Here is a 72089-nt window from a genome sequence, read left to right on the forward strand (position 1 = left end):
AAAAATACTCTCTAACTCGAATTTTGCGCAACATTAACTGCAGTCGCTTAAGTGCGGCCAGTATCCAGTATTCGGGAGATAGTAGGTTCGAACCCCACTGTCGGCAGCTCTGAAGATGGTTTTCCGTGGTTTTACATTTTCACACCAGGCAAATACTGGGGATGAACCTTAATTAAGGCCACGCCGCTTCCTTCCCAGTCCTAGCCCTTTCCTGTTCCATCGTCGCCATAAGACCTATCTGTGTCGGTGCGACGTCAAGCCAATAGCAAAAAAAGTGATGTTGGGAGATAATATGTGCCTTTGCTGGCGGGACCTAGTGTTTACAGTGCACTATGTCTTCTGGTATAGGCTAGAGCAATTTTGTTACTTTCATTGATCTGTCTCAGCTTTATCCTTGGCTTTGACAAAATGAAAGTGACTAAGGTATGAGTGATGCTAGTAATGCCATTCCTTCTGCAGCCAGTCCCTGCTATGAATGGTGTGAAAATATTGCTCATAGGGTCAGTTTGTGCATGCATTTCAGTGGGCTTGGCATACTGATGTGTAATACCAACTTCTGACTCGGTGTGGAAAGCAACGGGAAACTACCTCACTCCTCATTTCCCTAGTACGCCTCTTCAGTGATGCCTAGGCCATCTATGACATCTGATGGCGGAACTGTTGAGGATCCAACCAGCCTTCGGGCTGAGGACTAAACAACGGGAGATAATATGATGGGAACCTAAAAACTAAAACTTGTAGTAATCGGTAAATCGGCGAAGCCTCGCTGTTTCTCGGGTGTGAATTAATTAACGGTTACGTAAGAAAACAACCCTCGAAGTCGAGGATGACAAGCTCCATTTACGAATTTTGGTTGCGCGGTATTGATAAGAAATTTCAACGTGACCGGAGGAAAGGTTAACAGTAACATATTTTTTCCGAAGGTGTTAACGGAGGTATGTTTCTTCTTTCACACTTTTTTTTTGCTAGTTGTTTTACGTCGCACCGATACAGATAGGTCTTACTGAGACGATGGGACAGGAAAGGGCTAGGAGTGGGAAGGAAGAGACCGTGGCCTTAATTAAGGTACACCCCCAGCATTTGCCTGGTGTGAAAATGGGAAACCACGGAAAACCATTTTCAGGGCTGCCGACAGTGGGGTTCGAACCTACTATCTCCCGAATACTGGATACTGGCCGCACTTAAGCGACTACAGTTTCTTCTATCACTACTGTATGTCTTCTAAAATGTGACTGTAATAAGGGTTATAATTAAAAGTGATGCCGTAAAATAGAGTTTGTTTGTATAGTTTTTAAAACTATTAAAATAATGTATTCATTATAATCCCGTAGATGCATATGAAGCCGCCTCTGTGGTGTAGTGGTTAGCGTGATTAGCTGCCACCCCCGGAGGTCCGGGTTCGATTCCCGCCTCTGCCACGAAAATTTGAAAAGTGGTACGAGGGCTGGAACGGGGTCCACTTAGCCTCGGGAGGTCAACTGAGCAGAGGTGGGTTCGATGCCCACCTCAGCCATCCTGGAAGTGGTTTTCCGTGGATTCCCACTTCTCCTCCAGGCAAATGCCGGGATGGTACCTAACTTAAGGCCACGGATGCTTCCTTCCCTCTTCCTTGCCTGTCCCATCCAATCGCCCCATCCCTCCACAAGGCCCCTGTTCAGCATAGCAGGTGAGGCCGCCTGGGCGAGGTACTGGTCATTCTCCCCAGTTGTATCATCCGACGCAAAGTCTGAAAGTCCAGGACATTGCCCTTGAGGCGATAGAGGTGGGATCCCTCGCTTAGTCCGAGGGAAAAACCGACCCTGGAGGATAAACAGATTAAGAAGAAGAAGAAGAAGAAGATACATATGATTCAATTATGTGCTATACATTCTCAAAAATGGTATTCTCCATACCTCAAAATTTTGATAACTCGAAATAAAATTTAGCTCCTGAGGTGATTCGAGATTTTGAGGTTCCACTGTAATGCAATATATTGTTAAGTTATAATAATAAATTAAGCTAATATTCGTGATTGTATGATTATTAAAACATAATGTTTAATAGGTTTTATTTACTGCCTCCGTGGTTTCACGGCTGAGTTGCTGGTGGTTTCACGGCTGAGTTGCTGAACTGCCAACCATGCATCACTTAGATGTTCGCGCTTAACTTTAATTGGTTTCATTTATCAGTAACTACAGAACTACACTCTGTAACTTATCTGAAACTGAAGTCCCAGTTATAACAATTTATTCGAAAACAAAAAACCAAAATTAAACTTAGTACATGAACATAGATCCGAACGAACCAACATGGACAACGAAATCAAGTATGGTGGCATAAATAAAGTCCACAAATTCAAATATCTATGGGAGATTCTGACTCCTAATAACAACGAGAAGCCAGCTATCGAAGAAGAAGCAAAGAAGATGGAGATTGCATTAGACAATGCCAGGAAATTTGTAAGTCCAAATCCCTCTCCTATCAAGCCAAACTCAGACACTATAATTCCATAATGAAACCTTCAGCAGAGACAATTGCCAGAAAGGGGATTACCGAAATAGAAAGGAAAGAGCGTAAATTTCTGTGGAAATTCTGGTACCCAAGAAAGCAACAGGAAATTAGTTTACTTTCCGTTCGAGATCAAATCAAGAGCTGTATGAAAACTGCGAGAGCATTTCAACCTCGACAAGAAAAAGGCGACTGACTTTCTATGGACACCTGAGAATAATGGGACCGGAACGCCTAGCAAATAAGATCCTCATCTTCCAGGAAGGAAGAAAGACCCAAGTACGATGGATAAAAGAAGTTCGTGAGAATCTTAAAAAATGTGTTCAGAAGGAGGTGACGGATCTGCTCGTATTGGCGTAATAAAAGGGAAGAACATCAACAGTCAAGGAAGTTGTGTAATCGTAACCCATAGGAGGTTGAAACGATCCTAAATAATAAAGAACAAAAAATATTCAAATGAAGTTTGAAAAATATCAAACCGCACAACTGATGAGCCTGGTTGTTATTAAGTTCGCGCAGAGAGATCTCGTTTGAAAACGAGTTGACTGATAGTTACAACACTAAATTCTTATTGGAGTTACACATTGCTGTCTAATATATGTGACAGAAGTTAAATACTCAACAAAATCTGTGCATAATACGATGCCAGCAGCACTACACGTTAATAAAATAGCATTTTCTACCTAAAATATGATATTTGGTAACAATTTTCAGTACTGAAATAATTTAGTGAGCTTTTTGTGAGGAGCGTGTCGCGGTGTGGTGTGGTGTTACACTCAACACAATAATCTGCTGCTTGATACAACCAAGCGGAAATTCTTCTATGTACAAATGGTAGAAAAAAATAAGAATTTTTTTTGCTAGTTGCTTTACGTCGCACCGACACAGATAGGTCTTATGGCGACGATGGGACAGGAAAGGGCTAGGAGTAGGAAGGAAGCGGCCGTGGCCTTAATTAAGGTACAGCCCCAGCATTCGCTTGGTGTGAAAATGGGAAACCACGGAAAACCATCTTCAGGGCTGCAGATAGTGGGGAAAAAATAAGAAAAGAAGAAAACTATTCCGTCTGATAATCGTGCAGAGTGACATTAGGCTAGAGGAGCCTTTAAGGCCCGGGCCCGCCTGCTACGCAGGCCCCACAGGCCCTAACGTTACGCCCCTGCGAAAACGTGATTATTTTAAATAAATGCTATTTGTTCGGGGCGTCGACCTAGAAAGATATTTTGCCCCTACGTACTTGCACCATATGTTAGGAACCTGCGTGTATTTGGAAATTGCGGAAGTGTAAAGTGTTGAATGTGAGGAAAGGAACGTTAAGGACGACACAAACACCCAGTCCCCAGGCCATGGATATTAATCACTTACAATTAAAAACTCCTGACCAGGCCGGGAATCGAACCCGGGGCCGCCGGGTGACATGCGGACGTGTTGCCCCCTACACTGCGGGGCCGCACAGACGTGACTGATACTTTATGATATTTTCTTCTCGTACGCTTCGGATTCACCTAATTCTTTTTGGCTACATCTTCTAGCGTGCTGGCCTTTGGTTCCAGGCAGGGTCGGGAATTTTAACCATCATTGGTTAATTTCGCTGACATGAGGGCTGGGTGCATGTGTCGTCTTCATCATCATTTCATCCTTATGACGACGCGCAGGTCGCCTACGGGTGTCAACTCAAAAGACCTGCACTTGGCGAACCAAACCTGTCCTCGGACACTCCCGGCACTGAAAGCCATACGCCATTTCATGTTTTACTAAAAGTGATTACCTACGTACAAGCTGTCCTACCCATGGACGCTGTCTACAAGGAAACCGATAAATGTAATGTCCTCAGGTTGCAGTAAGCTGTAGTAAACAACAAGGCAGACCTGCCGTGCTCTGCATCACGTACCGTACAAGGTCGATACACGGTTACCTGTTGACCACCTGACCTCATACTGACGACGGATAAAGCAGGCGATTTACATTTGACACTATGCACACAAATTACTCATTCCTTAAAGTCCCAAGGAATGCTCTCCTCCCTTGGTTTATGCCTTGTGATATGTGTATTAAAATTATTGAGCCCCACCTGAGACAGAGATTTGCTTCTGCTAAGATCTCTGATCATATATCCACAACATATTTTCTGTTTCGTCTTGCTTGAACTACGATCTATGATCGTTTTCGCACTGTTGTTTCTTTTTCTGCTGCTTGTTATGAGTGCTCTGGTAGTATTTACACTTTTTTTTATTAAGATAATTTAGAGTCACTTTAACCCTAAGGTCTTATCGTGACATCTAACTGTAGAATTTACATTAAATTACAGTACAGTGAAGAATGAAAGAAAAAAAAAGATTTCGGTATTTTAAACTGAACAGTTAAATTTTTGAATCCAGACCAGTGTCTTTGAAAAACTTGATAATTTGTTTGCACAGTGAAGGAGATGAGTGTGTCCCCTTAATATCCTTAGGTATACCGTGGTACTGGCGCCATTTGTCATACAGTGAACAGTCTGTTATGATGTGCTTCACAGTCAACACACTATTGCATGCTGTACAGATGGGAGGCAGTTTCTTCTCAAGGAGGTAGCTGTGACTTATCTTGGAGTGGCCGATCCGTATTCTAGTTATTAGGACTTGATCTTGCCTGTGAAGGTTGTGAAGATAGTGTTGTACTGTAGATTCCATTGTTGCTTGGTGGAGTTTGCTGTTCGAAGTTTGAAGCCATTTTATCTTCCACTGTTGGTATAATTTTGTTTTAGCATAGGCAATAATGTCAGTGTGAGGGGGTAGCTATTGTTAGATCGCCTAGCGGGAGGTAAGTAGCGTCTTTAGCTGCTTGATCAGCAGATTCATTGCCTTGAATATCTCTATGAGAGGGTACCCACACAAGGATGACTTGTTTGCCTTCTTTCATGATGTTGTTAAACAACAGTTGTATTTCTTGTACAAGGATATGTTTCGATGATGGACTTTATATTGCGTTTAATGCACTTTTTGAATCAGAAAAAATGATGGAGTTATTACAGGTGCTGGTTTTCAAAATATATAGCATAGCCTGCTTTATTGCGTACAGCTCATTAGAGAAGACTGTATAGTAGTCAGGCAATCGGTATAGCATGGTACGTTCAGGATATATAATCCCACATCCATTTCTTTCCTCACATTTTGATCCATCAGTATAGATTGCAGCGTGCCTTGGGTATTTATTAGAAACTTCAAGAAATAATTGATGGTAGTGAGATCTGTCAGTTTCATCTTTGACACTGTAATTTATTTCAAAGTTAATTTTTGGAAGGGTAATAGTCCATGGTGGGACATTAAGAGAGTTGTCTGCGAGGAGTATTGGAGGGATATTTAAATTTAGTTCCTCAAGAAACTTGGCTATTCTGACATTGAAGGGCTGTGGTTGTGATCCTGATTTAATGAGTGTACCTCGATGCTTGTTAGGAAAAGCATACAACTTAATTCTTGATTCACTCATAGTTGCTACCTTGAGCGCGATTTACACTTTTCTTTCTATTTTTTTTTTAGCAAATTGTGATAGCTTTTTTACGTAGACGTATGTAGTTGCCACAATTATCGGGAAATGATGGACACTAATATTGATGATGTGATACTTGAAAGAGATAGAGGAAAGGCCATAGGAAACCGACTTCTCTCTCAGTATGGGGAAGTGTTCCACCTTAGTAAAGATGATAATATTCCGGACTTTGAGTTGAAGATAGAATTTCTTTCAAACATGAAGACTACAAAAAGTAGCACTTCAAATTTTCTGTCACAAAAAATGTTATTTTGGCTAAATCACAAGGAGGCAATTCAGTATTAATTCGAGATGGATTTAACTACAGAACGGAAATTGGTAATTTTATGTAAGAAAGGCAAAAGGGTTATGCTGACTTATGAAAATGTCCGGCTCCATGGCTAAATGGTTAGCGTGCTGGCCTTTGGTCACAGGTGTCCCGGGTTCGATTCCCGGCAGGGTCGGAATTTTAACCATAGTTGGTTAATTTCCCCTGTCACGGGGACTGGGAGTATGTGCATTCTTCCTCATCATTTCATCCTCATCACGACGCGCAGGTCGCCTACGGCGTCGCCTGTCACGACAGGCAGGGGATACCGTGGGTGTATTTCTCGTCTGCGTCCCCCACCCACAGGGGGTAGAGAGAGAGAAAAAGGAAGAAGAAAGAAGGGATCCGTCACTTCGAAAAATGAAGTAACGGACGAAGAATGGCAAGGGCCACGAAGGGCGTGAAAATGAAAGATTCCCTAGGCCTCGAATGCTCTAATACCATCGGCGTCGGAAAAGAACAAGAGTTGACCAAGGGAGGTCGGACAGGATAGACGAAAGTGAGGAGCCTGGCACAAGTAAGTGGAAGCAATGCCAAGACTCAGCTAAGGGCCCCGTGGTCGCCAATCGACACTCCCAAGTTGAGAGCCCCTTGGGCCCCTTTTAGTCGCCTCTTACGACAGGCAGGGGATACCGCGGGTGTATTCTACATGTGCGTCCCCCACCCGCAGGGGGTAGTGTGTTTGGTCCGCGAGAGGTATTTTATTTTATTTCCCTCAAGTCCGCCGGCAAGCCGGTTAGGACCCCCCTATCCGCCACCTGGGTCGCGCCACGTGGGAGTATCACCTCTCCCCCTGCTACGCCAACGTAGTAGGTTCGTGGGGTATGAAATGAGACAAAGGGTAATGAAAATTTAAAAGTCCAAAATGAACAATGATTATGAACTTAAAACAATTATATTACTGACCAAGGGACTGCTTCCAAAATATAATCCTGAACCGATGTTGCTTGTTGTCTAAAGGGGTCCAACATCCACGTCACCGGCCCCTCATAATGCTACTTATCGCTAGTAAAGTAGAAACATGGTATTTCTCATGTTGCAGTACTAATTACAAGTAGCGTAGACTCACGGTGTTCCACACATTATGGTAGTACTCACAGGTATTATACGTCGCACAGTAATCCAGACCTATGGTGTTTCTCACATAATGGCGCCACTAATAGGCAACGCAAACCCATGGTGTTCCTCATATAGGTGTACTAAACTCTCTGCTGTTACTAATCGCAAACCTATTGTGTACCTAACATAGTGGTACTACTCGCAAATTAAGGCGATCCATGGTGTTCCCCACGTAAAAAAAGAAAAAGCAAAATCATCTCCATACAGGCCATGAAGGCTCTTGGAGCGACCACCATCCGTAACCTCGGCACTTGATGGGGTAGAGTGGTTAGCTCTACGTCCGGCCGCCTTTGCCCCCAGGAATTAACCTGGTACTCATTTTGGTGTAGGCTGCGTGAACCTCAGGGCCATGTGCACAACCAGAAGTGGAAATCTCGTTTCTTAAATTTTACGACTTCCTGATGGGGATTCGAACCTACGTCCTTCCAAGCGAACCAAGCACGCCTTCTACGCCCACGTGATGGTACTAATCACCAATAGTTTCATGGTTCTAATTCAATCATAACTTAGTCGCCCCTTTTAGTCGCCTCTTACGAGAGGCAGGGGATACCATGGATGTATTCTTCGTCTGCGTCCCCCACCCACAGCGGGTAGAGAAATTGAAAACAAAACAAGGAAGCTGCCACTTCGAAAAATGAAGTAGTGGACGAAGAAAGGCAAGGGCAACGAAGGGCGTAAAAATGAAAGATTCCCTAGGCCTTGCATGATCTAATGCCTTGGGGGTCGGAAAAAAAACAAGAGATGACAAAGTGGGGTCGGGGAGGATAGACGAAAGTGAGGAGTCTGGCACAAGTAAGTGGAAGAAATGTGCCAGCAGTCAGCTAAGGGCTCCGTGGTCGCCGATCCACGCTCTCAAGTTGAGAGCCCCTGCGGCCCTTTTAGTCGCCTCTTACGACAGACAGGGGATACCGTGGGTGTATTCTTCATCCGCGTCCCTCACCCACAGGGGGTGAAAGTATTCCTTATACTGTCCTTTGGAGCGGCGAGGAAAACAACGGGAAACCAGCTCTGTTATTATCACACTAGTATGTCCCTTCAGCGATGATTGGAACTATTGGATATGCGACTAGACTTTGGGCTGATGACTCACTGGACAAAATATACATTACTTTAAGTAAACATTGGTTGGCAACAGTCTCTTTGATATTGGATATAAGCTTCTGCAGTTAAATACTCTTCCCCTCATAAACTACACCTTATCCCTTAAAATCTCCAGCACGTGGTTATCAGTGAATGAAGGTGACTCCTACTAAAACAATGAAACTGCATCATACTATATGTGCGAGTTATCAATTGGCAGATCTTAATTGATTCCTTTTTTTTTTTCAGATAACTAAATCGTTTTTACCTCCAGTGATATACGATCAAGATGAAGTATTGATGAATTTTTTTAGGATATTTCAGTGTCTAAGTGTATTATATACTTTATGTCTGATAAGGTACATTATTGAGGTCTCTGTATTAATGAGTTTTAAAGCCACCTTCCTCCAAGTATATTGATCCAACCACATTTGTGAACATTTAAATGTAATTAAGTGCAGTATCTTGTTCATATAAGGCTCTTGTACAACTAATCCGCTTAATAACTTCAGTCTCTTAGCGTTTGGATTAAAAATTATGAAACTGATTTTCAAACGAAGGGTTGTCACTTCCTGGAGTGTCTTATGATTCAATAAATGCACAGCCTTGACACATGCCGTAACGGTTGGCTTGTTTTGACTACTGTAATATCAGCAAACTGTCAATGAATATTACTAACAAAATATACAGCATGAACAAAATCACGATGATGATGCTATGAATTTCACTATAGATTTTAAGGGACGCTTGAGTACCGGGAATTCGCCTCGAAAATCGGCTTGGGTTGTTTCGTGTTGAAGAACTTTTAAATGTCAACTGACTGTTTCAGGATTCGATCTGGCCGTCTTCAGCATGGAGTCTAACAAACTACGTTACGCAGTCCGCCTGTAATAATAATAATAATAATAATAATAATAATAATAATAATAATAATAATAATAATAATAATAATAATAATAATAATAATAATACCGAGCTGGATACCTTCAGTCGCTTAAGTGCGGCCAGTATCCAGTATTCGGGAGATAGTGGGTTCGAACCCCACTGTCGGCAGCCCTGAAGTTGGTTTTTCGTGCTTTCCCATTTTCACACCAGGCAAATGCTGGGGTTGTACCTTAATTAAGGCCACGGCCGCTTCCTTCCAATTCCTAGGCCTTCCTATCCCATCGTCGCCATAAGACCTATCTGTGTCGGAGCGACGTAAAGCCCCTAGCAAAAAAAAAAATCCTGTCCAATCGTCGCCATAAGACCTATCTGTGTCGGTGCGAAGTAAAGCCAATAGCAAAATAATAATAATAATAATAATAATAATAATAATAATAATAATAATAATAATAATAATAATAATAATAATAATCCCATGGTGCAATAGCTTCGAAGGGCAATGATCTACCAAGCGATCGCTGTTCAGCCTGAAGGCCTGCAGATTACGAGGTGTCGCGTGGTCAGCAGACGAATTCTTGGCTTTCTAGACCAGGGCCGCCATCCCAACGTCAGAGTGGACTTCGAACCAGTCCTCAGATCCAGGTAAAAACCCCTGACCTGGCTGGAAATCGAATCCGGGGCCTCCGGCTGAGAGACAGTAACGCTACTCCCACACCGCGGGGCCGGCTAATAATAATAATAATCATGATAATCATCATCATCATCATCATCACTGAGTCAGTTTAACACACAGGTCGGGTCATGTAAGCCTACCTGTTAACATGCATTCGGTAAATGTTGAGTTCGAATCACAGTCTCGGCAACCCTGATGATGGTTTTCCGTAGTTTCCCATTTTCAAAGCAGGAAAATGCTTCGACTATACCTTAATTAAAGCCACGATCGCTTTCTTCTCGTTCTTACCCTTTCGTGTTCCATCGCCGAGGAAAGGCCTGCCTGGGTTAATGTGACATTAAACCACTTTAAAAAGAAAACATTAAAAAATACAGTAATAGACAACGGTAATATAAAAACGAAATATTTATTAAAGCTAATTGCTGTAATATCAGGTATCATATCTGAAAAGTTGATCATCTGATACAGGATCGATAGAGGTCATCGTGACTCACATGATAGAAGCACTAAGATTGCGCCTACCACATACAGATGCAACCCATTAAACTAGAGCTGTTGTGCATTGAGTGTAGCCTCTCAGGAGCTACTTCAATTAAACAACGATTGACATGAAACTCTCGACGAGAAAGGGAGACATTATTGTCGGGGGGTTTGTTCTTCATTTTAATTAATTTATCTCTTTTCCTCCGTTAGAATTATTTGTATGAATCTGGTACGGTATGTGTATTTATGTTAACTGGAGCAGGGATAGGGAATGAAGCATCTTTGGTGTAGAGAAAGGTAGTAATGACATATTTCCTAGAGTTTAAATGAGAAAATATTACTTTACAAATTTAAACTATATAACAGAAAGATAAATTGTTGTATGAATTAATTTTCTTCTTGAACACCATTTTCGATCGGATCATTTTCCTAGATAAACGTGACTTTCGAGTATAAATGAGAAAGGTACTTTGGGAAAATATTTCATAATTGCTATACAGTAACTTTATAATCCTTTTTGCGATTCTGGAGCGATTTAGTATGCACTATTATGCCGCTTGTTATCACCAGATTATGAATAAGATATCTGCAATCCAGTAAGATTACGTTATCGTACAACATAGCCAGCTTGGGGACAGCGGATGATGTTCCACAAAATGACAAATCAAAAAGGTATAGATTCCGTTAATTTGTGATTACACGCGCACTCGCTGACCTTGAAGCAGTCTCGTTGGAACACTTTACCTCTTCCCCTGCAACCTCTCAGCGTACATAACTAAAGCCCGGATTTTTATGCGGTAACAGGTTGGATTGCAAACTAATTTGGTTAGTAGGAAGTGTCGACCACCCGCTCTTCAATACTGTAGTAAGAGTAACATAAATTGTAGGGGTTCTGATGGGCCGTACCCCTGATTCTTATGCAAACCCCATAGCATAGTCGTTGTGAAGGTAGGCTATACTTGCTACTCGCTTCAGTGAGTTTGCATTCTAACCTATTAATGCATAAAAATCCGGGCTCTATACATAACATTTTCAAATACGACGGAAATTAACATGTGAGTTTAAAATGTTACTTCTCCGCTGCTTGCTAAACAGCGTGTGCTAAATCTTCTCTCTCAACTACACTGCTCGTTTTTCGGATTGCATACTGTATTAGTGTTCAGAAGCGAAGTGTAATCAGGATACGAGGAAATAGTTTGTTCCATACTATGACCAAATTGAATCCCGGACATTTCGTACCAGGTAAGCAGCTTATTACCCGCGAAGTGTCAGCGAATTGGTGAATTGTTTATCCGCCTGGTTGCAGCAATGTGGTCCCGTAACCTTCTACACCAAAATGGAATCTCTACATTCTCATCTCAAGAAATATGACGCTATGACCAAAATTAGCCAAAGTATGGATTAATAATAATAATAATAATAATAATAATAATAATCGTATGACCTTAGCTACCGTGTGCAGACATTTCAATTTGACGCCATCTGGCTGTCTGCTCGTCAATTTCGACGTTCCGTGGCAGACCGAGTAAACCGAAACTCTCTTGGGCGTCTATGGCTGAGATTTAATGAATTTTGTCGCGTAAACACCAAATGTGTCACCAGAGATCTTTTACATGCCGACATCGTACATGGAGTGTCGAATGGACTTTTCTCCGCCCTTCAAAAATCCGACTACCTCTGCCGGGTTTGAACCCGCTATTTTGGGATCCGGAGGCCGACACTCTACCGCTGATCCACAGAGGCAGCTAAAGTATGGATTAATATTTATTTATGCAACAGCTACAGAAAGTGATCTTTTACGTTACAAGTGATGTGTTTTCGTGGTTAAGTTTCTCCCTCTCCTTGGGGTTTGTGCAATATAATTGTTAGTGTGTATTTAATATTGAAGGGTTGTGCAATATATGGTACGAAATCAAAAAAGTTTGAAATATATTGAGCAAATCGCAAAATACTGTGCCGTGTGTTGGTAGTATTGTGCAATATCGCGTCCTCCCGCCAGTTGGTATCAACAAGTGGGGGAGAACGTTTCGTGATGGCAGGCAAACAGGTGGTGAAAAAGTTTATTTTGGAATTTATGGGAGGTTAAGAGCAAAGATTACGGTAATCGCGTTAAAAAAGGTGAACAGAACGAGGTGCTTATTGAGAAATATCGCGAAAAATATCCGAACGCCGACAAGCAATAAGTTATTTTTTTTTAAATCAGTTATCTGCGTACAAACTTCCGAAAAGAAGTGAAGTGGCTTCGTGATAGAGAAAAGAGAATTCACCAAACAAAATACCGGAATGGACTGACTATATTGCCACGCATATTGTACGTCAATATTATTATATTATATTATCTCCACACGATTCTATTTATTGCACAATCACGATTGTTGTGCAATAATATTGTTTGTCTGTGGGCAGCTAACAATATATTGTACAAACCATTTTCCGCAATAATATTACACGTCTATGGGCCCCTTTAGGCACTGGTAAATGGCACATCTCTGTACGGATGCAGAGTGAGTCTCGGCCCACAAGTGGCGACGGCCGGTCCATGGTCCGACAGCTCTGCACTTCGACCAGCCAACTGAGCAGAGGAGGGGTGACCACAACTCTGTCGTGGCTCTACGTCTCTGTATTCGGGGAGACGGAGAGGGGATGGTCCCCACTGTCGGCTGTCCTGAGAATGGTTTTCTCCGTGGTTTTCCATTCTCCTGCACTAAGGCGAGTGCCGGAACAGTTCCTAATATGGGTCATAACCGCCGACCCTCTCACCTTTTCCGCACATCTCCTCCGATACAAATCTCCTGGCCTGAGAGACGGCATCATCGTCTAGGGGGCCCGCCTCCCCCTTCAGGGGAGGAATGAAACATTTAGTAGTAGTAGTGGAGTAGCGACGAGCTGTTCTTTCTTCTGCTATTTCCTGAAATTCCGCGTGTATAAACTCACTACATGCCTTGACATGGTCTAAGATTTGCACTATTTATTGTATTTAGTCTCACAGTTAATTATGGCGAAACAATGTTATAACTTTTTAAATGTGTTTTATACAGCCGACTAAATTCTACACAAAAATTAATATTATTTAAGTCGGTTAGCGTTTGTGTTCACTACGCAGTCCCAAAAGAGACTGGCCGCCCATACAAACCCTCAAGAAATGCGTCGATTTCTTGTTGTGACCTTGAATATTTTCGAGGACTGTTGTTAGTGGCGAACGGGTAAGCTCTTCCCCTACGTGTGTGTATATGCAACTTGATTGTGCTATGCGTGGTTTGTATTTTATATTTCCAAAATCTTCCCTATTTTTGTCTCGCTCAACTTTTCGAACCAGTATCGAGATTTATTAACACTTTCAACACTATACCAGTACGGGATACGGGCGAACGGCTGTCCTGATTGTGGACGGCGCCCGTATCCCGTACGGTTCCCGTCCCTTGCCTGGGAAGTTCAAACTGATTGCCGTGACCTCTACCGAAGCACTGGATGTGGCGGGTTTTGAGCGCGCCAAATATGTTGCGCTGTCAGCTGCGTTACTGTGCAAACATGTTCTCACGCCGGGGCTCAATGGTAGTGATATCATGGATATTTTATTGGGAGAAGCGGGTGATATCAAGTGATAGTTCGCGCAAGATTTGTATTTGTTACGTCACTTTCAAATGCAAGTTTTTAGCGGCATTATTTTACTCCGAATACAAACGATAAACAATACTTCACCTCTCCAGAAATTTGGGCTTATTTTTTCTTTTGGACGAAGAGATGCAGGCTGATGATTCACCTGTACCGCGAAAAGAAAGTAGTTAGGGGTGCAAGGTTGGACTACGTATTGCCCAATGTTTTCAGGGCTACTGTACCAAAACAAACTTTTTCCAAATAGGTAAATTGTGTATTTCAAATGTAATTGTGTTTATTTGTAGCTTAAGTGGTCACAGTAAAATATTTATTTTTATTGTTCGAGCAAGCTTATTGGTATAACTTGAATGTAAAAGTTTTTGCGTTTTTTTATGTTTTTCGTAATAGTAGTATAATTAAATTTCATTAGATATACACTTCCTGACTGATATATTCATTCTGGATGACTGATACCTTCATATGAAACAAAAAGTCAGGTATGTACTATGTTTTGCTCGTGTGTAATAATGTACGGCGGCTGATCAACAAAGATTGAGACTGATTTTTTCCGGTAGCTTCCGTGATAGTTTCCTATCTGTAACATAAGTATTTGAAAAGAGCGGGTTTTTATGTATAATGCCCGTAGGCGGCAGCACTTTCGTATCGGTAGGTTGGTAGTAATGCTCTATTGTGGTAGACGCTACTTGCATTTCGCATAGCCGACAATGGATTTACCAGCATGCAGTTCCCCCTCACACTACTGTTACTACACGTCAGTATTGGCTACACTGAGGAAGCACATTGCAAAGAAACGACCAGAGCTTTCTCGACTGGGCGGCGACTTCATCATGACAATGCACGGCCACACGTCGCAAATCAAGTCATGCAGTTTCTGGCTCGATTCAACATTACCTGTGTGCCGCATCCACCTTATAGCCCTGATCTTGCAACCTGTGATTTGTTATTCCCATCACTAAAAGGCAAAGTTTTTTTTTTTTGCTAGGGGCTTTACGTCGCACCGACACAGATAGGTCTTATGGCGACGATGGGATAGGAAAGGCCTAGGAGTTGGAAGGAGGCGGCCGTGGCCTTAATTAAGGTACAGCCCCAGCATTTGCCTGGTGTGAAAATGGGAAACCACGGAAAACCATATTCAGGGCTGCCGATAGTGGGATTCGAACCTACTATCTCCCGGATGCAAGCTCACAGCCGCGCGCCTCTACGCACACGGCCAACTCGAAAGGCAAAGTTTAGGGGCATTTGATTTGAGAACTGTGAAGCAGTGCTCAAGAAAAGTGAGGCGATTCTCAAGGACCTGAAAAAGACGTTATAAAAAGTACATTGAAGTAGGAGGGGACTACTTTGAAAAAGATCATGTAAACATTGAAATGGAGTAATAAACATATGTGAAAAACAATTAGTCTCAGTCTTTGTTGATCAGCCCTAGTATTAAAATTAAGGGAAAAGACCCAGTACACTGCCAGGGTCCATGTTAAAATATTGTAGTGTTGAAAGTGTCAAGGTCAATTTCGGATGTGGTTATCCCTAACGACCACAGACACCTCGCAACAATGTAACATGCCCTCTACGAACTAGTTCTGTCCCTCACGATGAGCAGTTCAGAGCTCTGGAATTGATCTTGGTGGAGTCTGGCAACCTGCATGTCGTTTCCCTATTGAATCTCAGGTATACTCTATAGGGTTTATGTCTGGAGACCTCGCTGGCCAGTTAATGTGGTGGATATGTTCACCTTCAAGAAATTCATCCACTAGGTTGGCTCGATGCGCACGTGCGTCCACTGTCCATGATAATGAAGCATGGATACCTGCGCCTGTGAAAAGTAGTACATGTTCCTGCGCCTCTGAGCAGAACACGACGCTGTCCACATCAGTATTCCACCAATACCAAACTGATCTCTTTCCACGATGTTCCAGGGATTAATGCGTGCTCAGGTTATCTTCAGAAGAATGTTCAACAGAAATTATTCTTCAAACTGACTTTGGGCTCATCTGTGTGAAAAGCACATTCATCCATTTGTTCAAGGCGTAGTTTCTATTGATGCTGACTTCACTGTAAACAGGCAATGCTTCTCACAAAGACAGCAGCGGCTCGATGCAAAGTCACGTTGCTGTGGTTCATTTTTTTTGCTAGTGGTGGTGGTGGTGATTATTGTTTTAAGAGGAAGTACAACTAGGCAACCATCCTCTATATAACACTAATCAGACGGAAACATGGAAGGAACCGACACTTCGAAAAATGAAGATATCGGCCAAAGGAAGAAAAGGGCCACGAAGGGCGTGAAAATGAAAGACTCCCTAGCCCTCGCAAACCTAATAGCGTCGGGGTCGGAAAAGAACAAGTGTTGACCAAGGGAGGTCGGATAGGATAGATGAAAGTGAGGAGCCTGACACAAGTAAGTGGAAGCAATGCCAGGACTCAGCTGAGGGCCCCGTGGTCGCCAACCCACTCTCCAAAGTTCAGAGACCCTGAGGCCCCTTTTAGTCGCCTCTTACGACAGGCAGGGGATACCGTGGGTGTTATTCTACCGCCCCAACCCACAGGGGGGTTTTGCTAGTGGTTTTACGTCGCACCGACACAGATAGATCTTATGGCGACGATGGGGTAAGAAAAGCCTAGGAGTTGGAAGGAAGCGGCCGTGGCCTTTATTAAGGTACAGTCCCAGCATTTGCCTCGTGTTATAATGGGAAACCACGGAAAACAATATTCAGGGCTGCCGACAGTGGGATTCGAATCCACTATCTTCCGAATGCAAGCTCACAGCCGCGCGCCTCTAAACGCACGGCCAACTCGCCCGGTGCTGTGGCTCAGAATCCACGTAAAGTTGGAGGCCATGTGGCTATGATCACGATATTAACAGTCACTTAAAACTACGTAGCAAACATCAGCATCATCATTGTTTGGGATTTAAATAAATGACATAGATAATACCACGGACCTAGTTGCAGTCTTCCCGCTTAGGAAAAAAAAAATACCCAGTGGAACTGTCTCATCCTGCAGATGTTCGTATTAAGGCGGGTTTACACGCTACGATAAATCGTGACGATGTGATTGTAACAATTCATTGTTATAAATACAGTAGAATTCTGATAGTCCGGCCCAGTTCCGGATTACCGAAAATGCCGGACTATCGGGCGGTACCTCTTACTACGAAGGCGTACAGCGAAAACAGCTGTAACACGGCGTTTTGCAGTAAAATGTTGAGCAGCAGAATCATTAGTTTAATAACACACTCCTCTTTTCAAACGTGTTTTTTCTTATTGTCATTCCATAATAATGCCGGAGTTCATCAATGTTTTTATCTGTAAGTCTTCCCTTAACATTTAGATTCCTTCCGTCTACAAATTCTCTTTTCCTTCTGTCCGCTTCCATTTTTGAAGGCATGTTCCCATCCATTTTTGAATTTGGCGCATACATTCAAATTTTGAAATCTGTTTTTTATGATATGGTTGGCTTTCCAGTACTCAGTATAGCACACAGCCTTCTAGGCTGAATATTTCCAGAGATACTGTAGAGATATTTAAGTAATTCAATGCATATTACCTTTGAAATAATAAAAAACACTTCGATTGGTCTCGACAAATAATGCATCAAATTGTTCACAAAAGATCATTATTAAGAGATAATAACATTAAAAAATCCCGGAATGGTGCCAGACTATCGGGCGTTCCGGACTGTTGGATGCCGGACTAATGGAATTCTACTGTAAATCGAAAGATTGAGTACTGTTTACACGCACCGATGTCTTGTCCAATATTTATTGTCGACCGCGGTACAACGCAGTCAGCTGCTGTTGCGATGGAGGAAGTATTTCTTAACAAACACTGCTTACGCCAGCTCTTTTTTATTTCTGTCGGAGTATTCTTTGCTCTTAATGAGCCACAAACACCGACAACTTTGATATTTTCCATGAATTCACTCAAGAACTCACGAGGAATTTGCTTGGAAACTGCTGTGATCACAGGGAAGAAAACAACCAAACCAAACCAAACCAAACCCCATGGCACTACAGCCCTTGAAGGGCCTTGGCGTACCAAGCGACCGCTGCTCAGCCCGAAGGCCTGCAGATTACGAGGTGTCGTGTGGTCAGCACGACGAATCCCCTCGGCCGTTAATCTTGGCTTTCTAGACGGGGGCCGCTATCTTACCGTTAGATAGGTACTCAATTCTAATCACGTAGGCTGAGTGTACCTCGAGCCAGCCCTCAGGTCCAGGTAAAAATCCCTGACCTGGCCGGGAATCGAACCCGGGGCCTCTGGGTAAGAGGCAGACACGCTACCCCTACACCACGGGGCCGGCACAGGGAAGAAGAAACGATTTCAAAACAACCTCTCCTGTGAACAGCCAACGCAAACTGAGTCAAATTGTAGCGACATGTGGCTGCAACTGTTTACATGTTCCAATCTGTTGTTCCGATTCGTAGAAATTGATGCCGACCGGCACCAACCATCCGATCCAATTCCAACTCCAATAAATCGCTAAAATGTCCTGTTTACACGCAACGATAAATTGCTCCAATGTATGGTTGCGTGTAAACCCGCCTTTAATCTTCTGCCATTGAATACTCGGCGTAGTGCAATTTTTAGAACAGCGGTTGCATTTCTCGCGAAGTGTGCAGGTCCAAGGCCGTTATTAGCTGTCTCGACTCATCCCATCCGGTTATGTAACGCAATACACTCATGCCAGCACTTGATAAGAAGTGAGAAGGCTGCGCCATTTCCCACAGGAGACGTGTCTGACCTTCACAGCCGTGAACATTGCTGACTACAGTGCTACACGTTGCAGGAGTATTATACACAAACTTTGATGTTGACATACCACACACACGCGTGAGGCAACGAGTCTTTCCACGTGGTTTCCTGTATTACAGTAGCCCCGTCATCATTATTATTGTTATTATTATGATTATTATTATTATTAGTATTAGTATATTTTTACAGCGTTATGTCCATCTGTGGAGGACGATAGAAATTTAGATGATGTTGATTTTTTCTTCTCCAAAATCTCTTCATCTGGACATTGAACATTTTCTTCCGTTCTTCAGTCCATGATTTATTGGTCCTGGTATTCATTTTATCAGCAAAATGATGGTTGTTGACTTCTTTTGCCTGAACTGAAGTCCATCTCAAACAATTTCCTGAAGGTTATTTTTTATATTTCACTAAGCCAAATTGTTCATGACTTTAACTGAGAGAGCAAGGTTGAGAATCCTTTTGGTGATCCTGCCATTGTTCATTCTGATAATGTGGCCATAAAACTTTAATCGCCTTTTCCTGATGATGTCAGTGATCTTTTCAGAGTGCTGATAAAGTTCCCCAGACTTCCATTTCATCCAGATTCCCTCTGAGTACCCTGGACCAAAGATTTTCCTCAATATTTTCCTCTCCCGTCTTCCTTATGTTTTTAAGAAGTGATCTGCCTCCAATGTAAAGATAAAAGTACCTGGCGAGTTGGCCGTGCGTGTAGAGGCTGTGAACTTGCATCCGGGAGATAGTAGATTCGAATCCCACTATCGGCAGCCCTGAACATGGTTTTCCGTGGTTTCCCATTTTCACACCAGGCAAATGCTGGGGCTGTACCTTAATTAAGGCCACGGCCGCTTCCTTCCAACTCCTAGGCCTTTTCTATCCCATCGTCGCCATAAGACCTTTCTGTGTCGGTGCGACGTCAAGTCCCTAGCAAAAAAAGAAGATAAAATTTTCATAATGTTCCGTATTGAACTGTATCACAATTAAACTGAAATAAGGAATTAACTGGTTCAACCTATTCAATACAAGTAAATAAGAAATTTATTAAATCGTGTTTTGACTTCGCACCGGGCAGTGTTTGTAAGCTTGTTTAATGAACTGTTCACCTCTTCTCGTAAACATTTTAAGACACAGTGTGTTGTGCTACTCTTCAGGGACTTGCGCCTTGCTCCGTATAAGTGACTGATCCTCGACTTGTTCTGGATTTTATGATTTAAAATCGTGCAGTGCTAATTCCTATTGTCTTATATTGCTTCTTGAACTGCTTTTGTGAAAGACTTATCTTTTAATTCTTTTTTTCCTATGCATTGTTTTTGTATTTTTAATCGGCTGATGATAACCAGATTGGTGGTCGAAATCGGTACCGCTTTTAACCAAATAAGAATGTAACACTACATTTCTTATTTACTTGTATTGCATAGGTTGAACCACTTAATTTCTTATTTCAATTTAATTGTTTAACTGCCTCCAATGATCAAGGTTTTTCCGAGGTGTATAGTGCTTCTGGTTTGATAACTGAGTTGTAATGTCTTAATTTTGCGTTCCTGGATATTGAATATTTTGGTATATCTGTTCCAGGTAAGTCTATAGGCCTTCTGTAATTTTGAGATCCTATTCTTATTTGCCCCACGATTCAAGCCTGATGGCTAAATTACCTCTCTTAGGTACCGGAACTCATTCACTTAATTAATTTTGCCGAATTTAGTCTTTAGAGGTTTCCCACCTAGATAAGGAGCAGATCCTTCCATGTACTGAGTTTTTTCGCACGATATTTGGAGCCCAGTCTTAGCTGCAATTTCATGAAGTTTTTCAAGGGCCTGAACTGCTTATTGTCTGTTGTTAGAAAGAATAGCGAGATCATCTACGAAGGCCAAACACTGCAGATGAATTTTATTTTTGAGTAGTCGACCAATGGGTATTTCCTTTGTGTCATTTTCCCATGTCCTGGTAACTTTTTCAAGCACAAGATTGACAAATAACGGGAATAAGCCATCTTCTTGTCGAAGTCCTGTGGTAATATCAAAAGGGTCAGAAAGTTCATCTTGAAATTTAACTTTTGAAATTGTGCCAGTCAGGATTTTACGAATTAGGTTTCTCGTTTCCTTGTCAACCCACTGTCGGCAGCCCTGAAGATGGTTTTCCGTGGTTTCCCGTTTTCACACCAGGCAAATGCTGGAGTTGTACCTTAATTAAGGCCACGGCCGCTTCCTTCCCATTCCTAGGCCTTTCATATCCCATCGTCGCCATAAGACCTATCTGTGTCGGTGTGACGTAAAACAAATAGCAAGAAATAATAATAATTTTTATTATACGAGCATTCATACATCTTCATAATATATGCCTTTCCGTGTTCAGTCTGCAAGTCTCTGTGAATTAACTAGGTGCCTTCGCAGTCCTCCATTTGCAAATAGCTCTGTGGCATCGTTTATTTCCACATCTCGTCATTAATTCATTAATACTGAGTCAAATCAGTCGCCCTGGTCTCCCTCTACTTCTCTTACCCTTCATGGCAGAGTTCATTATTTCCCTAGGTAACATATACGTAAACTGGCTACCATTGGAACCGGAAGATCGAGATCAGGAGCTTAGCCTTCGCAGATGACACCGCAATCCTAACCAACAACTCTAAGGAGAGACAGCGACGAAGACAGCACTACAAATATCATACGAAAAGCCCAAGTACTTCAAGAGTAAGCAGCTCGGGAAAGCTCCTTTGACGACCATCTATGGAAAGATTGGAAAAGTTAATCGATTCCGGTATCTTGGCGAATGGATCCACCCCAATGGTAGAAACGGAATCTCCATCTTAAGGCCCGCTCACACCTAGCGGAAGCGAGACGCGGCGCGAAGGCGGAAAATATTCTTTCACTGCGTATTAGATGCAATGGCTCACACTGGAGGGGAATCGCGCCGCGCCGAAGACGAGGAAGTTGCTTGGCGAGAATATTTCTTCCGCTCCTCCCGCCGGAATATAACTTCGGTAACATTCGTAAACTAGTCGGATGTTTTCGTCGAGTCCATGCGGTACACTGCCGGTACACAGCACAGTGCTTGCTTCCTCTACGGATATTCACATTCCCGAGAGACGCTTAAACTGTTAAGTTACTACAGTACTTTTAATAATAAATTACATTGTTATTCGTCATTATTTAAAATTATATGTATTAACAGAACCACTTGAGTACTAGTACATGTAGTTCTAGTGGTGTTTATTATATGTATGCCACTAGAGTTTTGTAATAAATGGAACATTAAGAACAATTAAAATATGCAACATAATTAACTCACCTTAAACATACAACCTGTCGTAGGGCCGAGAGAAATTCTTCTCGGAACTTCTTCTCTCCGCGTCTCCCTTCCGCTAGATGTGAGCGGGCCTCAAGACAGATGTGCCAAACTCAACGCAGCATACCAACTATCGCAAAACAGTTACAAGAAGAAGTGCATATCGAAGAATGCCAAAATATGCTATTACAAAACTGTAGTGGAGACCTTACTGATGAACAGCAAAAGGCACCACGGACGACCTGGAAAAAATTCGAAAGGCGTATAGGCCTACTCCGGAGAATTCATGGGCCAAGAGTACTCCCGAATGGAACCTACCGACTGAAAGCGAACTCTGAATTGTACCAACAGATGTAAACGGTTAACACTAGCAAGCGACGGAGGTGGATGAAGTTTAGCGGACACCTTCTGAAAATGGACAACGCCAGGCTTACGAAGAAGATCTTCTCAGTCATCAAAAGCTACAAGACTGGAAGCAGGTGGCTAAATGAAATAAAAAGAGATTAAGCTTCCTATGGGATTTTTTATATTGATGTCTCAGAGAGCCCCAAATTTCGTAAATTCGTGGTCTCCTCTACCGAAGGTTGTTAAATCTCCCAAACCTCTTTCACAGGAAAGAAAGGAAAAACTAACAGCAGGAATCAAGAGGTATTGGGAACGAAGGCGAGCAACCAAAAATAACTAGTCATAAGCGCCCCGTAGTGTACTTAAATCATCAATAAAAATATATTCTTCCATTCACAAATTATTATTATCATTATTATTATTATTATTATTATTATTATTATTATTATTATTATTATTATTATTATTAAATGAAATGGCGTATGACTTTTAAAGCCGGGAGTGTCCGAGGACATCTTCGGCTCGCCAAGTGCAGGTCTTTCGATTTGACGCCAGTAAGCGACCTGCGCGCCGTGATGAGGATGAAAAGAATGATGATGAAGACGACACAAACACCCCGCTCCCGTGACAGAGAAATTAACCAATGATGGTTAAAATTCCCAACACTGCCGGGATTCGAACACGGGACCCTTGGACCAAAGGCCAGCACGCTAACCATGGAGCCGACCATTATTATTATTATTATTATTATTATTATTATTATTAGTCTCGTTCCCATTATCTCTTCATTCGTTCACTAGGTTCCTTTCTGCTTTTTTCTGTCCATCCTGAATATTTTCTGAAGGTGCTCAAATACGACAGCCCCGTGTCGGTAGATTTACTGGCACGTAAAAGAACTCCTGCTGGATTAAATTCCGGCACCTCGGCGTCTCCGAAGACCGTAAAAGTAGTTAGTGGGACGTAAAGCAAATAGCATTATTATTATTTTAATATTTTCCTTTAGGTTTCTCTGCAATTTTTGTTTGCTTACTGAGCTCCTAAATGTTGTTCTATCTTCAATGGTTTCTTCAGTAAATTTCTTGATATTCGTTCATTTCTACTAACCAAGTGTTGTGGTTTTTCAGGCACATTGCTAGGTTTAGAAGTTTCGTTGTCAGACTGTTGTCCATTCTGTAAAGGTGTCCGTCGAATTTTAACAGCAATTTTCTAACTGTATCTGTCAATTTTTTCTGTGATTTGATAAATTTCCCTTGCTTACTTTTTCATCCAAATTGGCATTTTTCGTATTTTGGCCCTACGATGTTGCTAGGAATTTTCCTCTCTTGTTTTCTGATACGTTTTATTTGTGATTTGCCGCCGGTTATTTGGGATGCATAAAGTGTCTCTGATTCCATGTCTGTATTGTAGAGTCGTAACTCCGCATTTTATGATGTAGATTTTTTTGTTATATCTGTTCCAGGTGATTTTGTAAGCTTTTTATATTTTAGCAATAGTTCCTTTTCTTTCTTTGCTTCCTGATTTATCCCTACTGGTTGAATAATTTTGCTTAGACACTTGAATTTATTTACTTCCATGAATTTTCGGATTTTGGTGATTAGTGCCTGATTGTCGAATCTTAATTTTTAGTGCTTTTCATATACTGCGTAGTTTCAAATGAAAATTGGAGTCCGATTTTTGTCGCATATATGAAAGTTATTTCTATCGAATGTGAGCTGCATATGTCCTAATTCTTCACTCCACACCAGCGTGCCCAAAGCAGCTCAAGGATGCCGCAAATACAACACTGTTATTCGGTACAAATCCAGACGTCAATATTTAAGCTCGTATCTTATCTCTACGTCCCACTTAGATCTTTCTGTGTTTCCCACCAGTTTAAAAGGTAGTGCCGACTTGGTTTAAATGTATCTTTAAGTTAGTGGCGCGTCAGCCGTCAGACGCTATGTTAATTTTACAAATAGCTCACCTCAGACAGAAACTGATCCCGCCTGATGTCGTAGCCATTCTAGGATTTTCAGTCCTGTGCTTGATACTGAGTCAGGAAAATAATCCGTTCCTATGGCCTCAGCAAACTCCTTTACATTCATCCGTTGTGGGTGGGGGTGGTAGAATACATGCGTGGAATCCCCTGTTTGCTGTAAGGGGTGACTAGAAGATTCATGTTCATGGACTCCCTCGTCTGGAACGCGGATGTCGGGGGTCCCTATTTGAGTTTGGCATTGTTTGTTCTTATTTGTGCCATCCTCTTCACTTTCACTTTCCCTATCTGACCCCTCTTGGTCAACCCTTGTTCTCTTATGACGTAGCCGGGCTGAGTGGCTCAGACGGTTAAGGCGCTGGCCTTCTAACCCCAACTTGGCAGGTTCGATCCTGGCTCAGTCAGGTGGTGTTTGAAGGTGCTCAGATACGACAGCCCCGTGTCGGTAGATTTACTGGCACGTAAAAAGAACTCCTGCGGGACTAAATTCCGGCACCTCGGCGTCTCCGAAGACCTTAAAAAGTAGTTAGTGGGACGTAAAATAAATAACATTATTATTATTATTCTTATGACGTGGATGGTAGGACCTAAGGAGTCTTTCATTTTCATCCCCTTTGTGGTCCGCTTCGGCAGCGTAAGGGTTAGTGTTATTAGCTGCTGTCCTCGGGGGCCCTGGTTCGATTCCCGGTACTGCCAGAAATTTAAGAATGGCAGGAGGGCTGGTATGTGGTTGAAATAGCACATGCAGCTCACCTCCAGTGGGGGTGTGCCTGAAAAGAGCTGCATCACCTCGGGATTTTTACCCGCTTTGTGGATATTCCCTTTAATTCACTGAAACATTCATTCTTCGATGATGATGATGATGATGTTTGTTGTTTAAAGGAGCCTAACATTTAGGTCATCGGCCCCAAATGGTACGGGATGAAGCGCAATGATGTGATTATCAAAATTCGAAAACCATCCACTGACTAGAATTCAAAAAGATGACGATGAAAAATGATTATGAATTTAAAACAATCAGTGGATCTGACCCACAATGCCCATCCTTCCCATAAAACAGCTTAAAACAATGGTATAAACGGAACAAAGGACTGGTTCCAAATCTCGATGATGCTTGTTGTTGAAAGGGTTCGAAAAACTACGTCTCCGATCCCTCGTAATGGTACTACTTGCTGGTAAAGTCGACCCACGGTGCCCCTCGTATAGTGCTACTAATCACAGGTAACTAGACTCATAGTGTTCCTCACATAATGGTACTACTCAAAGAAAACGCAGACCCATGGTGTTCTCACACAGTGGTACTAATCACAGGCAATGCTCTGACCCATGGTGTTCCTCATATAGTGGTACTAATCACAGGTAATATAAACCCATGGTGCTCCTCCCCGAATGATAAACAAAGACTAAATCACCTCCGTACAGACCATGAAGGCCCTTGGAGGAGTGGCACGTGATGGGGTAGAGTGGTTAGCTCTACGCCCGGCCGCCTTTGCCCCCACGAATTAACCTGGCACTCATCTTTGGTGTAGGCTGAGTGAACCTCAGGGCCATATGCAGCACCGGAAGTGGAAATCTCGTTTCTTAAATTTTACGACTTCCTGACGGGGATTCAAACCCACGTCCTTCCGGGCGAACCGAGCCAGGCAGCCCCTCCTCCCCGAATGATACTAATCACAAACCTATGGCGTCCTTCACATAGCGGTGCTAATCACAGGTAATGTAGACCCATGGTGATCCTCACATAAAGGTGATTCTCACATAATGATCTTACTCAAAAATAACACAGACCCATGGTGTTCTCACATAGTGGTACTAATCACAGGCAATGCTCAGACGCCCGGTGTGGTACTAATCACAGACAACGTATACCCATGGTGTTCCTCATATAGTAGTACTAAACACAGGTAATGGTGCTCCTCCCCGAATGATACTGATCACAAACCTATGGTGTTCTTCACATAGCGGTACTAATCGCAAGTAACGTTGACCCATGGTGTTTCTCACGCGATGGTACTAATCACAGGTAATCTCAGTTTTACAACTTGCTTTACGTCGCACCGACATGGGCAGTTCTTACGCCGACGATGGGATAGAACAGGGCTAGGAATGAGAAGGGAGTGACCATAGCCTTAGGCACAGCCCTAGCATTTTCTTGACGTGAAAATAGGAAACCACGGAAAACCATCATCAGGGCTGCCGACAGTGGGATTTGAACCCACTATCTCCCGAATGCAAGTTAGCAGCTACGGGACCGAAATCGGTTAATCAACTCGCATTGAAATGAAACGATGTTCATAAAAACGACAACCAAAAATCTTGAATATTAGCAATTCAGTCTTCAAGTTTGAATGTTATCATTATTTTTGTAGTCCAGTGTGAAAAACATTAGAATATAATTTCAGTTTTTATTCTAGCACATCACATTTATCACAGTAAATGACGGTGGTGGTGGTGATTGTTTTAAGAGGAAGTATAGCTAGGCAACAATCCTATAATCGGGGTCGGACAAGAACAAGAATTGACCAAAGAAGGTCCCATAGGATAGGTGAAAGTGAGGAGTCTGACACCAGTAAGTGGAAGCAATGCCAGGATTCAGCCAAGGGCCCCCTGGTTGCTAATCCACTCTCCGAAGTCAAGAAACCTCGCGGTTCTTTTTAGTCGCCTCTTACGACAGACAGCAAAATAGCATGGATTTTTTCTACCGCCCTCTTCCACAGCTGAAGACAATAAATGACGGCTGAGATCTCGAAATGTATGGGAATTACTAATAATGCTCGTATAATCCCGATACTTGCAGCCTGACATCGTCTTTCTTTAGAGCACCCTAAGCAATTGGTCCATAAGAACGAATACCCTACCAGTCAATTGTTAGTGCCTTAAGAATACGTGATGATTTGCTCTCACTCCAAAATAGCACCCTGGTTCATAACGTGCAGTGATTGCGCAATTTGTCTCGTGCGAATACTGTTGTAATGACGCTGATCATCAGGTCGTCGCCTGATAAGAATATGCCCATCATGTTCGCATAAAGAGAAGCGTGATTAACTGGAATCATACCAATTTTCTTTCAAGCCACACCATTCGATGCAATGTCGCAAAGCATTGTATCCTGGTTGACTTGTGGTGGTTCGTAAAAAAACACCCTTTGGAGAAGGCGACGGTCTCACAAGCCATACAATACACTTCTTGTTCTTCTTCTTCTGCCGCTTTTCTTCACACCCTGTTGACGTCGCAGGTGCGAACTGCTTCCAACATAGCCACTTGGCTCTGGTTTACAGCCAGATGGCCTTTTGTGGAGGTATGTATTAACTATTGAGTGCTTGGTGACATGGCGTATGTATATGCAGATAAACATCCAGAGGAATTAACTAGACGCAGCTAAAACCACAGGAAATTGAGCCCGATACCGACTAAATCAAAGTACGCGACGCTCACCATTCTCCCCAGGAGCCGGGCTCGCATACCATATAATAGTATCCACGAGAAACTATTGTAGATCACTCTGGATAAGGTTTTACTATTCGTATTGCTATAGTAACGTAGCATACGAAGGAGTATATTGTAATAATAATAATAATACAAATAATAATAATAATAATAATAATAATAATAATAATAATAATAATAATAATAATTGTTCCGGGATATCTGTGGAACAGGAGGGGTGAACGAAGGTGCCGGGATGAATGGGTCTAACTAGAGTCAAAGTTAATTTAACATTTTAACAAAAGTTATTATAACAGAAAACAATAGAAATTTGATAGCTTTTCATTTTAGAGAAATAGCAATCTAGAAACAAAACTAAGAAGGATCCAAGAAACTCTCTTGGGCTACAAGCCCCTAGTTTTACAATTTCGAGCTCCTAGCTCAACGCCCAAATTGTTCAAGGGCAAAAATCCCCTAATAACATGGAGCACTTGCTCCCACTCTACAACGTCAAGTCTCCCAGAAGCATTCCAACAACACTAGAAAAGAGCTGACACGCTCTCAGTTTTTTCAAGCCTATTAAAGGCAATATCAGACTTTACAATTACTTGTCATCAAGGCACAACTTACACAAATGAAACGGGGTATCTCGTACCCAACCTACTGGGCCTTAGCAGAAAAAGAACAAGTTAAGTAAATGGCCTGAAACACCAAGTTGAATGGAGGCGTGTACTTGCACTCCAAAATATGCATTCTTAAAACCTAAAAGGCACTAGGTCGATGAAACAGGGGATATTCCCAAACTATGGAGGTGACTTGTATAAAAATAATTTAAGACATTACAGAAAGGAATAAAACCAGTTATAAAACGTAGTCACCTCAAACCAATATGAAGGGGAGCTCGAGAGGGTAAATCACTCTCTATCCCCGAATTGCAGTTGCAGATTTTATGAAGTTTTTATCTAAGCCGGCAGAAAATTACATTTTTAGAAAAGTAGGTTACGTGGTAAAAGTTTCGGACCTTTCCCGCCGGTTAAACTGCTGAGCTAGCAAGAAATAAAGATGTTACACGGCCATTACCTTGCTGAAGAACTGCTGCCTGATAAAAAAGGCACCACCATCCTCCTGCTTCACATACACACACTCAGTTAGATGTTGATCAAATGGCCAAGAGACGTGAAAATCAGCAGTTTATAAACCCTCAGGGAAATTTCGAGACCTTTCATGAGTAATCAAGCCACACCCTCTTACTTTTATTGGTAGATGAAAAAGTTACACACAAAATCGAAGAAGAAGCCTGTGATAGACTGAAAATTAATTACAGAAATTAGGGATTGGCTGAATTCAAAACTGGCGGAAAGAAAAGGTCAATATTGCCAATCCAAAAATGAATGAACATAATTTAGTAAAGAACAAACTTATGAATACAAAATACCTTCAAATAAAGTTCCTTCACTTCGCACCAGGGTGCATGATCATAGTTTTTTTGTAGTGACCTCTATGAGAGAATGTCCAAATTTCTTGATGAACGGAAAACAAAAAAACAAGTTGAAATACACACAGTACTGGAAACTTCACCATCACCAAATTAAGGTAGTGAAATCTTCTGAGTAAAAGTTTAGGTAGATCTAATTCCAAGTTCTGTGTTTCTCCTGTAGAGAAGTTCTAATTGGCGCAAGATTTAAATGTGCGGTCTAGAGGTGTACCGCCCGGTATAATAATAATAATAATAATAATAATAATAATAATAATAATAATAATAATAATGTTAACTGCCTCTGTGGTGTAGTGGTGAGTATAATTAGCTGCCACACCCGGAGGCCCGAATTCGATTCCCTGCTCTGGCACGAAATTTGAAAAATGGTCCGAGGGCTGGAACGGGGTCCACTGAGCCTCGGGAGGTCAACTGAGTAGAGGAGGGTTCGATTCCTACCACCGCCCGACGGACAACTTAGAGGCAGACAGGAAATCAAACAATAGACAAATATTCACAGTGACATTAGAACACGCAGGCTAAGATTCTATGGACATATTAAAAGGATGTCTCCAGACAGACTTACGAAACAAATATTTGAATTCTATGAAAACAGGAGAAAATCTAAAAAATAAAATAAAAAAAATAAAAAAAACACAATAAAATGGATTGGTGAAGTCAAAACCGATTTGAAAGAGACAGGAATTACAGCATCAGATGTCCAAAACAGGGTAATCTCCAGATCCAAAATTCACAAATGGCAAGTTGACCAAGAACTTTTTTTTGCTTTCCGTCGCAATGACACAGATAGGTCTTATGGCGACGATGGAACAGGAAAAGCCTAGGAATAGGAAGGAAGCTGCCGTGGCCTTAATTAAGGCACAGCCTGGTGTAAAAATGGGAAACCACGGAAAACGATCTTCAGGGCCGCCGACAGTGGGGTTCGAACCCACTCTCTCCCGGATGCGAACTCACAGGTGCGCACCCCTAAGCGCACGGCGAACTCGCCCGGTTTGACCAAGAGCAAAGACCAAATAAGAAGACTGGAACAACCTAGTTTGAAGGCAGAAAGGAAGCCCACAGTAAAATAATGAAAGAAATATGGGCACAAAGGAAGTCAAATGCACAACTCTAAGTACCTTCCGTAGTCTTAATGAACCACGGAACTCAGCGGTGAGAGGCCGGCGCGCTGCCACATGAGTCACAGAGGCAATAATAAAAATAATAATAATAATAATAATAATAATAATAATAATAATAATAATATGATGATGATGATGATGATGATGATGCAGTAGAGCACGATGAGTTGTTGGCACAGAATGATGAGAAAGAGATACCAGCATCTCTCCAGAAGAGGTGCAGAAGTGTATCAACAGGCTGAAGGAAAACCAGATGGAATTATAACATAGTTGCTTAAAGGGAATGGAGACCTTCTGGACCAACATACAATATAAGGCGCATAATGGATAAGATACAGGGGCTTCCTGGCCAAGGCGGTAAAGGCGTGCTCGGTTCGATTCCCCGACAGGAAGTCGAAACATATAATAAACAAGATTTCCACTTCCGAAGGTGTACATTACGCTGAGGTTCACCGAAAATAAGTACCAGCTTAATTACCGGGGCAGAGGCGACCAGGTTTAGAGCTGACCACTCTACCCCACCAAGTGCCAGGTTACGGATAGACTAGTGGAAGCACCTTCCACCCCTCCAAGGGCGTGTGCGAGGATGACTTTGCTATGCTTTTTTAATGAAAAAGTTATTGAACACCGAAGAAATGCCTTAATACTGGGGACTAGCACTGACCTTCGCAATACACAAGAAGGGCTAAAAATATCTCTAAGATTTTGTTGTGTAGAATGGAGAAATTTTACTGAACGGCTGTTGTAGGATCATCAGGCAGGCTTCCGCAGACACGGATCAACAGTGGATAACATGAGCCAGATTTGGGTAAAATATTATGAGCGTGGTGTGAACATTAACACCTTGTACACTGACTTAAAAAATTCCACAGTTCTATCCTTTCAGGCAAGTAACTCAATGTTGAGAACATCCTGGGGATATGAGCTACGAATTTTAGGTAAATAGAATATAATAAAGTATGAGAATACATTCTTTATTTATTCCTAAAAAGTACAATCCTTTTCTTAATTATCGTTATCCCGTCGATTAGATTAGCAGTTTGAATCTTTCTACCACTAAAATGTGAGTCAGTGCATTGTTTCACTTAAGCACCACTAAGAGTGCTAACGTGAGTCAGTGCATTGTTTCACTTAAGCTGTTTTAACTACATTTGGTGTGGACATTTATCAAAAAATGAAAAAAAAACCTGAGGGTATTGAACCAAGGAACACATTACAGAAAGAATTCTGTAAATAAGTCAGATTGGCTAGGGTTTGAATCAGAAAGAAAACGAGTAAAAAAACAAGGGACTCCACGAACCTACTACGCAGACGTAGCAGGGGGAGAGGTGATACTCCCACGTGGCGCGTCCCAGGTAGCGATAGGGGGGTCCTAACCGGCTTGCCGGCGGACTTGAGGGAAATAAAATACCTCTCGCGGACCAAACACACAACCCCCTGTGGATGGGGGACGCAAATGTAGAATACACCCGCGGTATCCCCTGCCTGTCGTAAGAGGCGACTACAAGGGGCGACCAAGGGATGATTGAATTAGAACCATGAAACTACTCTTGATTCGTACCATCATGCGGGGAACACCATGGGTTGCATGTACTTGCGAGTTGTACCACTATGTTCGGTACGAAATAGGTTTGTGATTAGTTGCAGTAAAAAGCCTGGCCTGGTGGATTCCAGTACCCGTGCGTCGTACCCATGTGAGCAACACCGCGGGTCTGGGCGTAGCCTGTGAGTTGTACCACTATATGAGCAGCACCGTGGGTCGGCGTTGCCTGTGATTAGTACCCACTATGTGAGGAACACCACGGGAATACCGGCGCCCGTGTTTAGTACACCTAGGTGGGGAACCTTCTCGGTTTGCGTTGACTCTGAGTTGGGCCATTGTGTGAGACACACCATAGGTCTGCGTTACTTGTACGTATTGCAATACTTGTGAGTAGTACCATCTTGTGTGGACCACTGTGAGTCTTCGCTACTTTTGACAAATACCATGGTTCTACTTTACTCGCGACATGTACCATTCTGTGGGGCCTTAGACGTGAATTTAGCACCCCTTTAGACATCAAGCATCATTGTGCTTTATAAATGGCCCCTTGGTCAGTAGTACTCTAATTAACTTCCTTCTTTTTGAGTCTGATCCACTGTTTTTGTTTGTTTGTTTGTTTTCGTTTTTTTGTAGAGTTCATGTCCATCCATTCATTCTTCATGACATTTTTTATTTTATTTTGGTCAGTGGATGAATTTGAATTTATTTATTATTTCATTTCGTACCATTAGGGCCCGATGACGTCGATATTAGGCCCCTTTAAACAACAAACATCATCATCATCATCATCATCAAACAAGCGACTTTAGGCTGTTTTTCCGGAACTGGATTTAGGCCGGAAGTGAGTTTCGAATTTTTTTTTTTGTTTGATAGAGGTATCCTTTCATTTCTAACTTTCTTAATCCATTCACCCTATAGGGTTGGTTTCTCCCGCCGGCACCGCGAGGGATCCCTCCTCTACCGCCTCAAGAGCAATGTCCTGCAGCATGAGATTTTGAGTCGGGGATACAACTGGGGAGGAGGACCAGTCATCGCCCAGGTGGCCTTGACCACTATGCCGAACAGGGGCAAAGTGTGGGGATAGTAAGAATGTAAGAGATTGGAAGGGAAGAACTGGCCTTGGCCTTAAGTTACTGTAGGTACCATCCCGGCATTTGCCTAGAGGAGAAGTGGGAAACCACGGAAAACCACTTCGATGGCTGAGATGGGAATCTAACACCCTCTACTCAGTTGACCTCCCGAGGCTGAGTGGAGCCTGTTCCGGCCCTCGTAACACTTTTCAAATTTCGTGGCAGAGCCGCGAATCGAACCTAAGCCTCTAGGGGGAGGGTAGCTAACCACTCTAACCACTAAACCATAGAGGCGGACTAGAGTTATCCATGACTCACTATTTGAAACCATTCCGGGCCCTTTAGCCCTTCAACTTCCGGTGCAATTCAGGAAATTGCTTAGTTTTACGTTTTTCGCAGTATGGGGACTCCTATTTTGTCTGCCAAGAAATATTTTCAACATGACAGCATTCACCGAGTAACCGTCCGGCTCCATTGCTAAATGGTTAGCGTACTGGGCTTTGGTCACAGGGGTGCCGGGTTTGATTCCCAGCGGGTTCGGGAATTTTAACCATCATTGGTTAATTTCCCCGGCACGGAGACTGGGTGTAAATGTCGCCTTCATCATCATTTCATCCTCACCACGACGCGCAGATCGTCTACGGGTGTCAAATCAAAAGACCTGCACCTGGCGAGCCGAAGTCCTCGGACACATCCCAGCCATATGCCATTTCACCGAGCAACCCTCTACAAGATTGTGAGTGTTCAACACATACTTAAGAAGCTGTTCAATTTAACAAGATCATGCGATTCAAGGATCAGAAGTGGCAGTGTTTAGTGTCGGTTCGTTGGACGTTCAATCTGGTCTGAAACGACCTAGTATTGAATGGGTCATTAGACATGCAGAGAAACCATACTGTCATGGTCCTGAATGGCTATCTTAAAATGAGGATCCCACGCAGACGACATCGTTGTGATGAGCCAAGATAAGAAAAAGAAACTAACAGATATGATGGTATCGCTATCAAGCAACAGGTTGCAAAGGTGGTTCTACAGCTCCATCAGCTGAACACCAAGTACATGCTGATGTCAAGGTCCGAACAAGACCAGGTCCCTTTTTCTGCTGACGGCATGGGCTTACAATCAGTGGATACATTCAAGTACCTTGGGGCATGGTCCACCAGACGTAATGAAGTGGACTTTGATGTACGGGAGAGATCCAGTCAGGAAACAGCTGTTTCCTTAGTCTACGAAATATACTGAGATTTAAATGTCTTTCGTATCGAACGAAGATCAAGATTTTCTATGGTTTTCGGAGACGCCGTGGTGCGGGAATTTTGTCCAGCCAGTAAGTCTACCGACACGAAGCTGACGTGTACGAGCACCTACGAATGCCAGAGGACTGAGCCAGGATCGAACCTGCTTACTCGAATTCAGAAGTCCAGCGCCTTATCATCTGAGCCACTCAGCCCGACCAAAGCGTTGTAGATTATATGGATTAACCCTTTGGTCCAAGATACAATGAGGGGGAATATAGCATAAGTATTTATGCAAGACTTTAAAAAAAAACTGGATTTCAATATCTGCATTAACACGATATGTCTAAATTCGAGTAATTCTTCGTGTAATTATTGCATCATAATATATCAAGTCTATTATAAAATATTTCTAACAACTGTACTGTTGTTGTTATTCTTTTTCTGGATCAGATCACTCCATCGGACAAAAACCTTGGACACTTTAAAATTAACTCACATATTAATACAGTGATAAAGTATCTAACGAGTAACTTACCTGAGTTTGAGGTCGCAAGTGCAACATATAGTTAGGATCATTCTAAACTGTCAGTACTAATAAAGACAAACTACCCCTCGGAGTTGTAAAGCGTATCTAGTCTTACAGAATACATAACATGATGTGCTATATAACTTGTGACAATAACCTGCTGTTGCTTGACTCATGGTTGGCGTGTAAAATCATACCATTATAAAGCAAACCATCCCTCCAGAAAAGTGTCTACATTGAAATTCATGGTAACTGCAACCAGTGAACAAATTATTTAACTTGCGGATATTTATTTCTTCCGTGCCTAAAATACACACTATCGCACCATCCGCATCAATGCCCATAAAGGATAGCCAATTTCACGAAAATGCCCGGCGGACTGGTTGTCATTCGGTCGCATTCCATATATACACGTCGCCACGTTATGCCAATATAATTATCTACGTATTCTGTAAGAATAGTTACCTAGCTGACCGTCTCCAGCATTTTACAACTCCCAAGGAGTTCCACTTTAATTTACTCGCTGACTTTTGTAATCACCGTGGCGCATCATTCGCTGCTTATGGTACAAGTTCAAGCTGTTTTCTTGTAATCATTTATGGTGTTTATTTTGTGGACTGTTCCTCAAATAAGCTCATCGGACAAAAAGTTAGTCACCCCTGAAGAAATCATTTCAAACATAATTTAATACCGTGTAACTCCGCCTCTGGACTTGATAACCACCTGGATTCGGTTAGGAAGTGAGTCCACAAGGTTGTGCAGGTATGTCGCATCCAGGTTAAGCCACACACTGAGAATCTGAGCGCTCAGTTCCACCAAATTTCGGGGATACTGATGTCGGCGAGTGTTCCTACAAGTCCCACAGATGGGGTTCAAGTCAGGTGATTTTGCAGGCCAATCGAGATGTAATAGGATGGGGGTGTGTTCATAAAACCAGTCACATATGCGTCCAGCCCGAGGAACTTTGCTGTTGTCATCTTGAAAATTCGGGATATCAATTGAACCATTCTGTTCATTGGAACAATTGTATTAATTTGAGTATTGGATATTGGAATCACACAAGACCACCCACGAAGCCGATGTCTTACAGTATATGTCCTAAAGGGGTCCAGAAGAAGCGTTCTTATGTGAAGTGAGCGCGAGCGTCATTATGAGAAATCTCCAGAACTCATTAAAAGGAGTTATGTCCCAAGCCAAGCCTCTTGATGAAGATTGGGGACGCTTTCCAGTTCCCGGCTAAACTTATTATAGGAGGGAAGAATGAAATAAATTAATATCTTTGGTTACGGAAGAGATGCATTGGATTTGAGACAAGAATTGCAACCTGTATTATTTCTGCTTTATTTTGATAGGCATTAGGGCTGCATTCATTAATGCATTCGCTAATTTGAGCTCATGATATAATTAATGCGGGAAATTTTCCCGGGCGCGCTAAGATTGCACGCAGTCAAGCGGCTTGATGACGCTATCCGGAATTATAAATTAAGGCCGCCAGGGCATATCAGGGTCATTCGTGGACCGAGAGGCTGCGTGAACGAATCGTCATACTGCGTGTTGGTACTGAGAACAACGCTTTGTCTTCGAGCTACACCGACTACCCGTACTGCTATTTCTGCAAGGAAGTAAGTACTCAACTTGAATATTCAGATGAATTTAAGATTTTACCTGTGAGAATCTGCTATGGGGAGATGAGGTACTGCTTATAAGAGACTAATGAACTAGTAGCTTCAATTTTCTGTGAGGTCAAGGGATTACGGACGAACTGCTAGAATTAATATTGGCTCAGGTTAGGAATTATAAAACTATATGTTGTCCGTGTGATAGGGTGATAGAACAGTGACTGAGAGTAGTGAAGAAACTATTGTGTACCAGGTTAAAACTCTGAACGAGACTTGGTCAATGTGACGTGTGAGACACGCTAGTAGTGGAGTCAGGCATCGAGTTTGGACAGTCTGTAATATATGAATTTATTTTCAGTTACCCCAGCATCAAGTCAGAACGAGTGTTTGACAGCATCATTGCAAAGAAGCCACAACCAGGAGCTGAAGCCAACACAACAACGGGCATCGATCCAGGAACGTTGGGAGCACCTGATCAGCACAACATCGAAGGGGACACCTTCCGACTACAGAGGGAGCTGTACGAAGACGCCACACAAGCAAGAATGTCTCCAAGTGGTCAACAGTATCTGATGCCAGCTCTGCAGTCTATCAGAATGTGGTAGATCCAGTGGTCCACAGGGATGGCCGCTCCGCTATGTCCCCGATAAATTAAGGTCAGAGCTTTCCAATTCTGTTTCAAGCATGTCATTTAAATTTAGATAGGAATATGGGGGCCGTCAGTCAACATATTTGTGGTAGTAGGAAAATTTCCCTTGTAATTTAGAGCTAGGCCTCAAACTCGAACCCCGTACTTTAAGGTAGATGTTATTTGTAGAGTCCTAACGTACGTGTTTTTGTTAGGTTCTGATTGAACTCATTTAGGCATAGGAGGTTAGTCTACAGATAGGTACTTTGATTAGATCGCATTTAGGCATTTGTTTCTGCAGACGTAGAAGTGTATCGTTATGACCAAGTCGTGACCAAGTCGTGACCAGTAATTCACCCAGATTCACTGATAGAGCGAGCGAGTCCAAATATTTAAGAGATTTGAGCCCATGAGAGGCAGAAGTAAAATTTGCAGTTGGCATGAGAGAGCCCAACTATTGAAAGTTTATTGAATATATTTTGGAAATGCCTAGTATGGCCATGTGACGATCGATTAATGATTAGTGTTTTGTAGCACCAGGATTTAGCCCATGAGAGGCATAAGTAAGATGAGCGAGATTGCTGGAAGTATTGAGACAAGGGCAGATAGCCCAGGTATATTTAAATGAGGGCTTTAGCAGCGGACTACGTGAAGTGTTCTTTTGAAAGGCAAGACTTTAGCCTGTCACCCCATTTGAGCTCATAAATTAGGGGACTGCCGCAAGTGGAATGGTGAGGGTGGAGGTCATTGAGCTTGACGTCACGGGCTTGTGGGTTGGTCGTCTGCAGTATGTCAAGAATGCCGAGAGGGGAAGAAACGACCTTCATGTTTTGAAAGCAGAGAGAGAGAGATTTGTTTTATGTCCTATTTGTTTTACGTTATATTTTAACACTGGCCCGTTTTATCCTGACACCCATGTATGTGTTGATTGGGTCCTTTTATATTGTGTGCATAGGTATCTTGGACGCCTTACTTGTCATGGGACTAGGGTTCGTGACCGAGTCAGGTCATTGTAAATTTTGTGGTGATTTTTGTTTGCACCGGGGTTCGACGGCGCGAGGCATTGTAAATTTTTATGGGAATCATTGTTTTTTGTGTAATTAAGCAGATATCCATCTTTCTAAACATCGTTACTTACACTATTGTAACATGCTTGTTGCAGCTCACGTGTTTTCGTGAAGGCAGTAAACTGGTAGTCATCGGCTCAGCGTCATTTTACCATCTCATATTGAAATGCTCTTTCATTTGTAGATAATTCAAGTTTATGTAATAAATCCCTATTTGTTAAACTTTGAATGCAGCGGTGTTTTCTGTTAGATATTTTATTTTTTTATTTTTAATTTAGCCGAATTCTTACCTGAGTAGGCACATGTCCTAGTGTTTTATCTTTATGTTGCCCCGTTATACCCATGTTATCCCTGAGAAGAGCGCTCTCCCGGCTGATTGAAGAGGACTGTATTCAGGTAAGGCTATGTGCACCAGCTCACGTCTGTGAGAGTTCGTTCACTACTGTACTCTGGGTTCGAGACCGGCCTTCGCCTGGACGGAACTTTAAAGTGCAGTAGGGCACACAATAGCACATTCGTGATGCAGATGTTAACTGAAAGGCAATGTTTAAATAAATATGCTGGTTTATGTTAGTCAGTGAGCGGACCCAATCCATGGTACGAAAAGCACCCCTGAAACATCACAGACCCATCTCGGGCTTGAACCTGATCTTGCAAACATCCAGGATGCAATGCTTCATTTGGCCTTCGGAGCACTCGACGACGTGCGTCATTGGAATACAGGCAAAAAAATACAGGCATTACGTTCCGCCAGTGAGCTACTGTCCAAGTTCAATGATTTCTAGCCCATTGAAGGGGCGCAGCTTTATGTGCCTGTGCGAGATGATCGACTCCAAATGTCAATTGCACGCAGATCCCGTCGCAAAGATCTGTCGCGGACAGGTTGGGATGGACCTTCATTCACTGACTGCAGCAATACCTGTGGGGTTTGGAAGCGATTTTCATTCACAAGCCCTGAAAAGCATCTCCGCACCATCTCCTTCAGAAGCTTTTCCCCACCACAATAATTCTGACGTCGTGTTTCGTGTCCACTTGTAGTACACCGCTGCTTGTAGACACGTTGGACAGTCCCCTGCGAAACCCCAACAAATCCAGCAACTTCATGCACCGTACGGCTATGGGCACGGCCAAACAACATTGTCTGACTTATTTTTCTGCCACTCTGTCAAATCCTTACATCTACCCATGTTGACGCACACTGTCCGCTTGAAACATCAATGCGCTGTCCGACTCGTTGGCTGAATGGTCAGCGTAATGGCCTTCGGTTCAGAGGGTCCCGGGTTCGATTCCCGGCCGGGTCGGGGATTTTAACCTTCATTGGTTAATTCCAATGGCCCGGGGGCTGAGTGTTTGTGCTGTCTCCAACATCCCTGCAACTCACACACCACATATTACACTATCCTCCACCACATTAACACGCAGTTAAATACACATGGCAGATGCCGCCCCCCCCTCATCGGAGGGTCTGCCTACAAGGGCTGCACTCGGCTAGAAATAGCCACACGAAATTAAATTAAATTAATGCGCTTGCGGTTGAGCACAGGACTCGTTCGCTGCGCCATATGTACAGGCTCGATCCATCTGTGCGTGCGCACTAAGGTGACTAATTTTTTGTCCGGTGAGCCTACATTCCAAAGAGTGTACCCGCCGGGCTGAGTAGCTGAGTCCATTTTAAGGCAGGTTCGATCCTGGCTCAGCCGCATGTTGGTAAATTTATTGGTATGTAAAAAGAACTCATGTGGGACAAAGTTCCGGTATCTCGGTATCTCTTTCTTTCTTAATCTGTTTATTGTCCAGGGTTGGCTTTTCCCTCGGACTCAGCGAGGGATCCCACCTCTACCGCCTCAAGGGCAGTGTCCTGGAGCTTCAGACATCGGATCGGGGGATACAACTGGGGAGAATGATCAGTACCTCGCCCAGGCGGCCTCACCTGCTATACTGAACAGGGGCCTTGGTAGGGGATGGGAAGATTGGAAGGGATAGACAAGGAAGAGGGAAGGAAGCGGCCGTGGCCTTAAGTTAGGTACCATCCCGGCATTTGCCTGGAGAAGAAGTGGGAAACCACGGAAAACCACTTCCAGGATGGCTGAGGTGGGAATCGAACCCACCTCTACTCAGTTGACCTCCCGAGGCTGAGTGGACCCCGTTCCAGCCCTCGTACCACTTTTCAAATTTCGTGACAGAGCCGGGAATCGAACCCAGGCCTCCGGGGGTGGCAGCTAATCACACTAACCACTACACCACAGAGGCGGACATCTCGGTATCTCTGAAAACTGTAAAAATAGTTGTTGGGACGTACACCATTATTATTATTATTATTATTATTATTATTATTATTATTACCGAGTTTTCCGTGGTAGTTAGAGGTGAAAGAAGGTGCTGGGGTGAACAGGTCTCAACTTACGAAATTAAAGTTAAGATAAAATTTAACAAGGTTATATTTTCTTTGCAAAATCAAGAAATAACAAGAATGACAGGTACATAGTAGCATAGCAACCAATGAAAAATGTACAATTACCGAGGTTACAGGATTTGGGCGTCGAGACCCAGACTTACAATCCTTGAGCAATAAGCCCAACTTTACTCGAATATACAAGATTCAACAAAAGGGAGAGAAAACCCCTATCATGCCCGGGAGCACTTACTCCCAATTACACAGTAAAGCCTCCTCGAGGCACACAGAAACAATTTTTTTTTTTTTGGAAGAGCAACCCGCTCTCAAAGTTCCAGCCTATCAAAGGCCACACCAAACTCCACATTCAAGCTGTCCTCCAAGGACATACACACAGGGGTAAAAAATACCCAACCTACTGAGGCCTATTAAGTGAAGAAACGGGACAATTACATGGCCTCCAAAATACCAACTTAAGAGGAGGCGAAACTGCATTCCAAATACGCCTTATTAAAACCTACTTGGCACTAGGCCGCATATGCAAGGGCTAATCCCATACTAAAGAGGTGACACGATAGGAAAACTTATTACATTACGAAACGAAGAAAAATGGTTGAGAAAACGTAGTCACCTCAAAAACAATATGAAAGGGAGCTCGAGAGGGTTAGGCACTCTCTATCCCAATTTGTAGTTTAAAGAGATAGAATTTATACCAAGAGTCTATTACATTTTAGAGGAAAGTTACATGATAAAAGGTATCGAACCTGCCCCGAGAGTTAAACTGCTGAGCTAGCAAGAAAACAAGTTATTAAAAGGCCATTACCTTATTGATGAACCGCTGCCCGACGAAAGAGGCGCTTCCCGCCCCCTGCTACATAATTTACACAATGATAGATGTTACTGAAGTGGCGCAGAGACCCGAAAATCAGCAGTTTATATACCCTCGCGGAACATTCGAGACCTTTCATGAATGAGAACACCCGCCCACAAGCATTTATTGGACGACCAAAAGATTACATGTCAGAACTGAAGAAGAAAACCAGGATTGGTGGAAAATTAATTACAGAAATTTATGATTGGCCAATTTCAAAACTGGCAGAAAGAAAGGGTAAACGTTGCCAACTTAAACAAAAGCTGAAAGAAATTTAATAAGGAACAAACTTATAAATACTAAATTTCTTCAAAAAAAAAAAAAGGGTTCCCTCACTTCGCACTAGGGTGCACAATAGTAGTTCGTAAGTAGTGTCATCTAGAAGAGAATGTTCACACTTCTTGCTACGGAGAAAACAACAATGAATCGAAATTGACATTGTTCAGAACACTTCAAAATTTACAAGTAGGGACATCTTCTGAGAAACTAGAGAATTAACACGGTAGTTAAAGTTCAGGCTTCCTCCAGTAGAGGAGTTTCAACTGGCGCAAAGTTTGAATTAGCGGCGTGGAGGTGTACCACCCGGTACAATTATTATTATTATTATTATTATTATTATTATTATTATTATTATTATTATTATTATTATTATTATTATTATTATTATTATTGTTCCGGGGTATTCTGTGGAACGCAGAGGTGAAAGAAGGTGCTGGCGGGAATGGGTCAATCTACGATAGTCAAAGATTAATTTAAAACATTAAAATAAAGGTTATATTCCTTTTCAGATATTAAATTGTCCGCCTCTGTAGCGTAACGATTATTGTTTTTAGCTGCCGTCCTCGGGGGCCCGGGTTCGATTCCCGGTACTGCCAGATATTTAAGAATGGCAGGAAGACTGGTATGTTGTTGAAATGGTACATGCGGCTCACCTCCATCGGGGATGTGTCTGAAAAGAGCTGCACCACCTCGGGATGAGGACACGAGTTTACTTACTTAGATATTAAATTTTAACAAACAACAAGATTTCCGGTATAGAAGTAGTTTAGTATAAAATAGAAAAGCAGAAAAACCAAGAATAAGTAAGTTACTATTTGATCCTCAAGCTCATAATTGACAAAGGTGCCAACATCACTAATGTTGCGTTTAGTTAGGTAGGCAAGGAGAGAAATCTCCCGAAACACAATTTTCATGAGCACTTTGCTCCAACGATTACAAGTTACGGCCTTCCTAAGGTACCACTCAGTATTACACAAATATCTATAACATTACATGAAACGAGCCTCTAACCGCCTACTCAAGGCGACTTTTACCTTTTACACTAGAGATTATAGAGCGTCTTCGCTCAATAAAATTACACGTTCAGGCCTCTCTAGGCACAACCTACAAATTACAAAACCATATTGGGAGTCTTTTAAGTTTACATGAAAGAAATATTACAGGGATATTGAGTACCCATTCTAGCGGGCCTTTGTGGAAAAGTACAGGCTAAAGTTACTGGCCCTAAAATCAAAATGTATGCAGGATGAAACGTGCATTCCTTGAAATCAAAGATTAAAACCCTACTTGGGCTAGTGGCCCGACGACGCAGAGGCTAATTCCACACTACGCAGGTGCCTAGATGGACAAGTTAAGTTACAACTTACAAGAGAAACGGTTACAAAATCATAGTCACCTCAAGATTGATTGAAGGGGAACACGAGAGGGTAACGCACTCTCTATCCTCGGTTTTCCGTTTAAGTACTTATGACTTACTTGAACTTTTGTATGAGGAGAAAGAGAAGTTTACGTGTTAGGAAATTGACTGTTACATTGTTAAAGATAGGAACCTTTCCCTCGAATCGGCTTGCGGAGCTAACTACAGAGTTAGAAACTGGTGGCCATTACCTTATCTGACGTTCTATCTGCCGAAGAATGAGGCACCCGCCTCCTCTCTTAACACACACACTAAATAGCACGACGATCAATAAGACCAGTTAGCTCAAAAGGTGTCAGCTTGTATACCCGAGAGGAAGGTTCAAGAAAGCTCTGGACTAAAAAATAAAACAACCTCTCATTTTTATTGGACAGTTCAAAAGTTACAAGAAGCCTATGATTGGCTGAAAAATAAATACAAAAATTTATGATTGGCCAGACTCCAAAGCTGGCGGGATGAGAAGGAAGTGTTGCAACCCTTGAAGTATCAAAAAATAAGGAAGGTCAGTTCAGTTCAGAAAACCTATAAACACAAAACTTCCTTAAATTTCTTGTAATTCCACTTTGCACCAGAGTGCCAGACATCAGTTCGTAAATAGACATCTATGGAGAAAAGTCCAAACTTCTTGAAATAGTTGTGGCAAACTGTGATACACCAAAAAAAAACCCAGTCAGTTTAGGAAATCTTAAAATAGCACATTACTCTATCACTTAAGTAGTGACATTTATTATTATTATTATTATTATTATTATTATTATTATTATTATTATTATTATTATTGACTTTGTGACTCAGTAGGCAGCACGCTGGCTTCTCACCGCCGGGTTCCATGATTTAAATCCCGGTCCCTCCACGTGAGATTTGTGCTGGACAAAGCGGAGGCGGGACAGTTTGTTCTCCGGGTACTCCTGTTTTCCCCTGTCACATTTCATTCCAGCAACACTCTCCAATATCCCTTCATTTCATCTGTCGTTCATTAATCATCTCCCCAGAGGAGTGCGACAGGCTTCGGAAGCCGGCACAACTCGTATCCTCGCCGCTAGATGGGGCTTCATTCATTCCATCCCTGACCCGGTCGAATGACTGGAAACAGGCTGTGGATTATTATTATTATTATTATTATTATTATTATTATTATTATTATTATTATTATTATTATTATTATTATTATTATTATTATTATTTACTTTCATATTCTGTACTTCTCCTATGCACACGGCGAGTCATTAGCAGTTAATACATTGCTGTTACCATTGTTAGTTTCCACGTCGCCTTCAGGGCGTCAACTTGAAAGGTCAGCACCAGACTTTTACGGAGACCACACACCATTAATTTTATTGTTAGTTCAGACGCTTTCGAATGGTCCTAAACTACCCATTACACTTGCGACCTCGCACTCAAGTAGGTTACTCGTAAGAAGTTGAAATAGTTTCTCCTACTTTCACAGGCTAACAATTTAGGTTTATGTTGAAATTAACTGTTCCATCCGTTCTACCTGTCTGACGAATTCATGTCGATAGCAAGATTGAAAAACTAAATCGAGGTAATACAGGTTTAGTTAAAAAATAAAACAGTCCCTCCAAAGAATTAATAAATTATTTTATTTTCTGTCTTTGCACGATGCACGTTTCAAACAGGTCAGCCATGGACGACGAATATGGTGCAAAATAGGCTACAATTTGCTTTACTTCGCACCGACGATGGCGATGATGGGATAGGAAAGGGCAAAGAGTGGGAAGGATGCGACAGTGGTATTAATTAAGGTACAGCTCCGGCATTTGCCCGGTGTGAAAATGGGAACCCACGGAGAACCATCTTCAGGCCTGCTGACAGTGGGGTTGGAACCCACTATCTTCCGAATGCAACGTGACCAAGCCGCAGGGCCACTTGCTCGTTGCATAACAGACGATAAATAGGTGAAAGTCTAAATGCATAAAACTATGTTTTTAAGAGTACAATTTCGATATTCGATTCGATTTTAAGTTAAATTACCGATGAAACGCAAGGAATGCCGGACATAAAACACTTGGCTTGGGATATTGTTCTTGTATTTTTTCTTTGCTAATAGTTCATAGCAGTGCTAACATTGATAGGTTTTCGGCGACGAAGGCATGAGAAACTGCTAGGACTTGAAATTAAATGGCTGTAACTCTAATTAAAATACAACCCTGATATTTGCCTGGGTTGAAATTCGGAAACCATGGAATGTCGTTTATGATGTTGTTATGTTGTTTATTACAAGAGCTCACCCTTATGTGTATAACTGTTTTTACCATAAACAGTCTAATGCAATTGAGCGAAGATATAATGGTCAACGGTTTATACGAACATCTAATCACTCCATTCTATAATAACATTTTAAGTCATTCATTCCAGTTTACATTTTACGCAATTTTAATGATCAATTTGTTTTAATAGACATAATAATAATCTTATTGATTATTTTTAAATTGTTAAAATTCATATTTTACAATGTATATTAGACATTTTTCGTTATATAAACCAGGATCAGGGCCCTGACCCACCATGGTTTATGTTATCTATAGCTGATGATGATACCGGGCGAGTTGGCCGTGCGCGTAGAGGCGCGCGGCTGTGAGCTTGCATCCGGGAGATAGTAGGTTCGAATCCCACTATCGGCAGCCCTGAAAATGGTTTTCCGTGGTTTCCCATTTTCACACCAGGCAAATGCTGGGGCTGTACCTTAATTAAGGCCACGGCCGCTTCCTTCCAACTCCTAACCCTTTCCTATCCCATCGTCGCCATAAGACCTATCTGTGTCGGTGCGACGTAAAGCCCCTAGCAAAAAAAAATAGCTGATGATGCTCACTATGATTGAGCGAAACATGTCCTACTTGTAATTAAATGGTTTCATCCTAAATATAAAGGACATTGAGTATTGGAAAGGTGGTTGTTATTAACATAATAATTTCTTATTAATACAGTTTTGTAAGAAAGTTTAGGGAGACGCTATAATTTGAACACAGGGGACTCTGTCGCTGTATTGTTAGGTTAAATAACAATATTTTAGCTGTTAACTAACAATGTTACACATCTATTTGTTTCGCCCAAACGAGGCGTTTCTACGAAGATTGTTACTCCTTCTAGAAAAAAATTTATAGATTTTTAAGCAAGCAAAAAAAATGTTGACTTTTTGAAATATAATGCAAAAATAGTGAATAACTAATTGTGATGTGATTTTGATTTATTGCTGGATTGTTTCTAACACTCTGTATTTTACATTAGTAAGGATGAATTATACCTTGAAAAATTATTTCGAAAATGGCCGAGCATTTTCTGAGTTTTGTATTTTCTAGACAAGGGTGGGGGGAAATCATGGTATACGTTGTTTGATATAACATTGGAATGGAAGCACGTGCAGAACATGTCTCTCCTATAGAGCGGATCTCAAAGAACGCTGCTGTGCAAATCGCAGTGCACCATTACATATTTTTAGAATATTACTTATTTATACGTGCATATTTTGCATGTTTATATTACATAAAAATCCAGTCCAGACTAATCAGAGATTAAAATTAAATTTTGCACATCTCTTTTATTTAATTTGTATTTAAAGCTTGTCTAAATTTCTGTTATTGATTTAATTCACGGATAGGTTTATAGAGATGTTCTCCGTGTTTGTGTTAAAGGCGATCTAAGCCGGGTAAAAATGTGATGGTAAACGTGGTGAGTACTAGTCAAATATAGCGCGACGAGGAGCCGCCCCTTCTTACAATATTGTAGTAAATGTCAGTGTCACTCGTGAGCAACATTCCGTCCTTCAAACAAATCAGGTTAATGTTTGGAAGTCAACAAGGCGAGGTTGCAAACACAAGGCAAGCACAAGGACCGACGTTCGAACCTGTCCTCTGTGACGAGGAAGATACGAGTTTAACAATCTGACCACTTCACATGTTTCGGAGCAATAAGATACGCGTAAATCACAATATCAAAATGAGATTTACAAACGAAATGTATCATTCTTCACCCTGATGCAAGTGTAACTTGGAAACAATTCTCTAAACCATGGGTAAATAATGAAAATATTGAGCTCGATTGTTATTATTATTATTATTATTATTATTATTATTATTATTATTATTATTATTATTACTTGTGAGGTATGGTTATTAAGTTGTTCACGTCTATTATTATTATTATTATTATTATTATTATTATTATTATTATTATTATTATTATTATTATTATTTACGTAGTTATGTACGGACTTTATTTGGTATTTGTCTGTTGTATGATCTATATTGTGTAACAAAACATGTGAGGTTAGGTCATGATACATCTGCTGTATGTATGTTAATAAGAGTTTATGTAATGTAATTAATAGTATGTAATTCATTATTACATGTAAATATGATGTATAAATCGGGTGTAATGTTCTGCAACACACGGTAATAGTCCAGAACAACGCACTTCGTCACTAGAGGTTTATCGAATGTTCGATCCATTTGAAAATAGGTTATTGGAGACTCTAGAAATTAGGAGAAAACATGCTGTGTCATACTCTTCTAGAAGCCTGGCCGGGCAATGTATATAACGAGACAGTCTTGGGAGTTGGAGTTGAGTTGTCAGCGGGACTTGCTAGTAAAAGTCGTTAGTCAAGTGTTGAACTCATGTTGTGATTTTGTTATGTTGGTAGTTGGTTGACATGCTATATTGTATTCTTATTCTTCTTCCTCTTCTTAGCAGTGTTTTGTTCAAGATGTCAGTTTATTAGTGTGTGTGTAAATAAGAATAATCTACACAATTGACAGCATTTAGTTCGTGCGTCTTTGTGGTTACATCAACCCTAAATAATAATACCAATGAGATTAGCCGCGCGTGTTAACACGCTACGGCTATCGTGTCTAGCTCTGCATTCAGGAAATAAGGGGGGTCGAACCCCACCGTCGGCTATTCTGAAAATGGTTTTCTGTCGTTTCCTATTTTCACTTCCAGGTAAACGCTCGGACATTTTGACAGTTTCTATTTATAAGCCACAACCGATTCCTCCCATCTCATTACCAGTTTTATTCACCATCAATCATTTAATCATTAACTCTTCAATTGAGGTAGATTTATTCGCACGTTAAAGAAATCCCGTGGGAAAACTTTCCGGCACCGTAAAATTAGTTAGTGAGGCGTAAAACATTATTATTATTATTATTATTATTATTATTATTATTATTATTATTATTATTATTACACTGGCAGAAAAAATAAACAAACGTTGGTAGGCGTCTTTATACATCTGAAAGATGACGTTAATTCAAACATCCGACAAATCGCAATAGCGTGGCGCTAGTAGCGGCCCCATGATGTTGCACATCAGGTTTGCTTTAAACACGGGCCGTTCTGTGCGAGAGCGTTAGTTACCTGTGAGATTGGGTCAAGAATGACTTTACGATGACGAAGAGGCCAGTATCAACAGCTCACTGGGGTTGAACGAGTCCTTATGAAAGGGCTACGTGAAGGTAGATGTTTCTTCCACGCTATTGCAGGACGACTTGGCAGGAATATCTCCACTGTGCATGCATGCTGGCAGCAGTGGTCACGAGAAGATACGCTCGCAAGAAGACCGGGCTCCGGACGTCCCCGTGGCACCACCGGGAGGGAGGACCGTCATTTTCGGCGTATGGCTGTGGCGCAGCGGACTGCGTCTGCATCAGCAATTCGAGCGGCAGTTGGTACCACAGTGACGCAACGAACTGTTCGAAATCGGTTACTTGAAGGACAGATCCGAGCCAGGCGCCCTGCGGCGTGCATTCTACTTAACCTAAACCACCGCCGTCTGCGACTTCAATGGTGTCACCTGTGAAGCAAGAGCTCATTGGAGGATGGAGTGGAGGTCCGTTGTGTTTTCCAATGAAAGCCGGTTCTGTCTTGATGCCAGTGATGGGTGTGTGTTGGTTAGAAGGAGGTCAGGTGAACGCCTGCATTCCACCCGTCTGCGGCGTCGACACACTGGACCTTCACCGGGAGTTCTGGTCTGGGGAGCAATTTCCTATGGCAGCAGGAGCACTCTCGTGGTTATTCCACGCACCCTGACTGCAGACATATACGTCCGTTTGGTAATTCGACCTGTTGTGCTGCCATTCATGAACAGCATTCCCGGGGGTGTTTTCCAACAGGATAATGATCGCCCCCATGCCGCTGTTGTAACCCAACGTGTTCTACAGAGTGTCGACATGTTGCCTTGGCCTGCTCGATCTCCCGTACTGTCCCCAATTGAGCATGTATGGGACATTTTTGGACAAATCTAGCGTCATCCACAACCGACATTAACCGTCCCTGTATTGACCGACCAAGTGCACCAGGCATGGAACTCTACCCCACAAGCTGACATCCGGCACCTTTACGACACGATGCATGTACGTTTGCATGCCTGCATTCAACAGTCAGGCGATTACACCATTATTAATGGACCAGCATGGCACATTTATGATGACTTTTCTCGCGCCGATATTAACCTGTAGTCTTGTACCTTAAAGCAGTTAAATATGTTACCTCAACAAATATAGGATGTCTCAAAATAATGTACTCGAATGACCACAAAGATGCAGCACCTCCCCACTACCATCGGGATGTAAGAGCTCACTTCGATACAGCTTATCCAAACACATGGATTGGGCGAAGTGGTAGCAGTGAATACCCTGCGTGTTCCCTAACTCAAGGACAGGGTTTATCGCACAAAACCAAGAATATTGATGCATACTTCCTTGTAGCGTGATCTTGTAACAACTTGGCGTGCCACTGTGAGGAAATCATGAGAGATTTCTTCGACCATGTGATTTCTGGGATTAGGGGAGCTAGCCACGCACGTGCTTGGAGCTCTAGAAGTCCAGACAATACGCTGCTTGATTTTTTCGTATGAGGGTTAATGGAAAATCAAATGTACCAAACACCATTGCGTGATCTAACTGGTCTGCACAGTCACATTCAACCAGCTATCGACAATGTTACGCCTACAATGCTGTACAACACATGGAGAGAGATTGAATACAGGCTTACCATTTGTACCGCCACGTAGGTATGAATATCGAGGTGCATTAGGTACGTCATAAAACGTTTTGAGTTACTCGACTTTTTTTGTTTGCTATTTGCTTTACGTCGCACCGACACAGATGTCTTACGGCGACGATGGGATAGGAAAGGCCTAGAAATTGGAAGGAATCGGCCGTGGCCTTAATTAAGGTACAGGCCCGGCATTTGCCTGGTGTGAAAATGGGAAACCACGAAAAACCATCTTCAGGGCTGCCGACAGTGGGGCTACTCGACTTTTACAAACTTCTTTACGTCTCACCGACTCAAATACGTCTTATGGCGATAATCGAATAGGAAACAGCTAGGAGTGGGAAGGAAGTGGCCGTGGCCTTAATTAAGGTAGACCTGGTGTGAAAATGGGAAAACACGGGAAACCATCTTCAGGGCTGCTGACAGAAGGATTCGAACGCACTCTCTCCGAAATGCGAGCTAACAGCTATGCGCCCCTTACCGCACGACCAACTCGCTCGGTATTCTACTTTTAGACACAATCTTTCAGTAAATATCGCCATTACCATTCAAGTTATTAAATTTCTCTTTTTTTACACCTGTAAGTATCCCTAATTTAAGAGGTAAGTGTTTAATTTTAATATGGTTTTAGTTCAGTTGCTCTTTGTTGTTTTACATCTTCTCTAAATATTTAAGTATTATCAGCTTAGTAGATTTTGAGTATGGGAACATTTTACAACGAAAACGCCAACTGCCAGAAATTGACATCAGAGCAATTCGAGATTAGAATGAATGAAACCCAACCCTGAAAAAACGGCAGCAAATTTTAGCTATCCATTCTTGTGGTAGCAATGTTATCAACGTAAAGTATGAAGTTTACAGCAACAAACCGATCTAAACCACAGATTTCTATGTTGCATGGGTTTGAAAATGCAGAGGAGTAATTTTAACTTAGTAAAGATAATAAAGAAATCATGATTCATGAATGAATTTCATAACAAGTAATACACCCATTGGTAAATAGGAAGAAAAACGAGAAAAGGGGGGGAAAAAGAAAAAAAAAATATACACCATGATAGGACATGTAAGTCAGTACAGGTACAGGGCACGGTAGTACAAAGAAAGCATTAAAATATTGTAGGCTACCCCGCCAAGCTATTATTGCATGGTAACAAACACTTCCAGGATGCATTTAGTACAGTGCTGGACAATCAGCAGCAAGGAAACAGATGGCGATATGGTCGAGCATGGAGGCATACAGACGTCGGATGTTCACCACAGCTGGCACAGCTGACCCTCCAAATCTGCCGTAGTTGCCGCCGATTGAAGGGTTGAAGTTGTCGTCCAAGCTAGTCACAAATGTTCTCAATGAGTGAGGTCTGGAGACATTGTTAGCCAAAGAAACATGTTTCAATCACGAAGGCAGGCCACAGACACAAGAGGTGTGTGATGCTGGGTATTATCCTGTTTAAAAATATGCTATTCGAACTACACCAAGGAGGGAAGTATGCACATGGTCACAGAATTTTCTGGACGTATCGCCGCGCCGTCAGGGTTTCTTTAGTGACCGACAGTGGGGAGTGGGAATCGTAGGAAACGGCACTCCACACCATGACACCTCTCGTTGGAGCGGTGTGTTACTCTACACTGAAGTGTGGATCACTGCCCTAGCCAGGACGTCTCCAGACGCGAATTCGGCGGTCGTCTGAATCCAGACAGAACCATGATTCGTGCTCAATACCGCTCGTCGCTAGTCCGCAAGGTGCCACCCTGCTCTTTCCTGGCAATTCAAGCGTGCCGAGAGATGATTGGGTCGTAATGGTAGACGTTATAAGGGACGCCGCGACGGCAGTTCTACTCTGCTAGCCGCCTGTATATGGTATTAGTGGACACAGATGTATCACCAACTGGTGTGATATGTCGATGGAAGATGAGCAGCGACGCTCGTGGTGTGCTTATAACCTTTCGTAAGATGGTGGTCTCCCGAGGTCGACCAAAGCCTTCCCATCGCGTACGTATACCCCCACATTCTCAGGTGTGGTCAGAACGGTTCAAGTGGCAAGCAATGCGCCGAAACGTCCAACAGTGTGGTCCCTCTCACAAACTCGTCTAACTGATCAAAAGTTTGTTGAATGTGCCACTGGGACACTCTGCGTGTTCACTCAACTTAGTTCTGTGGCTCAAACTACTCACACTGCCACTAAGGTATCATGAGTAAGGGAGAGGCATGCACGCCCCCAGTGGCACTTCCACGCAAGCAATCAACATTGGACGTAAATGAGACACGTCAACCTATGAGTAGCAAGTTTCTTTATACTCGCGCGAATCAGAGACTTTGTGGGATGGTAATCTATGCATGCCAATGCTTTTAATTTTTAGTGCTCCAGCTCTTCTAGAACTATTTTTGAATTTTCCATTTTTCACAGAAAACATTATGGGTATTCTATATCAGGGGGCTGGACACACTTGTCTTCACCAAGGAAGTTAGCTGTACGGTTTGGGTCAGATAGCTGTGAGCTTGCATTCGGGACATGATATGTTCGAGTTACACCGTCAGCAGCCCTGAAAGGTTTTTTTTTTTTTTTTTTTTGCTGTTTCTACTTTCACACTAAACAAAGGCTGGAACTGTAGGCTTCCTTAATTATGGCCACGGCTGCTTCCTTCCCAGTCCTATTCCTTTCTCACCCTTGAGTTGAGCAAACACTCCGTTATATTCTCATGTCATAACATTAGCATTATCTGTCCCTAGATGAAATAAGCTACTGTATTAGAGTCTAAATTTCTTTCTGACAGCAGGCGTAGAATGCTTTTCACTATAAGTTACTATCAGCACCCCCAAGTCCGACTCGTTGGCTGAACGGTCAGCGTACTGGCCTTCGGTTCAGAGGGTCCCGGGTTCGATTCCCGGCCGGGTCGGGGATTTTAACCTTAATTGGTCAATTTCAATGGCACGGGGGCTGGGTGTATGTGTTGCCTTCACCATTTCATCCTCATCATGACGCGCAGGTCGCCTACGGGAGTCAAATAGAAAGACCACTAAAAGCCATACGACATTTCACATTTCAGCTCCCCCAAGTGCAAGTTCCACGATGGTAAGGAATGCGGTCATCACTTTACTAAGTTTGCGACTGGAATAATGCACACTAACGACCAAAAGTTGTACAGGCCGGGCTGAGTGGCTCAGACGGTTGAGGCGCTGGCCTTCTGACCCCAACTTGGCAGGTTCGATCCTGGCTCAGTCCGGTGGTATTTGAAGGTGCTCAAATACGTCAGCCTCGTGTCGGTAGATTTACTGGCACGTAAAACAACTCCTGTGGGACTAAATTCCGGCACCTCTGCGTCTCCGAAAACCGTAAAAGAGTAGTTTGTGGGACGTAAAGCAAATAGCATTATTATTATTATTAATTAAAGGTGTACAGGAGATATATCTGTTGACTCGTTTATTATTAGACCATATTTCTCTTGTAGTTCGGATGTCTATTGTTCGCTGACGCAGACAGGTGAAGGGATCGGCCGCTTTCATATTTATCGCATTTTGCATGTGATCTTAAATCAAACAACTTTGATTTCAAAAACATTCAAACTCATTAAGCAGTGGGCTTATCAGTTGGAATGCTAAACCTTTCCTTTATCTTTGATTTTATTTCTCTCTTACAATATGAAGAAATCCTTAAATCGTAATGAAAAGTAAGAAAGACAAAATTACTCACGTAATGGAAATTTATAGCAAAAGTGTAGCTAATAAATAAAAGCAAAACATTGTAGCAAATGAATGAATGAAAATGAAAAAAACCTACAACCTGTTTTCCAGTCATTGACCGGGTCAGGGATGTAATGAATGAATCAGATATAGGCTGTTGTTACAATGGGGTCGACACTCCCAAGGTGATTTATATTAATGAGTGATAAATGCTATGAAATGATAATGAAGAGTGTTGCTGGAATGAAAGATGACAGGGAAAACCGGAGTACCCGGAGAAAAACCTGTCCCGCCTCCGCTTTGTCCAGCACAAATCTCACATGGAGTGACCGGGATTTGAACCACAGTATCCAGCAGTGAGAGGCCGACGCGCTGCCGCCTGAGCCACGGAGGCTTATTCATTCATCCCATGGTCGCCCCTTTTAGTCTCCTAACGACAGGCAGGGAATACCGTGGGTGTATTCTTCATCTGCGTCCCCCACTCACAGGGGGTAAAGGGAGAGAAAAATGAGAAGAAAGAAGGGATCCGCCACTTCGAAAAATGAAATAACGGACGAAGAAAGGCAAGGGCCACGAAGGGCGTGAAAATGAATGACTCCCTAGGCCTCGAATGTTCTAATACAGTCGGGGTCGGAAAAGAACAAGTGTTGACCAAGGGAGGTCGGACAGGATAGATGAACGTGAGGAGCCTGGCACAAGTAAGTGGAAGCAATGCAAGGACTCAGCTAAGGGCCCCGAGGTCGCCAACCCACGCTCCCAAGTTGAGAGCCCCTGGGCTCCTTCTAGTTGCCTCTTACGACAGGGATACCGCGGGTGTATTCTTCGTCCCCGTCCCCCACACACAGGGGGGTGAAGAAATAATTGACTCAAGTTAATAAATGACTGTGTCTTTATTTCTACAGCAAGAATTTTCCCATCAGAAACCTCGGTTGAAGGTTATTTGGACCCTAAACCATACATTGTTACTGATTTTGAGTCAGCTCTAAATGGCCATCATAACTGACACTGAGTTTAACATTCGCCAAAGATCAAAACATTTTACTATAAAAATTGACCGATGATTTGCTATCACGCCTTCTAGACAATATAAATACTACGCAAATGACAAGCATTTTTTGGGGGAAAGCCTGAAAGTACTGAAACCTTCAATTGTTGATATCGCAATAACCTTGGTGTTGTTTCTGATCATATAGACTTACTACTAACCCAGTGGGTAAACGTATTACTTACACGAAATAGGAAAATAACTTAAATACAATAAAGTTTTGAGTTGAGGTAGATGATAGTGAAGAAAATCCCTATCAAGAACTTGTATTCTTGGCATTTCCTTTATTAAGACTACCATATTCATATGCTGATGTAGAAATTGTAAAATCAAAATAAAGAAACAGTGTGATGACAAACATTACATGTCATTTTGCTTGTAGGTTCACCGGGCGAGTTGGCCGCGCGGTTAGGGGCGCGCAGCTGTGAGCTCGTACCCGGGGGATACTGGGTTCGAACCCCACTGTCGGCATCCCTGAAGATGGTTTTCCATGGATTCCCATTTTCATACCAGGCTGTACCTTAATTAAGGCCACGGCCGCTTCCTCCCCATTTCTAGGCCTTTCCTGTCCCATCGTCGCTACCTATCTGTATCGGTGCGACGTAAAGCAAATGGTACCAAAAAAAATAAAAAATAGACACGCCTGCTGATTGTACAACAGATACAAAGCAAAGTCATCTCCGTACAGGCCATGAAGGTCCTTGGAGAGGTGGAAGGTAAAGGCTTCCACCATCTGTAACCTTGGCACTTACTGGGCAGAGTGATTGGGTCTACGCCCGGCCACATTTGATACCAGGAATTAACCTGGTACTCATTTTTGGTGTAGGATGAGTGAATCTCAGGACCATATGCACCTCCAGAAGTGGAAATCTCGTTTCTTAAACTTCTCGACTTCCCGACGGGGAATCGAACTCACGTCCTTCCAAGTGAACAGAACATGCTTTACCACCTCGACCAGGCAGCCCCTATACGTATATTACATACAGCTATAAAATCAATGATGTAGCTACGCCGGTCGGTCTTCGTTGTAGACTACCTTGCCATGACCAACCAAAAATACAGTGCGTGTGGTCTCGGTATATGCGCAGCTCAGGTAGATAAACGGGGAGGATGATGACCCCAGAGAACGCTGGGTCAAGAATCTCTCACCTAACAATGCTTCTCTTTCATTAGTTTACCAGCGCGCGCGCGCGCGCTACCAAAATAGATTGTAGAAAGTTTGCTCCACGTCGAGTGAACCAACACGAGTCGGCACGTTGAGGGAGTCCGCCTAGCGACAAATATCGCACTCGCACTCTAATGTAGTGGGGACCTTGATATCTCGAATCACCTCGGGGGCTGAATTTTATATCGAGTTATCGAGACTTAGAGACATAATTGAATCATATGTATCTACCGGCTTATAGTGAATATAGCATTTTTTTACAGTATTTAAAAATATACCTTTTTTGCTAGTGGCTTTACGTCGCACCGACACAGATAGGTCTTATGGCGACGATGGGACAGGAAAGGGCTAGGACTGGGAAGGAAGGGGCCGTGGCCTTAATTAAGGTACAGCCCCAGCATATACTTGGTGTGAAATCCCCCTGTGGGCGGGCGCGGTAGAATAACACCCACGGTATTCCCTGCCTGTCGTAAGAGGCGACTAAATGGGGCTCCAGGGGCTTTGAACTTTGGAGCTTGGGTTGACGACCACGGGGCTCCTCACTTTCATCTATCCTATCCGATCTCTCTTGGTCAACTCTTGTTCTTTTCCGACCCCGACGGTATTAAGTTTGCGAAGGCTAGGGAGTCTTTCATTTTCACGCCCTTCGTGGTCCTTATCTTCCTTTGGCCGATAACTTCATTTTTGGAAGTGAATGAATGAATGTCGTACGGTATGGCTTTTAGTGCCGGGATATCCCAGAACGGGTTCGGCTCGCCAGGTGCAGGTCTTTCTATTTCACTCCAGTAGGCGACCTGCGCGTCGTGATGAGGATGAAATGATGATGAAGACAACACATACACCCAGCCCCCGTGCCATTGGAATTAACCAATTAAGGTTAAAATCCCCGACCCGGCCGGGAATCGAACCCGGGACCCTCTGAATCGAACGCTAACCGTTCAGCCAACGAGTCGCACATGTCGGGTCCCTTCCGTTTCTTCCCTCTGATTAGTGTTATAACTTATAGAGGATGGTTGCCCAGGATGGTTGGAATACTAATACACTAGTATTTTACGACATTGCTGTAATTATGACCCTTGTCCGACTCGTTGGCTGAACGGTCAGCGTACTGGCCTTCGGTTCAGAGGGTCCCGGGTTCGATTCCCGGCCAGGTCGGGGATTTTAATCGTCTCTGATTAATTCTTCTAGCCCGGGGACTGGGTGTTTGTGTTTGTCCCAACACTTTCCTCTTCATATTCACACAACACACTACACTAATAACCACCACAGAAACACGCAATAGTGATTACATCCCTTCATATAGGGTTGGCGTCAGGAAGGGCATCCGGCCGTAAAACAGGGCCAAATCCACATGTGCGACACAGTTCGCACCCGCGACCCCACAGGTGTGGGAAAAGCGGTAGAAAAAGAAGAAGAAGAAGAAGAAGAAGAAGCTGTAATTATGACCCTTATTAAAGTAACTTTTTTTAGAAGATAGAATATAGTACATACAGTACCCTAGTGAAACAAGAAACATACCTCCGTTAACATCTTTGGAAAAATCCATTAGGCTAGTCTTCTGTTTTTACTGTTAACCTTCTTTTCCTTCACATACTTTTCAACAACATTTATTGCTGTTAGAAACACTGTCGTTTATATTCGACTAGCAACAAAAAATCATAAATGGAGCTTGTCATCCACGACTTCTGGGGTTGCTTTCGTATGTGACCGGTAATGAATTCACACCCGAAAAAACAGCGAGGCCTCGCCGATTTTCCGATCACTATACTAGACTTAACTAAAGTTGGTGTCTGACAGGTAAGGTTGGAGGGAGGAGCACTGCACGTGCCATTTCACGATGTTGCCACATTCCAGCATTCCTTTCTACATACTCTTACCCCTCGCTTCCGGCTCACTTATTCCCTCCTTCATTCTGACCGCTGTGATCTGCTGTAGACTACCTGGCCAGGCGGTGTCGTCCCATTTGCCATCACTCTTATACAAACAATCAGGTTCTTATCAGTGACAGTGACAGGTTTGGCAACTCCCAGCAAGACGAGCTGCCCTGAAGTGTTATCCCCATGGCAACCTCAGTCGCCCCACCCTCGTTTCCAAGGCAACCACACAGCCACTCCCTTTATCCCGACTCGGCAGGCAGTAAACGGACCTTCCTCTAAGAAATGTCAGATATCAACTCTTCTTATTAGCAGTATAGAAGTTCATTTTTCGGTTCCCGTCATAATAGCTCAAAGCATCACTGTAACCCCTCCTTTACTTGTTAACTGTTCCTCATAAACTAAATATGCTATATTGCACAGTCAGTGTTGTACTAAATTCGAGTTACAGGATTTTTTTTTATTTTTTTTTTTATTTATCAAGGGAGGAAATGTTTGCTTCGAGAAATTCGTGTAACCGGATTTCGAGTAATAGAGAAATAAATACACGTGGGGAATAGAACAAACTGCCAGGAAATTGAAGTTACTTCGAGATACTGAAAATTCGAGTAATGGAGGCTCGAGATATCGAAGCTCGTAGTACAGTCGAAATCGGTTATAACGACTCCGAAGGGACCGCCAAAGAACGCTCGTTATGCCCGACAGTGGCACAAACCGGTTTTAATTTTTGTTGCTAAAAATGTAATATCAGTAAGTTATAGGCTGCACACTTACATGGTTAATTAACAGAATTAAGTTAAAACTACAAAAAAACCAGGCGAGTTGGCCGTGCGGTTAGGGGCGTACAGGTGTGAGCTTGCATTCGGGCGAATGGGGTCGAACCCCACTGTCGGCAGCCCTGAATATGGTTTTCTGTAGTTCCCCATTTTCACACCTTAACTAAGGCCACGACCGCTTCCCTCGCACTCCTAGCCCTTTCCTGTACCTTCGTCGCCATTAAGACCTATCTGTGACAGTGCGACGTAGAGCAAATTGTGAACAAACTACAAACAAGTAACTGAAATAAATACTGTGTTTACAGTACAGTATTTGTGGAGTAGGACTGCGAGGAATTTCATTGGCTTTCACTTGAAAAACAGGCTCATTTATCGGCACATTATTTGTTCTTTGTCCGACTTGTCGGCTGAATGGTCAGCGTACTGGCCTTCGGTTCAGAGGGTCCCGGGTTCGATTCCCGGTCGGATCGGAGATTTTAAACTTCATTGGTTAATTCCAGTGGCCCGGGGGTTGGGTGTTTTTGCTGTCCTCAACATCCGTGCAACTCACACACCACACATACTGTAACACTATTCTCCTCCACAATAACACGCAGTTACTTACACATGGCAGATGCGCCCACCCTCATCGGAGGGTCTGCCTTACAAGGGCTGCACTCGGCTAGAAATAGCTACACGAAATTATTATTATTTGTTCTTTGCTGCTTAAACGATCGAAGTAAAAGTTCTTCACTATCTTGGTGCTCAGGTGATACGGCCCTCTTGTTTTTTTTTTTAAATATTAGAAAAGACACTCTATTTTCTCTCTGTTTTTCCAAATTATAGAAATCGTTCATTGTGATACACCCAATTCCCGTCCGGCTCCATGGCTAAATGGTAAGCATGCTTGCCTTTGGTCACAGGGGACCCGGGTTCGATTCCCGGTAGGGTCGGTAATTTAAACCATCATTGGTTAATTTCGTTGGCACAGGGGCTGGGTGTATGTGTTGTCATCATCATCATCATCATCATCATTTCATCCTCATCACGACGCGCAGGACGCCTACGGGAGACAAATCAAAAGACCTGCACCTGGCGAGTCGAACATGTCTTCGGAGACTCCCGTCATTAAAAGCCATACGCCATTTCATTTCCCATTTACCAATTGGCAAATTATGTGCGACATTTCTCCCATTTATTTTATTTTGCGACATATTTACAGCGATGCGTGCCTTGACTGTTTAACAGTGATTTCAAGTCTCCAATAATAACCGCTGTCGTCAGCAATCCCCAAATACGTAAAAAAAAAAAAAAAAAAAAAAAAAAAAAAATCATTGTCGTTATAGCCGATGCATGCATTTCTCCGAAATTGTGAAAAAATACGCCGTTTTCTACGATATGTCGTAATAAACGACGCCGTACTAAGCCATTTTCTAAATACAGTGTTTATATAGAATTCAGACGGGACCATTAGATTTCGCCGTTATATCCAGTACGCCGTTAAAAGCGATGTCGCAATAAACAGTACTGACTGTACAATCCTTCGGCTACTCGGTAGCCAAGCAACATCATCAATGGCTTCTCCCCAACAATGGCGGCGTTGGCGGTGGGGTGTGTGTGGGCGGTGGGGGGGGGGGAGTTGAAGATGGCGAAAACGTTACATTGTTTATTCTATTTTAGCCGCCAGAAAGTACGAATTTAGGAATTGTTAAAACAACAATTTATATAAACCTTGTTGAGTTATTAGCTAATGATTTCTTTTAATTTCTTTTATTATTAAGAAATATACTTAGCGGAAATACACACGAAATTTCGTTCATCGCGACCAACCGATGCTTACAGCGCCACAGCAAGTAGTGGAAGCTCGCGAAGCAGCGTGTAGCACGTGCTGTGAGGAAGGGTAGCAGGGGTATGTTTTGCCAAGGTCATGGATACTCAGGAATAGGGATTCAATGCGAAAGAATCCGCGCGCTTTCATCAGTCTGGCAGTCTCATTCAGTCGATATGTCTATGTAGTTCTGTTACTTTATTAGTGTGTAGTCAAATAGTAAATTATTTTTATTGTATAATTACGCCGTACTTCTATTTAATGATAGTCTAATACATGTGTCGTTATTGTTACTCTGGTGAAAGATTTATTGTATAGCATAGAATCAAAATCTCAGAAAATATTCATAATAATCTTATTTGTTTTTACGTCCCACTAACTACTTTTTCGGTTTCCGGAGACGCCGAAGTGCCGTAATTTAGTCCCGCAGGAGTTCTTTTACGTGCAATAAAGCTACCGACTCGAGGCTGACCTATTTGAGCACCTTCAAAATACCACCGGACTGAGCCAAGATAGAACCTGCCTGCCAAGTTGGGGTGAGAAGGCCAGCACCTTAACCGTCTGAGGGCCGGTATTATAATAAAGGTTTGATTGATGATTGATTGATGTTTGTTGTTTAAAGGGGCCTAACATCGAGGCCATCGGCCCCTAATGGTACGAAATGAGACGAAATGAAATGACAACTTAAAATTCCAAAATCCTCCACTGACCAGAATTCAAAGCATGACGACGAAGAATGAATGGATGGACGGAGATGAATTTAAAACGATCAGTGGATCCGACCCACGGTGCCTCACATGCACAGAAGCTGGCACAAAACAATCGTATTGCCGACCAAGGGACTGCTTCTATAGTACGATGCTGAATCGATTGTGCGTATAGTCAAAACGGATCCAAAATCCAGATCATCAGCCCCTCATAATGGTATTTATCGCTGGAAAAGTAGAACCATGCTATGTGTAATGTTGCGGTACTAATCAAAAGTAGCGGAGACTCGCGGTATTCCACACATTATGGTACTATTCACAGGTAGTGTAATGCGCACATGTAACACAGACCTATGGTGTTTCACACGTGGCGGTGCTATTGCAAACCTATAAAGGCAACGCAAACCTATGGCGTTCCTCACATAAGTGGACTAACCACAGGGACCCGTACTATCCCGTGGAATTTCTCACATAGTGGGTACTGAGCATAGGTAAGGTAGAACCATGGTGTCGCTAATCCCATGGTGTCGCTCATATAGGGGTACGAATCACAGGTACTGCAGGACCCCCATCCTGATTTACACACTGTCGCTACTAATCACAAACCTATTGCGTACCTAATATAGTGGTACTACGCGCAAGTAAATGCGACCCATGGTGTTCCCTGCGTGATGGTACTAATTACAAGTAGTTTCATGGCTCTAATTGGATAATCCCTTGGTCGCCCCTTTTAGTCGCCTCTTACGGCAGGCAGGGGATACCATGGGTGAATTCTTCGTCTGCCTCCCCCACCCACAGCAGGTGTGTGTTTGGTCCGCGAAAGGTATTTTATTTCCCTCAAGTCCACCGGCAAGCCGGTTAGGACCCCCCTATCCGCCACCTGGGACGCGCCACGTGGGAGTATCACCTCTCCCCCTGCTACGCCTGCGGAGCAGGTTCGTGGATAAAAAAGGTTTAAACTGTTGGTTCAGTTTAAACTTCGATTTATCTGTTAGTCGTGTATTATAAAACTTAATCTTAAGTTTAACTTGAGATTAATTTTACTGCCACTCATCTACCCTTTAAATTAAAGTTTAAGAGTACATAACCTTACAACATGGCAGAACGAATGGATCTCGAAGATCTTTTTGAGGTGTTTGAAGAAATACTCAGCGATGACGAAGAAGTGGTTCAAATTATTGAACGACCACGGGCACTACGAGTTTTCTGAGCAAGGGGACGTCACTTGCATATATGGAATGAAAAATTGTTTTTAAATAGGTTTAGGCTTACGAAACAGACTGTCATAACCCTATTTCAGCAAATTGGTGCTAAAATAAAACATGCAACGAAAAGGTAAGAATGTAAAAATGACTTTTTGAACTGTTTGAATGCCAAAAGTGTAAATTTTAGAAAATAAATTAATTCCTTCTATTTCAGAAATCATGTTGTAGAACCCCTCAGTCAGCTACTAATAGCATTGCGGTTTTATGCCTCCCGTAGTATGTTTATTAAAATAGGAGATTCCGGAGGAATTCATAAGGCCACTGTTTCACTGATTATATAAATATTTCTGTACTAATTGCACAAGCAATTCTATTTCCTTCCAAGTAAAATTAGTACAACGTTTCTTGCTTTTATCCGCCATTTTACCTACAAGAAGTAAACAAAACATTATCGATAGTCATCTTTTTTTGCAAGTCACTGCAAAACTTTATCGACAGTCATATTTTATCGCGAGTCACTCCTACGAAGATCGTATATTTCCTTCTTCACCTCAGTTTAACGTAGGCCGGCCATTATAAGACTCAAGTTACAGTTTAACTCAATCTTCAGTTTAAACCCTCATTATAATACAGGCCCTGAGCAACTCAGCCCAGCCCTGCCCCTCCAAAAAAAGAACTTTTATTACCCTACTTAAGTTGGTAGACCGTCAATATTTATCTCTCTGTCGAAATTCTCTCAGACAGCATTAAAAACGTACCATTTTGTAGCTATTTTGATGTATACTTTACCTCCCCACACCACTATCACCATTATATCCCACAAACACAGACATTTTTTGTTGTCTAAATTTTCCTGCAGCCCCCCCCCCCCCCACGGCCAGAGCAAAAAAAAAAAAAGGCCTATCTTCTCAAACCACCTGGAACATAAACTGTGCAACAAAAGGTGCTTTTCTATAAATATCAAAATTCACCATTATAACATTGTCGTCAAGCCGGTATCTCTCTATGCGTCAGAATGTCTTATCCTCTCTCAGAAATGTGCTCTTGCTAAGTCAGAGCAGAAAGAGAGAAAGATTCTCCACAATATTCTGCGCCCTAACTACAAAAACGATACGTACAAAAGAAAAGACAAGAAATCTACTCTTGGATAGAGGAGATCACGGACGCAACGGGCAAACGCAGGGCTCGCTTCTACGGCCACCTACGACGGATGGAGTGTCTCGATGGATAAAACGTATTTTAAATAATTTTGACTCAAAACCAAAAACAACAATTCCCTGGTATGTTAACGTCAAGAAAGACCTCGAAGAAATGCGCCTACGACCAGATGACGTGCACAAATGAAACCTTTTCAGAGTAAGTATCGTGACTTTTTGGACTTTCTGGGGAGTGAAGTGGACAACTGGTGCAAAGTAGTCGGATGAACGCTGTACTCGACACAGCGAATTAATGAAATCCTTCTGGATCAACCGCAAAGTGAGTAAACGCCAGAATGTACAATGAAACTTATTGTGGTCCTTAGTTGGCCGATTAGCGAATAAATAAATAAATAAATAAATAAATAAATAAATAAATAAATAAATAAATAAATAAATAAATAAATAAATAAATACAGATTAAACAAAGATAATTGACGATAAAATTTCCTGTTTCATCTCAATTAAACGATGGAAACTTCTTATTATAGTCCTGTATCTTAATAAACTCTCAACGAACGTTAATGCGGGATCTAAACTTCGTAAACACACCATGTTCCTCCTACGGCAGGCACCCTGATTTAGACAACTGTGAAAAGAGAGTCAGAAAACTGTCCTCTTTGTATCTTAGTCGTAATATGTCATTGACCCGGAGAAAGTACACGTGGAGGTTCGCAGGTCACTTGTTTTATCGTCCAATCTCCGCCAGAGTCGTATATTTTAGCTATCAACTTTCAACGAAACGTGAAATCAGTTTCCGGGTGTCTCCGACAGCTCCACTGAAAAGATCGTATCTACAGTTGTTTGATCTAAAATTTCCAGAGCGTATCTTGCCAAGTTATGATGTCATCGTACAGAGATCTTACCGCAAGAGACGTAATAGTGTCTCAATTAGCGAACTTTTATCAGTCATATGTACTGACCCTTGACCTCACCACTAAGTCTTAACTTACAGGAGACTTCGTACGGAATAGCTGTCAGTATCACATGACGTGCTGTGGTATTATACAGTACAGTCAATGCAGGCATGGCACCGTCTCACAAAGTTCTGTTGTACCCGTTCGAGTATCCCTGGTGTCGTCTGAACAGCGTCGCAGGCAGCGAGAATTCTTGCCAAGAGATCCTCTTTAGTTTGGACAGGTGTCTCATACACAAGGCTTTTCACATGGCACCGCAAGAAGAAATCAAGTGGGATGAGATCAGGTGAACGAGCGGGCCACGGGACAGGACCTCCTGGAATGTCTGATCCAGGTGTTCACGAACCCTCAGTCCAAAGTGAGGTGGAGCTCCATCATGTTGGAACCACATTCGTTGGCGAAGGGCAAGTGGGATGTGTTCCAGGAACGTGTGTAGTGCATCTCTGAGTACCATTGTGTACACTGCACATGGTTATGAGGGTGTTCAGGGGTTGTAGTAAGGATGTAAAAGATAGGGCATATAAGTCTCTGGTAAGACCCCCAACTAGAGTATGGTTCCAGTGTATGGGACCCTCACCAGGATTACCTGATTCAAGAACTGGAAAAAATCCAAAGAAAAGCAGCTCGATTTGTTCTGAGTGATTTCCGACAAAAGAGTAGCGTTACAAAAATGTTGCAATGTTTGGATTGGGAAGAACTGAGAGAAAGAAGAAGAGCTGCTCGGCTAAGTGGTATGTTCCGAGCTGTCAGAGGGGAGATGGCGTGGAATGACATTAGTAGACGAATACGTTTGAATGGCGTTTATAAAAGTAGGAAAGATCACAATATGAAGATAAAGTTGGAATTCAAGAGGACAAACTGGGGCAAATATTCATTTATAGGAAGGGGAGATGTTCAATAAATTTCCAATTTCTTTGAAATCATTTCGGAAAAGGCTAGGAAAGCAACAGATAGGGAAACTGCCACCTGGGCGACTGCCCTAAATGCAGATCAGTATTGATTGATTGAACTTTACTGCTGCATTTAGGTGGGGAGGAAGAAGGTAATTAATAACTTTTGAGTTAAACGTTTCCGGACTACGGTTCCTTATTTCAAATTGATCCATTTGCCGTCCTTCATCATTCCTCAAAGTTTCTAACATCATCACGCATACACCCTGTATATTATACTAAGTGTCTAGGATAAAAATCTTTCTTTCTTTCTTTCTTAATCTGCTTAGCCTCCAGGGTTGGTTTTTCCCTCGGACTCAGCGAGGGATCCCACCTCTACCGCCTCAAGGCCAGTGTCCTGGAGCGTGAGACATTGGGTCGGGGATACAACTGGGGTGAATGACCAGTACCTCGCCCAGGCGGCCTACCTGCTAAGCTGAACAGGGGCCTTGGAGGGGGATGGGGAGATTGGAAGGGATAGGCAAGGAAGAGGGAAGGAAGCGGCCGTGGACTTAAGTTAGGTACCATCCCGGCATTTGCCTGGAGAAGAAGTGGGAAACCACGGAAAACCACTTCCAGGATGGCTGAGGTGGGAATCGAACTCACCTCTACTCAGTTGACCTCCCGAGGCTGAGTGGACCCCGTTTCAGCCCTTTTACCACTTTTCAAATTTCGTGGCAGAGCCGGGAATCGAACCCGGGCCTCCGGGAGTGGCAGCTAATCACACTAACCACTACACCACAGAGGCGTACGGATAAAATTCTGAAGATAATTTAATTTTATTAAGTCCACCTATTCAAGACAAATTATTACATTTTTTTTTTGTTAGTTGCTTTACGTCGCACCGACACAGATAGGTCTTATGGCGACGATGGGACAGGAAAGGGCTAGGAGTGGGAAGGAAGCGGCCGTGGCCTTAATTAAGGTACAGCCCCAGCATTTGCCTGGTGTGAAAATGGGAAACCACGGAAAACCATTTTCAGGGCTGCCGACAGTGGGGTTCGAACTTATTACAATTTAATAAATGGTCTGTCTAAAATGCCACATATTTCAGGATTATGCTTTATAAGTGAATCGAGGATGCTTGAAGTCTAATGGGGTCAAAAATACAGGTCGAAGGCCCCTGAGAATGCTCATGTCGCGAGTAAAGTAGAACCATTATATATGTCATGTTGGGATACTAATCAAAAGTAGCAAGATTCACGGTGTTCCACACAAGATGGTACTATTCACAAGTATTGCACTTCGTACAGGGAACGCAGACCTATGGTGTTTCTCCCACAATGGCGCCACTCATAGCCAACGCAAACCGAGGTTCCTCACCTAGGTGTACTCGTCACGGGTGCCGGTATTCCCATGGTGTTCCTCACATAGTGGGTACTAATCACAGGCAACGCAGACCCACGGTGTCGCTCATATAGTGGTACAACTCACAGGTAACGCCCAGATCCGCTCTTCTGCTACTAATCACAAACCTATTTCGTACCTAATATAGTGGTACTACTCGCAAGTACATGCAACCCATGATGGTACGAATCAAAAGTAGTTTCATGATTCTAATTCTATCATCCCTTGGTCGCCTCTTTTAGTCGCCTCGCACGACAGGCAGGGGATACCGTGGGTGTATTATTCTTCTGCGTCCCCCACCCACAGGGGTAAAGGGAGAGAAAAATGAGAAGAAAGAAGGGATCCGTCACTTCGAAAAACGAAGTAACGGACGAAGAAAGGCAAGGGCCACGAAGGGCGTGAAAATGAAAGACTCCCTAGGCCTCGAATGCTCTAATACGTCGGGGTCGGAAAAGAACAAGAGTTGATCAAGGGAGGTCGGACAGGATGGACGAAAGTGAGGAGCCTGGCACAAGTAAGTGGAAGCAATGCCAAGACTCAGCTAAGGGCCCCGTGGTCGCCAATCCACACTCCCAAGTTGAGAGCCCCTTGGGCCCCTGTTAGTCGCCTCTTACGACAGGCAGGGGATACCGCGGGTGTATTCTACATGTGCGTCCCCCACCCGCAGGGGGTAGTGTGTTTGGTCCGCGAGAGGTATTTTATTACGCCAGCGTAGTAGGTTCGTGGAGCTTCTTCATGTGAACGGGTTCTCGTTCAGCTGGACTGGCTAGCGACTGTCCCGCAAGAACTAGAGGACAACTGTCGCCAACAACTGTCTCAACAACTGGCATCATGTAAACTAGCCATTAGTCCAGAACTAAATCCCCTTGACAGGTTGGAAATCGACTCCAGAGCCTCCGACAAGACGCATGCACGCTTCGGAACGACATTTATTTAATTTTTAAATTTTTTTTTATGACCGCATGAAGAATTTGACCTGGCATTGTCATAAATATGTTCATTTAAGTTTGCACCCGTAACTTCTTGTGATGTGAAGAGGCCATTTTCTGCCCACAAAAACATACAGACCGCTGAAAAGCGTTGGGAAACAGTTTAGAAAACTAGTCAGGAATGTTTATGGTTACTACCTGTGCCAGAAACAAAAGTGAAATAAGAAATTTGCAAATTTTAATGTAATTATTCTTTGATCGCGCATGTTTGATAGTACATGAATGCACGCATGTTTTGGGATTTTTATAGAGCATAACAGTCTTGTTTTAGTGATGAGTGATGACACTATCTCCTTCTACTTGTTATGATAATAACTAGAGCCCTGCGCTGATATACAGATACCATCCGTGTTCCGGGGTTTCCGTGGAACGCAGAGGTGAAAGAAGGTGCTGGGGTGAATGGGTCTAACTACAATGTCAAGAATTGAATTTAAAACTTAAACTGAAGGTTATATTATTAGAACTTCAAACATAACAATTTTTCATGACAATATTACAGGTACAAGTAGCAATCATTAAACAAGATGGGGAAAAATCCAAGATTCAACATCTTAACACTTTGGGCTTAAAGCCCCTAGTTTTACATTTCCCGAGCTACAAGCTCAAATTTACAAACGAGCACAATTTATTCAGGGGCAGAAATCCCCTAATTCCATAGCACTTGCTCTCCAAAAACTAAATCTCCAGCCTTTCAGAGGCACTCTTTACAATTACAAAATTTTGGAAAAGTGCTAACCGGCTCTCAGTTTCTTCTAGCCTATTCAAGGCAATTATCCGAAAATATAATCACTCGCCCATCAAGGCACAACTTACAAATTGAAAGGCAATTTTATACAGGGGTATCTAGTACCCAATCTACAGGGCCTTCATGGAAACGAACAGGTTAAATAACTGGCTCAAACACAAAAGGAATGGAAGCACACGGCGTTCCAATATAATGAACACTTAAAATTATAAGGGCTCTAGGCCGATGAAACAGGGGCTATTTCCAAACTACTGAGGTGACTCTTATAGAAATTACTTTACCACATTACAGAATGAAAAACAGTTATTAAAACGTAGTCACCTCAAACCACGAGGAAGGGGAGCTCGAGAGGGTACATCACTCTCTATCCCCGATTTACAGTTCAAGATTTATGAAGTTTTTACATTTGTCGGCAGAAAGTTACATTTTTAGAAAAGAAGGTTACATAGTTAACGATTTGGACCTTTCCCTCGGGTTAAACTGCGGAGTTAGCAAGAAAGAAAGATGTTATCTGGCCATTACCTTGTAGATGTACTGCTGACCGATGAAAGAGGCCGCCGGCCTTACACACACACTTAGTAAGATGGCGATCAATTGGCCAAGAGACGTGAAAAGCCGCAGTTTATAAACCCTCGGGGAAGGTTCGAGATCATTCAAGATGAATCAGGACACGCCCTCTTGATTTTATTGGTTAAACACAAAGTGAAGAAGAAATTCGGGATTGGTTGGAAATTAATTACAAAAATTAGGGATTGGCTAGATTCAAAACTGGCGGAAGGAAAAGGAAGAATTGCCAACCCAAAAATAAATTAACATCATTCAGTTACAAAACGCTAGAAATACAAAACTTCTTTAAATCATAAGTTCTTTCACTTCGCACCAGGGTGCATGATCATAGTTTTTAGTGGTGTCATCTGCGGAAGAAAGTCCAAACTCCTTGATGAATGTCAAACAACACAAGTAGAAAATCACTCAGGTTAGGAAACTGCACAATAACAAAATTACCGAGCTCGATAGCTGCAGTCGCTTAAGTGCGGAAAGTATCCAGTATTCGGGAGATAGTGGGTTCGAACCCCACTGTCAGCAGCCCTGAAGATGGTTTTCCGTGGTTTCCCATTTTCACACCAGGCAAATGCTGGCGCTGTACCTTAATTAAGGCCACGTCCGATTCCTTCCCAGTCATAGACCTTTCCTCTCCCATCGTCGCCGTAAGACCTATCTGTGACGGTGCGACGTAAAGCCAAAAGCAAGAAAGAAAAAAAAAATACACGATATTTAGGTGGTGACATCTTCTGATTAAAGTTCCAAGTTGGTGTAGTTTCAGTTTCACTGTTTCACCAATAGAGGAGTTCTTTTAGGCGCTAGTTTTGAAAGCGCGGCGTAGAGGTGTACCTTCCGGTACAATCCGCATCTGCTCCGTATCCGCACTTCCTTCATCCGTACCCGCATCCGCGAATGGTTGCCGCGGATATTGTAAATATTTAACTACACTATATTACACCCAAGGTACTGAAACGGATAGATCTGTTAACATAATACAACAGGCCTGACACCACGCACCAGAACCCCTACAGACACAGGTTTATGAGGGGTTTTCTCTTGCGACAACTACCGACGTATTGACCTTTGTTCCCTCCTTCCATTAATTGCGGCCAGAAGCCAGTTAAGTTTAGGTTTGATTTACGGCTTTATGGTCTCAAGACTCTTCTTTATTTTCAAAATCTTCCTCCACTTGGAGGCTGCCAAAGACAAAGAATACACAACAATTTCATTCAAAAATAAAAATAAGTATATTATGTCTCAGTCTGGCGAGTATAGGTGGTGTCTGAGTATCAAAAGAGAACTCCTGAGCGCTTCCAGCCCCCAGTCGATGAACTTCTTCGTACTGATGTTAAGGGTCTTCATCAGTTCTATCGTCTTCCTAGGGTCTGTCCCTCTCGCACCGATCATGAGACCCCTAACTTCTGTGTCGTCCAGTTCGTATTTATTCTTGTAATACGGCACCGTAGGCTGGTAGATTGACTTCTTTTCTCGGTCCACTTCGTCTGGTTGGTCGAAGTGTGTTTCGAATCTTACTGTGGGGTTTAACATTTATCCTTTCTTCCCTTTAATTGCGATCATATCAATCCTTCTCGTGCTGCCATTTACTCAAATGCCGTGGACTTCCTCATGCACTTGAAATCCTTTATCACGGAGCGTCTGTGCTATGGATGACCTGATGTGATATCCGCAAATATCCGCATCCGTGCAAGGCTCTAGTAATAATGTACAGCAGTCTTATTCCAAGTCGGGCTGGGTGGCTCAAACCGACACCTCCTATATAGAAAGCCTTTGCATGAATGTGAGAATGTACAAGATGTGGTTACGGGCGTGCAGCTGTGAGCTTGCATCCGGGAGATAGTGGGTTCGAGACCCACTGTCGGTAGCCCTGAAGATGGTTTTCCGTGGTTTCCCATTTTCACGCCAGGCAAATGCTGATGTTGTACCTTAATTAAGGCCACGAGCACTTCCTTACAATTCCTAGGCCTTTCCTATCCCATCGTCGTCATAAGAACTATCTGTGTCGGTGAGATGTAAAACAAATTGTAAGCAAAAGTAACACGCAATGGCCTAGAGAAGTATTTGTGTTGTATGGTTGTGAATCCGTGTCCGTGTTTATAGTGTTTATAATACTCTGTAAGATATGGTTTACAAGCGCTGTGTACCCAATTGTAGGGGAAACTACGATACAAAAAATACAGTACATGTTTTTCAGTTCGCGGACGATAACACACTGAAGAATCGGTGGATATGTGCAATAAAACATGGCAATTTCATCCCTACAAAATATTCGGTGGTAAGTAGATCTTGATTCATCCTTCATAAATAATACAATCCATGAACTGTACCTCTTCTGAGAAACGTGCAAATGAAGAAAACTGGAATCAAAAAACCGGGTTGGGCTAATCAAAACATCCTAGAGGTGTTGGTTGGCCTAAACTTCATATGTTCACTTTTATCATGCCTTGAAATTTAGGGTATTTAGTTATAGGGTTGTTTTCATTCATGCGAAAATGAAATGGCGTATGGCTTTTAGTGAGTGTCCGACGACAAGTTCGGCTCGCCAAGTGCATGACTCCCGTAGGCGACCTGCGCGTCGTGATGAGGACCCAGCTTCCATGCTAGCGAAATTAACCAATGATGGTTAAAATTCCCGACCCTGCCGGGAATCGAACTCGGGACCTCTATGGCCAAAGAACCAGCACGTTAGAAAAAGCAGTCATCTTGATGATGATGATGATGTTTGTCGTTTTAAGGGGCCTAACATCAAAGGTCATCGGCCCCTAATGGTACAAAATGAAAGAACAAAAATTGGAAAAGCATCCACTGACCAAAATACAAATAAAATATGGCATGAAGAATGAATGGATGGACAGGAACTCAACAAAACACAAAACAAACAAACAAAAACCAGTGGATCGGACGCAATACAGATCGAAAA

Source organism: Anabrus simplex, chromosome 4, assembly GCF_040414725.1.
Source record: "Anabrus simplex isolate iqAnaSimp1 chromosome 4, ASM4041472v1, whole genome shotgun sequence".
In the NCBI taxonomy this organism is placed as follows: Eukaryota; Metazoa; Arthropoda; class Insecta; order Orthoptera; family Tettigoniidae; genus Anabrus; species Anabrus simplex.